General features: G+C 40.6%; 2 protein-coding genes and 1 long non-coding RNA gene across 3 annotated transcripts; 2 read left to right on the forward strand and 1 right to left on the reverse strand.

The window, feature by feature from the left end:
- The first annotated feature begins 12,632 nt into the window (after positions 1 to 12,632).
- On the forward strand, positions 12,633 to 14,826 carry LOC138405294 (golgin subfamily A member 6-like protein 25). The gene is made up of 2 exons (XM_069512882.1): positions 12,633 to 13,168; positions 13,295 to 14,826. Exons 1-2 carry the CDS (start codon positions 12,842 to 12,844, stop codon positions 14,411 to 14,413), a joined length of 1,446 nt encoding a protein of 481 aa, XP_069368983.1. The 5' UTR covers positions 12,633 to 12,841; the 3' UTR covers positions 14,414 to 14,826.
- Positions 14,827 to 25,889: 11,063 nt separating this feature from the next.
- LOC138405321 (uncharacterized) lies at positions 25,890 to 28,329 on the forward strand. Its single transcript, XR_011239039.1, has 4 exons — positions 25,890 to 27,335; positions 27,829 to 27,896; positions 27,992 to 28,060; positions 28,206 to 28,329. It is a non-coding gene; the product is annotated as an uncharacterized lncRNA (long non-coding RNA).
- Positions 28,330 to 35,367: 7,038 nt separating this feature from the next.
- On the reverse strand, positions 35,368 to 38,082 carry LOC138405337 (E3 SUMO-protein ligase ZBED1-like). The gene is made up of 2 exons (XM_069513070.1): positions 37,166 to 38,082; positions 35,368 to 36,667 (listed from the first exon to the last, which is right to left on the reverse strand). Exons 1-2 carry the CDS (start codon positions 38,034 to 38,036, stop codon positions 35,637 to 35,639), a joined length of 1,902 nt encoding a protein of 633 aa, XP_069369171.1. The 5' UTR covers positions 38,037 to 38,082; the 3' UTR covers positions 35,368 to 35,636.
- Positions 38,083 to 72,089: the final 34,007 nt, after the last annotated feature.

The raw sequence follows: 72,089 nt of genomic DNA on the forward strand, positions 1-72,089 counted from the left end.
CATGATGAGCAGGATGAGGGTCATCTTGAAGGAGGAGCGGTTTGGGGCCCAATAATACTCAAGATTAACCGTATGATACATCTTACTGTGTGGTTGTTCACGTATATGAGGGGCAGAGGAGATCTCAGCATGTAGATTCCTGAAAAGATCAATGGTTCAGTTACAACCAGTATACTACTGTTTACTTCCTCTATTTACTTTGTATTCTATTTACATGCTGAAAAACACATATGGGTCACAGTGTAGAAATTGTTAAATAAAACTTTTGACTGTCCTTTCACTTTGCTGGGGACAGTGGAGAGGGCTGAGGCCTTAAGACAACAAGACAACAATAGACTTTATTTGTACACATTCACATGGATAGATATAATCTTTTTTTCTTTTTTAGAGTTTATTAGTCTAAGCCAAGAAATATATCCTATATATCATCAAAAATCATGTACAAATACAGTAACAGAAAATCACAGAGATGGATGTAATTTAATATAAAAAACAAAGAGACACTGTGACACATACATCTGCCCGTCATTTATCTGGTCTTTAGTCAAACAGTCTCTTACCTTTGCTGAATAAAACACCTCACATGTGTAAAGTAGTTGTAGAGCAACATCTGCTGTAGTTTGTTGTTCTTCAGTCACGGAAGTTGAAGGAAAAGTCGAGGAAGAGAGACAGAGATGAAGCTGAAACAGCGCCATAATGTTCAGTCGCCGGGAGGGGCATTACGTGCATAGTGATTTAACACTACCATAGAGAATGAATGGGAACGTGTAAGGGACGTTTAGCGCAGAAGGCCTGTGTTCGATACCCCGCAATAGACTATTATTAGCCAATTTTTTGTATTTCGAAAGTTGAGCAGATGTAATGTCAACATGTACTTCTGGAATTGGTTTATTTGTGTAACAGACAATGAAAACCATTTGAAACTTTTTTCTTGAAATATCACTTTTGTAATAATAAGATAGTAAAGTGGGCCTTTTCATGTTTTGAAAAATTTGTGGCAATGACATTGACTTGAAATTGAGAGCAGGCACTGCAAGTCAGAACTGTTCATCAATAGGAAACACAAGCATAGCATTCTGTTTACACGGTATATTTTAGAAGCTCATAGAATCAAGACTGTTCCCTTCAAGTCTAAATCAATTTTGTATTGGGTCTGTTGTTTGCATTAGGGGCCAGCTAGACTTTTAGCCCCACCCTGCCCGAGGTGTGAGTTGTTGGGCCATGAAGAGGTATATTGTTATCGTGGTAAAAGGCTCAAAGTTAACTAGAAAGTGATTTTGAGATTTACACACTTCCAGCACTACCAGTAATTCTTTCAAAATGACTTTACAAGCGTGGATATGTCATGAGCCATAGTCATCCATAGTTATTCTGCTATAGACCTAGACAGCTGGGGGATCACCCATCAGGCACCAGAAACCAGCACCTTCTCTCTTCTCTCTCTGCCTTGTTTATTTTATTGTATCTTATTACATGTCTCTAATTCCTTGGGTCTTCTCCTCCCCTCCTTGGTCCATGCTGTGCGGCTCTCTGGAACCCATCCTGGCTCGGGTCCTGATGAGGGATGGACCTAGTGAGGTCACTGGTTTGTCGCAGGGCTAACGTGGAGGGTCATGCAACCACCAGCACTCTCACCTGAGGACCTCTTACCTTGGAGCCATGTTCACTACTACTACTGCACATGTTGGACCATGAGGGAGGTAGGAGTGCCCGGAGGGACCAACGCGCCCTTGGAAGACCATGCCAACATCCAGGTGGTGATTCCCGGGCTGGATTCAAGCCAATGACCAGAGACTGTGACTCCACCCCCCCTTTATTTCCTTTTGTTCCCCTATATATATTTTTTCTCCACTCACCCCAACCAGTCCTGGCAGAGGCCGTTGATAGATACATGGAGGGAAAGTAGATTTAGTTCTCATGGCCAATGTGTTTGATGTGCAAGTGCTGCCAAATATATACAGAATACATCCTTGCTGGCCCATCCACTGCGGACAGAGAGGGGGATCCCCTCCGTCTCCTGTTTATAATGCATGAAAATCCAACTTAACTGATTAAAGCTTTTGACAAGACCAGTTGATGCAGTCGTATTTTTTATTATATATAAAAATATATTTTTATTTCTCGCCGGAGTAGTCCTGGTTTGGGGAGATTATTACAGCTGGAGGTGCAGCGTGCAGGGAGAAGAGGCATGATAACCTGTGTTATGTTATTGCTCATAGTTGTTTTAGCTTTATGGTGTATTTAGTGTTAGTCGTTCAGTTTTGATTGCTTTTTTGTCATCGGGTTAAATATTAAAAACCTATGTTGGAGCTAGTGAAATAGGAAGTATATTCTGGGGATGTATAGTACGAGACCTGAAGAGGTCTTTCTGAGCTTGCTCCACAGAGCGCTGTGTGAGCTTGGGGTTCAGGGGTTTTTTTGGTTTTTTTTTTGTCATCAAGAAATTAAAGCATTTCTTGATGATTTTAGCCTTTCTGATCCCTGGCGGTTCTTGTATCCTACAGGAAGAGAATACTCCGTCTTTTCCCATGTCCACTACACTTACACTCGAATTGATTATTTTTTTATAGATAATAAATTCATCTCAAACCTTAAGTCATGTAAATACGAAAGTATTGTTATTTCTGATCACGCTCCCCTGGTTCTGGTACTAGCTTTTCCAGATGCTGACTATACAAGGAGACACTGGAGACTAAATCCATTGTTACTCTCCGACGAGAGCTTTCTCTCACACATCTCTACACATATTAAAACTTTTTTAAGCATCAATAGAACACCTGATGTGTCTAATAAAACAATTTGGGAAGCTATGAAAGCGTACTTAGGAGGAGAAATTATATCATTCTCAGCATATAAAAACAAGTGCTCAAAGCAGAAACAGACTGACATTGCTAATCAGATTTTAAACATAGATAAACAACATGTAAATTCACCTTCACCTGATCTGTACAAGGAGCGCTTGAAACTTCAGGCCGAATTTAACGTTCTTTCCTCTCATGAAGTCGAAAGTCTCTTACTTCGGAGTAAAAGTAACTATTATGAGCACGGTGGAAAAACTCAGGTGCACTCCCTCCCTCGTTCAATCAGGCCTGTATCTCCTTGTTGCTGAAAAAAGGCAAAGACCCACTAGATTGTGCTTCATACAGACCGATTTCATTGCTAAACACGGATGTAAAGATCCTCGCCAAAGTTTTGGCCCACAGACTGGAGGATATCCTTCCTTCTGTAATATCGCCAGATCAAACTGGTTTTATTAAAGGACGCCATTCGTTTTACAATATTCGTCGGCTATTTAATATTCTGTACTCCCCCAAACATGTGGATTCAGAGTGCCTTGCCTCTATGGATGCTGAGAAGGCATTTGATATAGTAGAGTGGAACTATCTTTTTTTTTACACTTGGAAAATTTGGTTTCGGTTCTGTCTTTTTGTCCTGGATCAAAACATTGTATACATGTCCTTCAGCCACTGTTTTGACCAATAGTCATTACTCTGAATACTTTGATTTACACCGTGGGACCCGGCAGGGTCGCCCACTAAGCCCACTCCTTTTCGCAATTGCCATTGAGCCTCTTGCAATTGCCTTACGTAGCAATGGGCGGGTACAGGGAATATGGAGGGGAGGAGTCGAACATAAAGTCTTGCTGTATGCAGGCGACCTACTTCTGTTTGTTTTAAAACCAACCACTTCTCTACCAGAAGCCCTCACGATCTTAGATAATTTCAGTCAATTTAAATAAAAGCGAACTATTCCCAATTAATAAAGAAGCTCTTAAACTTAACTATACCCATCTCCCATTAAGGTGGTGAAAGATCAATTTAATTACCTCGGAATTTGTGTCACCAGAGAATTCAAAAACTTGTTTAAATCAAATTTTCTCACTTTATTTGATCAGGCAAAACAGATTTTGTCTCTGTCCCTTATTGGAAGAATAAACTCGATTAAAATGACATTGCTTCCAAAGTTCCTCTACTTGTTTCAATGTCTTCCCGTTCTCATCCCCAAATAATTTTTTAGAGCCCTTGACTCATTATTGATATTTTACATTTTGAATGGTAAACACCCTCGGCTGGGGAAAGCATTTCTCCAAAGATCCAAGCAGGCAGGGGGAATGGCTCTGCCTAATTTCCAGTACTACTACTGGGCAGTGAATATTGGGTGTTTGTTATTTTGGAGACATTTCCATCTCGAACCCACTTCCCCGGCCTGGGTTACAATGGAGGTCTGTGCCAGTAACCCTGTTTCCTTACCTGCCCTCTTAGGTGCCGCACTTCTACTTGCTTCGGATATTCCCAAGAGCAACCCAGTAGTTAAACACTCCCTGTTAATCTGGGGCCAATTTAGGAAAAGTTTTGGACTACAGCTTTTTTCACTTAAAAGCCCAATTGCTGCTAACCATCTATTTGCTCCTTCAATGGCTGATGGCGCATTCAATATTTGGCACAGAAAAGGTTTGAGATGCTTTGAAGATCTATACATTGATAATTGTTTTGCGAGCTTTTCTCAACTAACAGAAACTTTTTGGCATTGCCAAAACCCACTTTTTTAGATTTTTACAAATTAGGACTTTTATACAGCGCTTAACGACCCAATTTCCTTATAAACCCCCAGTTACCCCTGTTGATATTCAATTCAATTCAATTTTATTTATATAGCGCCAAATCATAATTTACATTATCTCAAGGCACTTTACATTTAAAGGTCAAGACCTTAAAACAATATTAACATAGAGAAACCCAACAGTTCCCACAATGAGCAAGCACAGGCGACTGTGGAGAGGAAAAACTCCCTCATTAACAGGGAGAAACCTCTGGCAGAACCAGGCTCAATGTGGGCGGTCATCTGCCTCGACCGGTTGGGGTGAGGAAAGAAAAGTAAGGGGGGAGGAAAGGAGAGATGGGTGGAGAGCGGGGGAGAGAAGAGAGAGATGAGGTGGAGAGAGAGAGACCGGTAACAATTTGGCACCATCAAAATCAAGGCTAACCATAACAATAACAATGTATAGATCTACAACATGACTAGATATATAAATAAATTGCTAAGTTCTTGTAATAAATTAAGACAATGGTGATGGTGGTCGTTGTGGTCCTGTAGTCCCGGTGCCGGAGTTATCTGAAACGAGATAGAGAGAAGAGCCAGAGGGACTATGGGAGGACAAAGTGACACTTTGACATGATGACATGTTAAAACTAACAAATAAATAAATAAACAGGTGTGGGGAGGCAGAGAGACAGAGGGAAGTGAAGAAGTGCTCAGTGCATGATGGGAGTTCCCCCAGCAGTCTAAACCTATAGCAGCACAACTAAGGGATGGTTCAGGACTCACCTGATCCAGCCCTAACTATAGGCTTTGTCAAAGAGGAAGGTTTTTAGTTTTACTTTAAATGCTGAGACAGTGTCTGCCTCCCGAACCCAGAGTGGGAGCTGGTTCCACAGGAGAGGAGCCTGATAGCTAAATGTTCTACCTCCTGCTCTACTCTTACAGACTCTTGGAACCACTAGAGAGCCTGTGTTTTGGGAACGAAGTGATCTACTCGGATAATAAGGTGTTATCAGCTCTTTGATATATGAGGGGGCGTGATTGTTGAGGGCTTTAAAAGTGAGGAGCAGGATCTTGAATTCTATTCTAAATTTTACCGGTAGCCAATGTAAGGAAGCTAAGACAGGAGTGATATGATCTCTCCTTCTAGTTCCTGTCAGCACTCGTGCTGCAGCATTTTGGACCAACTGGAGACTTTTAACAGTCTTCATGGAGCATCCTGCTAATAGAGAGTTGCAGTAATCTAATCTAGAGGTTACAAACGCGTGGACTAGTTTTTCAGCATCCTGCTTAGACAGGATGTTTCTAATTTTGTTAATATTGCGCAGATGGAAGAAAGCCGTCCTAGACACTAGTTTAATATGGGGGTCAAATGACATGTCTTGGTCGAACAACACTCCAAGGTTCCTCACAGTGGAGCTGGAAGCCAGACTGACACCATCCAAAGTGACTATCTGGTCAGACAGTGTTTCTCTGAGATGTTTAGGGCCAATTACAACAACCTCAGTTTTGTCTGAGTTTAAAAGTAGAAAATTTTGGGTCATCCAGGCCTTGATATCTTTGAGACATTCCTGAAGTTGAACTAGGCGATTAGATTCATCATGCTTCATGGAAATGAACAATTAGGTGTCGTCTGCATAGCAGTGGAATTGTATGTGGTGCTGTCTGATAATGTTGCCTAAGGGGAGCATATATAGGGTGAAGAGTATTGGTCCAAGGACAGAACCTTGTGGAACTCCATGATTAACTTGCATGTGCATGGAGGAGTCATTGTTAACATTTACAAATTGGAATCTATCTGATAAATATGATTTAAACCAGTGTAGTGCTGTTCCTTTAATTCCTATATGTTGTTCTAATCTCTGTAGCAGAATCTTATGATCTATTGTGTCGAAGGCTGCACTAAGGTCCAACAAGACGAGGACAGAGACAAGTCCATCATCTGATGCCATAAGAAGGTCATTAGTGACTTTCAATAGTGCTGTTTCTGTGCTGTGATAGGTTCTAAATCCTGACTGAAATTTTTCCAATAAACCGTTACTATCTAAGTAATAACACAACTGGTTAGCAACACCTTTTTCTAGGATTTTGGAAATGAAGGGCCGGTTGGATATGGGTCTATAGTTAGCTAAAACCTCTGGATCAAGCGTAGGCTTTTTAAGCAGAGGTTTAATAACGGCTACCTTAAAAGCCTGTGGTACGTAGCCGGTTAGCAAAGACATATTAATCTGATTTAAAATGGAACTGTCAATTAGGGGGAGGACTTCTTTAAAAAGTCTAGTTGGAACAGAGTCCAGCTGACAAGTAGTTGGTTTAGATGATGAAACTAACGAGGTCAGTTCAGGAAGATCAATAGAGTAAAATTTGTTTAGACATAAATCTGGTGCTATGGTTTCAGGACCAGACAATGAATCAGTGTTATTCACTGGGAGGAGGTGGTGGATTTTATCCCTGATGGTTGTAATTTTATTAGTGAAGAAGCTCATGAAGTCATTGCTTCTCAGATCTAGAGGAATAGATGGGTCAGTAGAGGTGTGACTTTCTGTCAGCCTGGCTACAGTGCTGAAGAGGAACCTGGGGTTGTTCCTATTTTCTTCTATTAGTAATGAATAATACGAGGTTTGGGCATTTCTAAGTGCTTTTTTGTAATTTATAAGGCTATTCTTCCAGGCTAGGTGGAAGTCTTGGCGATTGGTGGAGCGCCACTTCCTTTCTAGCTTCCGCGATGTCTGTTTTAGAACGCGCGTTTGGGAATTATACCAGGGGAGCAGTTCTTTAAATTTGTGAACAGTTTTGTCAGATAAACATCGACTGTAATAGACTTTCCGTCCAGAATTGACATAATTAACAATTCTGAATTCAAATGTAAGTAAAAAATGGTCAGACAGAAGCGGGTTCTGTTGGAATATTGTTATATTTTCTATGTCAATGCCATATGTCAGGACAAGATCAAGAGTGTGATTCAGGCAGTGGGTCGGTTGATTCACATGTTGAGTGAAACCAATCGAGTCTATTATTGATTTAAATGCTGAACTAAAGCTGTCATTGGCAACATCTACATGAATATTGAAATCACCGGCTATAATGATTTGATCTGTTTTAAGGACTAGTTCTGATAAAAATTCAGAGAATTCAGATAGGAATTCAGAGTAAGGGGCGGGTGGACGATAAATGATGACTATATTAATTGGTTTATGTGACGTCAGGCTTGGGTGGACGAGGCTGGTTCTAAGATTTTCGAAAGAGTTATAACTCTCTTTTGGTCGGGGGTTGATAGATAGATCAGATTTAAAGATTGCTGCAACCCCTCCACCTCTGCCTGTGTTCCGAGGAATGTGAGTATTAGAGTGGGTTGGGGGCGTCGCTTCATTTAAACCTACATATTCTCCGTCTTGTAGCCAAGTTTCGGTTAAGCATAATAAATCTATTTGATGATCAGTAATGAGATCATTTATGAGTAAAGATTTTGAATTTAGTGACCTGATATTTAATAAAGCGCATTTTATAGTTATGTTTTTAGCTGATGGTTTGGCTGTGTTAATTTCGACTAAGTTTGAGTGTATCACCCCTCTCCTGTGTACTTTTGATTTAAAGAAATTAGGTGGTCGGGTGGCAGACACAGTTTCTATAGGACATTGTGATGGTGACTGTTTGAATAGAGGTGCAGAGAAGCGTGTAAGACTGCGACTCTGCCTCCTGGTCTCAACACTGGATTGTCACGGTGTGGACATTCTAACAAATGTCGTCATGTTTCTAGATATGAGAGCTGCTCCATCCCAAGTGGGATGAATACAGTCTCTCCTAATCAGACCAGGTTTCCCCCAAAAAGTTTTCCAATTGTTAACGAAGCCCACGTTGTTATCTGGACACCACCTCGACAGCCAGCGGTGAAAGGAGTCCGACATTGTCTTTGCATATGTACACACCGAATCAATATTGATTTTTGTGATCTCCGACTGACGTAGTCGGAGGTCATTACTGCCGACGTGAATAATAATCTTACTGTATTTACGCTTACCCTTAGCCAGCAGTTTTAAATAGGACTCTACGTCGCCCGCTCTGGCCCTGTATACATACATACCACAGTTAAATACATTTAACTGTGGTCGCTGGTGTCGCTAACTTCACGTTCCTTAGAATAGAGTCGCCAATAACCAGAGTTTGTTTCTCAGCGGGTGTGTCGCTGAGTGGGGAAAATTTATTTGACACGTGAACGGGTTGGTGGTGAACCTGGGGCTTCGGTTTAGGGCTACGCTTCTTGTTTCGCACAGTCACCCAACCCACCTGTCTTCCCGGCTGCTCGGGAACTGCTGGGGGGGCTGGAGAAGCTACAGCTATGTGGCTCGCACCGGCTACTGGGGACTGTCTAACTACATCGCTACACGATCTACTCTCCATGGTACTCTAAAAGGCTCATCCTCGCCTCCATCCTGGCAAATAAGCTACATTTAACACATGTATCGTTATCGCTAAAGGAGGCAGAAGGGTGACTGAACATCAAACACACTGAGCAGGAGAGAGCAGGGGAGTGAGAGGGAGAAGCCATCGTTAGCTGCTAATGCTAAATTGCTTTAGCTAACGGGTAGTGTGTAGCTCACAGTGGTTTTATCAACGAGTCGCTGAGACAAGGGGGTGTACGAGCGACAAGTCAAGATAGCACAACTATGAAAGCAACTCAGAATTAGCGTAAATGATTAGGATGTGAAAGGGTACAGTGAGAGACGAAGAGGAGAAGAGACCGATACAACACACAGTAGCTAACACCGGAAGTGACACAATACGCTCACCGCAATACGTCAGCACGTCAGCCATTTCTTTCTGTTAACCCCACCTCTAAAGGTATCTTGTCCAATCTATATAACCTTATTTCCAAACTGCACTGCTCTTCAGTGGCAACTATAAGAACTGCTTGGGAGCAAGACCTAAATTACACCTTTACAGAGGACACATGGGACTCGGTGCTTGATCGGATACACTCCTCTTCTATGTGTTCTTGACATGCACTTTTACAATTTAAAGTAGTGCATCGAATCCACATATCAAAAACCAAATTAGCGCGAATGTATCCTGATGTCGACACTACATGTGATAAATGTAAAGGCGCACCTGCCTCACTCTACCACATGTATTGGACATGTCCCTCTTTAGGTAACTTTTGGACATTGGTTTTCCATGCGTTATCAGATATCCTCCATCATCGAATTGAGCCCAATCCCTTGACTGGTATTTTTGGCATTGCTCCAGATTTGAACTTACATAAAGCTATGCTCAACTTTCTTGCTTTTGCCTCTTTACTAGCCCGACGAGCTATTTCACTTAAGTGGAAGGACCCAGCTCCTCCTTGCTGTTCACATTGGCTCAGAGACATGATATCCTGCATGAATCTAGAGAAGATTAGATACACTATTCGGGGATCAGAAAACAAATTCTACAGAATATGGCGCCCCTTCTTGGTATTTTATGAAAAACCTTCAACAATAATTTTTGAGTAGCCCCCCCCCCCCCCCCCCCCCCCCCCCCCTTTTTATTTTTTTTATTTTTAAATTTTTTAAATGTTCATTATCTATTTTATTTATGTATCTATTTTTCATGTATTTCACCTTTTTTTGGTGGTGTCTGTGCTGTGCTTTTTTCAGTTGTTAAATTTATTAATCTTTTATCTTTCCAAGCGTGGTTGTAATTTTTTTATTTTTTATTATTATTATTATTATTCTGTCTATTTTCATTTTTTTGTCAGTAGATGTTTAAGTATGTCCATGTCCGGATGTTTTGACAAGGGATTGTTTTGTGTTATGGATGTTGTACGAAAAATCTAAAAAACTTTTTTCCTGTGCATTGATTGTCTTATATGTATTTTATCATTAATAAAAAGACCATTGAAAGAAAAGTAGTTTGTAAAGAATTGTTTTGCTGTATTGAGAGACCTGCCTGAGATTAACAGATAATTTACTCAAGCTGAAAAGTGCACCACCAGTGATGATGATTCTCAGACTGAGTGAGGTTGTGACGATATGTAATTACTTGCCATAAAGTCCTTTTTTATGAAGTTACAACTAATTAAACACATTCCTGCACATGCCTAAACATGTTTAAACACATTAGCAGCAGTGTTCAAACATTGTAAGTGAAAGAAGTTTGACTTCTGACCCAGCTCCGAAAGCTGCCTGAAATGGACCACACTAAATGTCTGATTACTAGCAGCCAGTTTGTGCTAGGGTGGAAAGCTGATATTGTTGGGAAGAGGAGAGTCTAATCTTTAATTTGGTGTATAAAGGCAAAATTAAGCAAAATGTTTCTACTTGTCAGCGCCAGTGTACCAGGCGATGTACGAGTTCTTACCCCTTTTGCAAAATAACTTCCGCAAAATCCCACCCCCCCAACCAAACTCCACTCCCCGCCCGCTCTCGGCTTCCCCAACGGGCGCTGACCTTCGGGGACGTGTGCATTTATCAGACCCGTGGTGCCCCGGCTGCTTTGGTGACACTAGATGACCTCGAACTGATCGCTGGCCCTCGTGGTGGCGACGTCTCATTCGAATGTCTGCCCTATCAACTTTCAATGGTACTTTTTGTGCCTACAATGACCACAGGTAACGGGGATTCAGGGTTCGATTCCGGAGAGGGAGTCTGAGATAAATTATTATTAAATTATTGATGACCATATACGACAAAGAATGACATAATGTGCCACACTCACGGCTGATGAAGGGCTGGATGCTGAGGGTCAATGAATTGTGTGAGATGTGTCAAATCTGTTGGTTATTATTTTTGTTCATTATCATATGTAAACAAATGGAGGCAAGATTTTTAAAATATATTTTGCATTGAAGAAATAATTGTCTGCATTCAGATTGAGCTCTATATCATCAAATCAGTAATGATTGGATGACTAATGTGAATAACAAAGACATAAATATTACATAAAAAAATCCTTTTAGCCCAGTATTAAGTGGAACATAGTAAATTAAGTTAAATGGAAACAGTCAAACACATATGCAGAAGCATTGACAATTGTATTGATTTAATATACACACATACAAATATTAATAATATGCATTTTCATTAATATTTTATGCCAGTGACAGTATTCGACCAACACTCACAAAGCACTGCTCAATAGCCATGAATCTATGAATGAAATTAAAATATGAAACCTTTATTTGCAGTGTCAAATCACATTGAACACATGAACAACACACAACAATACAATGCTTAATCACAGAATGTCAGTGCCTGTGTTGTGCATCAATAGCTCTCACACACTAAAATCACATAGATCAACATGTAAATATACATCCTCTCAATTATTTCGCATCAGTTTTAGAAACCAGCCCGCATCAAGGTTCACACTTTCCTGACACACAAACACACACACACATTTTTTACAAACACGAATCCAAACATGCTGCAGAAATGCACAATTCCCCATGCTCTCAGTGACACACAATGCAAAAATTAGTTTGCAAAAATGTACCCACTTTCCGGTGATGGTAAAGTAGTTGACTACAGCTGCTCTACAGTGTTTTCCATTTTCATTATTTTATTTTCATCCTACTACATTTATTTTATAATGCTTGTGCTGTTAAGATTTCACACTATGTGCTTACTGACACATAGACTTATATTTTGTTGATGCTTATGTACATATCTACATACTTAATTTAACACTTCATAGCATATTTCATTTATTCCCTCAAGCATATCACACATTATCTAATGGATGTGAAATCCTTGATTGATTTTCTTCATTTGGTCTAGAGACTAACCTCAGTCTCAGACAGGGATCACTGTAGCTATCAGTGCAACATGTGTATAGTAGCCGCCTAGCTCAGGATTTGTGTATGCTCCGCAGTGATGTGCATCATATAGAAGTCAACCTGATAAACCCCCAGGGGCCGCCATGTTGTGCAGTTATAAAAATTGCCATGGAAACGGTTGCTTCTTAAAATCTTCTTTGATGATTGATGAGGGGCCATCCATCAAAGGGATTGCTGGCCTGCAAATCCTTATCAAATCCAATCAAAGAACCAAAAACTCTAGACATTAAAGGATATTTCTTTGGTCCTCTGAACTACCAAACATAAATAACAAGTTCCCTTGCTTCAAGTTATTAGCTTGTGAAAATAACAGACCGTCAACTGAGAAGACCACAGTCCTCATTAGTGAAGACAACAATCCTGCCTACGGAGACAACCGCTGATTTGTTCAGTAAAAGTTCATCAAGAAGACACTGCTCTCATAACTACAAATCCCCCTTTACCAAAATGGACATCCTGGTAAGAATTTTTTTTTTTTAGAAATGTATGTTCAGGTTCAGGTCTTTTAATAATGAATTCCATGTTTCCATTTTTCAGACATGTGGAACAATGCAGTCTGAGATTAAGGCTCTGAAAGAGAAGCTCAAACTGAATGATGAGCTTCTGATAAGGGAGCAGGAGAAAATGACAGCTCGCTCTAAAGCCCACATTGGTGTCCTGGCTGAACTGGCTGTACAGAGCAACAAGGTGAAGGCTCTGGAAGAGAAGCTCAAAGAGAACGATGAGCTTCTGATGAGGGAGAAGGAGAAAATGACAGCTCACTCTAAAGCCCACAATGGCAAACTGGCTGAACTGGCTGTACAGAGCAACAAGGTGAAGGCTCTGGAAGAGAAGCTCAAACAGAACGATGAGATTCTGATGAGGGAGCAGGACAAAATGACAGCTCACTCTAAAGCCTACACTGGCAAACTGGCTGAATTGGCTGTACAGAGCAACAAGGTGAAGGCTCTGGAAGAGAAGCTCAAACAGAACGATGAGCTTCTGATGAGGGAGAAGGAGAAAATGACAGCTCACTCTAAAGCCCACAATGGTAAACTGGCTGAACTGGCTGTACAGAGCAACAAGGTGAAGGCTCTGGAAGAGAAGCTCAAACAGAACGATGAGCTTCTGATTAGGGAGAAGGAGAAAATGACAGCTCACTCTAAAGCCCACAATGGTAAACTGGCTGAACTTGCTGTACAGAGCAACAAGGTGAAGGCTCTGGAAGAGAAGCTCAAACAGAACGATGAGCTTCTGATTCGGGAGAAGGAGAAAATGACAGCTCACTCTAAAGCCCACAATGGTAAACTGGCTGAACTTGCTGTACAGAGCAACAAGGTGAAGGCTCTGGAAGAGAAGCTCAAACAGAACGATGAGCTTCTGATTCGGGAGAAGGACAAAATGACAGCTCACTCTAAAGCCCACAATGGCAAACTGGCTGTACAAAGCAACAAGGTGAAGGCTCTGGAAGAGGACAATGTGGCTCTGAAGGAGAAGGTGGCCCTTTTGAAAAGGGATTTGAGCAGGGTTGAGCTTGTGGTGACAGAGATGGAGGAAAGGCAAGCTCACAGCCAAAAGATTGACTCCATGGACAAGGAGACTCAAACCAGCGATCTGCTTCAGGATGAGAATAATGCGCTTCAAGAAGAGCTGATGAAGCTCAGAGCTTCTTATCATGAGGTCTGTCTGAATCAGACTACCAACCAGGAGAAGTTCTACACTGAGCTCCAGGAGGAGAAGCAGGAAAAGAACGTTCTCCAAGAAGAGCTGATGAAGCTCAGAGATTCTTATCATGAGGTCTGTCAAAATCAGACTACCAACCAGGAGAAGTTCAACACTGAGCTCCAGGAGAAGAAGGTTCTCCAAGAAGAGCTGATGAAGCTCAAAGCTTCTTACAATGTGGTCTGCCACTGTCATGAAGCTGATGTTTCCAGTCGGGAGCTCAATGGAGAGAGTAAGGATGATGTCACTGAGGAGAAGTCTCTCTCCAGTGTTCTCCCTGAGAAACCAAAGAAGACTTCACTCTGGAAGAGAATCCGCCACGCTCTGGGGTTGAGAAAACCACAGTGTTGGAAGTAGTCAGCAGCGCCCATCCAACAGCACCTGAGCTGACCTTACCCAGTGTTGTAATGTAACGAAGTACAAATACTTCTTTACATTTCTACTTAAGTAGAAATTTCACATATCTGTCCTTTACTTTGTTATTTTTATTTCTGACAACTTTCACTTTTACTCCACTATATTTCCTAAGTAAAATGTGTACTTTTACTCCAAGACATTTCTCCTAACCATCTTCGTTACTCATTACTACAAATTAAAATCAGAAGAAATTTGAGTTGGTGACGTAATGCCGTAAACTTTTTGTAGTATATACGTGTGCCTGCAATATATATTATGCCAGTGGGTGGCAGTGTCACTCGATGTACCCCATGAAGAAGAGAGTGACTGTGACTGGTACCTGAATAAGAAAGAGTGAAGTTTGTTCCTCTGAATTAGCTTGCCTGTTAGCGTCTTTTTTCATATACACTACACAACACATTCGTTGGTGGTGTCCAAAAGTCTATTTATATCTGTCCAAACCATTTATATCTGTCCAAACCATTTACTATTTTTTTAAAAGATATTTGTCTCTATTTTTTTAAAAGATATTTGTCTCTGATTTTACACCATTATATTTCATTCTTGTCAGACTGCCTTTAACTACAAATTAAAATCAGAAGAAATTTGAGTTGGTGACGTAATGCCGTAAACTTTTTGTAGTATATACGTGTGCCTGCAATATATATTATGCCAGTGGGTGGCAGTGTCACTCGATGTACCCCATGAAGAAGAGAGTGACTGTGACTGGTACCTGAATAAGAAAGAGTGAAGTTTGTTCCTCTGAATTAGCTTGCCTGTTAGCGTCTTTTTTCATATACACTACACAACACATTCGTTGGTGGTGTCCAAAAGTCTATTTATATCTGTCCAAACCATTTACTATTTTTTTAAAAGATATTTGTCTCTGATTTTACACCATTATATTTCATTCTTGTCAGACTGCCTTTAAAAAAAAAAAAGATTATCAATTCTTCACACAAGTTATACATACACTACATACTGATTGTTACACATAGAGTATATTGTTTGATTCGTTTGATGATTCGTAATATCTGTCTTAAACTTATTGTAATCATTAGCAATTTATGTTATAATCACTCCTCAGTTTGCAGTGCAGATTAAAGGTACATAGTGACATTCATATGTGACACAGTGTAATGAACAGAAATTTTACTACACGGGCATGTCACATTATTGATGCCATCATGGAAGCACTTGCTGCCGGCTCTGCTGCTTACGTTCATGCTCCAGTAGCAGATGACGAGCATCTCGACTAAAGTGACGAACTTGGTGAACTCCGTGGTGGTGATGAAGATAACGTTACACGTTACCGTATTTTCAAGAAATATTTTCGTACGTTGGAGTGAAAGATTCTTCCTACCAGATTAAGTGCCTGTTATGCCTACAGAGAGTGACTGAAATATTGGCATTCAAAAACTCCCCGTCCAACCTGAAGAAGCACATCGAGATAAGTTAAATACATTTTCATTCAATGAAGCCATAATGTCATGTTGGGACCTGGTATCTGTGAACCATAGTTGGGCCTACATGTGTAGTCAAAAGCCTGACCGCATGTCTCCTTTGCTCTGGAGACAAAGGAGAGCTTCCAGAACTCAGTCTCCCAGGGTTCTTCATCTTCACATATAGGTGGTAAAACTGCTCCAGAAGACAACTCTCAACCACTATTGGTCACTGTGTGCCCCATGACCCATGAGGTCACAAGGCCAATATAAGCCAAGTTTCCTAGCTCTCTTCTCTGTTCTGCCTCTTCCCCTGCTGACCGCTCCTGGTGGAGTAGGTTCTGGCCCTGCTCTCCCAGCCAGGGAGACTTCCTCCCTACACAAGCTCCTCAACTTCCAGCAGGCCTGCCTGGAGCAGACTGCTAAAACCTTCCAAAGGCAGTGACGCGAGAGCCTGCCTAAGAACTTCAGCACAATTGGCCACGACACAAGGTCTGACCACCAGATGCACAACAGGAGCCACAAACCAACAAGACCACTTCACTCGACTTCAAACAGCACATCCAAAAAGGAACTTTCCCTCTTTTTCATGGACGGGTAACACAACTGGGCTCTATTATTACGCTAGGCTAAGCAAAGGACTGTTTAGTCCTATTTCTATTTCATGTGATGTTTATAAGTTTGAATTGTGTTGTTGTGATATTTGGTAATATGTCATTCGAAAGTTAATGTTAGTTCTGTTATACTGATCAGTTTCTTTGCATGCATCTAACTACTTTCTTTAACCTGGCACCAACACCTCACAAACTCATTTCCACAAACTTAACACATACATTTGATCTCAGCCACATGGTCTCACAACTCCATCTTCATTAATGTTGCATAAGTGTGAATTTTGCCAACCTCTACACTGTCAATAACTCCATATCCTTCCACTTTGCTAGCTATTGATGTGGTAATTTTGGTTATAGTTATTTATTTAATTATTAATCAGAGTTCCAAATTTGTAGTCAGTAAGACTTATTTCTTAAATTGGCTATCGTTTCCCTTCCTTTGAAGGGTGGTGCCCCGATTTATCCTTTATCAGTTTAATATTAATATTTTTAATATTAATATTTAATATTTCTCTGATAGCCACATTTATTGAATGCCCAAAAGCACACCATTTAATGGTGCCCCGCATGAAGGAAAGTACATAATCGTACCCCGCGCAAGGGAAAGTACATAATCACAACATTTTTGGTGCTCTGTGTGAGGCAAAGTCATGAATAATAACATTATTTTGACTCCTCGTGGAGCACAGCACAACAGTCAACGTTATTTAAGTGATCGCTACTGATGACGGGCTCTCCATCTTCCTCTTTAGTCGCATCCATTTTTTCCGCCTAAATATTGATTTATCCTCACCCAAAAGGCAGAGCATATTCTCCAGTCCCTGCAAAGGCTTTGTTCTCACATGTGAACTGGTCAACGCACCCCTCCAGCCAGCCACGTCAGATGAAGATTCAGAGAGACTGCATGGAGAGGACACTGTGATGGGAGAATCTCCAAGAGTAGTCACACCACTGGGGCTGTGAGGTGGCCACCTTTTGTGTTTTCCTCCTGTGGATGACTGCTCTTCAGGGTAGGACAATTTCTCTTCCAGGAGTCTTTGGAGCTATTATATATGGATTGTTGGACAGAGCTGGAATTAGTGATACTGTGGCTTAATTGTTCATTTCTTCTTTGTTCCACAGGCACAGCAGCAGTGCAGCACGGCTAATCTCCAATTGGGACATGATGTTGCAACTTATCACCTAACTAATACTATTTCCAATAATGTGACTATTCCACGGAAATAATTCAGAAAAGAAAGGAGTACGCGGGAATTAAGAAAGTTTTAAAAGAGAGAGGAATCCGTTTCTAGACACCTATGGCCAGAATGAGGATACACTGGGACATGGCCATGGCAACAGGTAGGAAACAAAGAGGACACCGCAACACGAGCAAAACATAAACTACAGAAATACCGAGGAATGGACAAATAAAGTATGTAAGTGCATCTAAATGAATAAGTAAGTGAAAGATAACACATGTTAGACACTGAAGACAAATAGTCTAAGAGATTGTATATAGGTCTTCAGTCTTCACTGTTAGGACTGATCGGACGCTGTATGTGTGAGCTGTAATGATCACTTAATTCCCAAAACACAGGCTCTCTAGTGGTTCCAAGAGTCTGTAAGAGTAGAGCAGGAGGTAGAACTTTTAGCTATCAGGCTCCTCTCCTATGGAACCAGCTCCCAATCTGGGTTCGGGAGGCAGACACTGTCCCAGCATTTAAAGTAAAACTAAAAACCTTCCTCTTTGACAAAGCCTATAGTTAGGGCTGGATCAGGTGAGTCCTGAACCATCCCTTAGTTGTGCTGCTATAGGTTTAGACTGCTGGGGGAACTCCCATTATGCACTGAGCACTTCATCACTTCCCTCTGTCTCTCTGTCTCTCTGCCCCCCCACACCTGTTTATTTATTTATTTATTTATTTTAACATGTCATCATGTCAAAGTGTCACTTTTTCCTCCCATAGTCCCTCTGGCTCTTCTCTCTCTCTCGTTTCAGATAACTCTGGCACCGGGACTGCAGGACAACAACAACTACCATCACCATTTTTATCATTAATTACAATAACTCAGTAATTCATTAATATATATAATCCTGTTGTAGATCACTACATTGTTATTGTTATCTCTCTCTTCTCTCCCCCGCTTTCCACCCATCTCTCCTTTCCTCCCCCCTTACTTTTCTTTCCTCACCCCAACCGGTCGAGGCAGATGACCGCCCACATTGAGCCTGGTTCTGCCAGAGGTTTCTCCCTGTTAATGAGGGAGTTTTTCCTCCCCACAGTGCTTGCTCATTGTGGGAACTGTTGGGTTTCTCTACGTTAATATTGTTTTAAGGTCTTGACTTTTAAATGTAAAGTGCCTTGAGATAATGTAAATTATGAATTGGCACTATATAAAAAAAATTGAATTGAATTGAATTAATGAGACAGATGCTCAAGAGAATCTGGATAACAAGAATGGACCTCACTAAGGAGGGGCCCCCATATTTCATCTGAATTTCCCCTCAACCCACGGGGGAAACGTGGGGGGCAAGTGCCTACTGTTGTATTCTTAGTTCGATTTTTTTTTTATTGCTGAGTTGCTCAATGTTCTTTGGGCTATTGTTTGTTCTCATGGTATATAATATATATATATATATATATATCATGGAGTATAATGCCATTTTCCAAAGCTATAAATGAACAGCATATCGTTAGTGTCGTTAAATGTTAATGGGTTAAATAATCCAATTAAAAGGACTAAGATAATTTTGAAAATGAGAAAACTTAAGGCTCAAGTTATCTTCATGCAGGAAACACACCTTTCCCAGGAAGAGCATGAAAAGCTGAAGAAATTTGGTTTTAGAAACACCTATTACAGTACTTGTAAACAAAGGAACAAAAGAGGTGTGGCAATACTTATACAAAACTCAACTAAATTTGAATGTCTAAAAGAAATCAAGGATACAGAAGGATGATATATTATAGTGAAGGGGAAACTAGAGGAAGAGATGGTTACGTTAATTAATGTATATGCCCCTCCAGAGAGTACTAAACAATTCTTTAAATCATTATTCCCAGTCATGGCCTTAAAATCTGAAGGTATAGTGATATGTGCTGGTGATTTTAATATGATAATGGATCATAGGGTAGACACAACAAGTATAAAAAGAAATAAGACACATATATCTATATTTGTAAACATGTCGTTGAAGGAACATAGACTGTTTGATGTATGGCGTGAACTGCATCCGAAGGAAAAAGACTATACACATTACTCTACTTTATATAACACCCCTCGCCCGGGGAGTAACTCAATGTAGAACCGCCACTGCCCTTAAGGAAGGTAGATTGCCACCCTCATGTAATGAAGCAATCATATCTGGAGGGTAAAGACGCAGAATATTGTAACAATTACAGACCCATTTCTATGCTCAATGTAGATTACAACATATACAAATCAATTATAGCAAGGAGATATCAGAATTTCATGACAGAATTAATTGACGAGGACCAAACTGGATTTACTACAGGACGACAAACATTAGATAACATAAGAAGGACCCTGCAAATAGTAAACTCGATACAAATGAAGGAAACTAAGGCTATATTGCTGAGTCTTGATGGCGAAAAGGCTTTTGATGGCGTAAATTGGATATTGGTATATTTAACATTAGAATGTTTTGGATTTAACAAAGAAGCCATTAAATGCATCAATACAATATACCAGAATGCTATAGCTAGAATAAAAATGAATGGTAGTCTAACAAAAAGCATAAAGCTACAGAGGGGAACACGCCAAGGATGTCGCCTGTCCCCTCTCCTCTTTGACTTATACATTGAACCTCTGGCGCAGGCTATAAGACAGTGTGAGGCAATAAAGGGAATACATATTAAAAAACCAAAACATGTAATAAGTCTGTTTGCAGACGATGTAATAATATATTTAGAAAGACCTGATACAAGCCTAACACATTTAAGTATATAAGGATATACAGAGACCACTCATGATATAAAACAAATGTGAATAAAACACAGATTCTGGCTTTTAATTATACCCCTTCCCAAGAAATTACAAATGCTTATAAATGGAAATGGAACTCAGAAAGCATAAAATATCTTGGGGTAACCCTAACAAAACAGATAAGCCATCTTCAGAAGATAATTCCAGCCATGTTTTCATTGTGATCAGATTCATATACAAATTAAGAGGATATTGAGAAATGGTCGACCATATCACTGGAGTTCAGTTCAAAGATTGACATTATTAAAATGAACATTTTCCTGAGGCTGTTGTATTTCTTCCAGTCCCTTACTGTCAAGATACCGTTAGAAAGATTTAAAACAAATTGATATCGAGGTTCATTTGGAGTGGTAAAAAACCAAGAATAAAATATAGCACGCTACAACTGGCTAAGAATCGGGGGGGTATGGCACTCCCAAATTTAAAGGATTATTATGAGGCAGCACAACTTGGTCAAGTGGTGTGACAAGCATTATAACTCCAAATGGAAAGAGATTGAGATGAGGGTGGCTAACAAACCAGTGCAATCCCTTTTGGGCAACATTACATTGATAAAAACACTAAAGGGTTCAATAGATCCAATAACCTCCCACACACTGACTATCTGGGCTGATTTCAATAAAAGGCATAGATTGGAAAAGAAAGTGAGATTGTTGAGCTGGATTGCATATGATGAAAGATTCAAGCCAAACTTGAGTGACCTGACATACAGAAACTGGGAGAGGAAGGGAATCACTGCCATGTGTACAATACTAAAGAATGGAAACAACATGTCTTTTCAGGACCTTAGAGAAATGTATGGATTAAAAATTTAGGATATTTTTTTAGATAACTACAGCTAAGGGATTATATTATAAGGGAAATAGGGAGTGCAAAAATATTAAACGGAGTGATAGATGTACTAATGCGAGTATATAATGGGTCAAAAATCAAGGTGGTATCTGTGTTATATGAAAACCTCAGAGACTGTACGAGTGCTTCAACTGATTACATTAGGGCTAGATGGGAGACAGAGCTGGTCCTGCAGTCAGGCCCCGTGTTCAGCCAGGCAGGGCCTCACAACCAGACACAGGTAAGGTACTAACTATAGGTTAGAGAGCGATTCAGAGGAACTTTAATGGAGGAGGTCGTAATTCATGATTACTCAGAGTAGTGAACCTGACTGAGTATAGAGACTTATTATAATGGCCCAGTAAAGTATATGAGTTGCTTATGGACGAGGCAGTTATGTGATCCTGTAAGATAACTATAGAATGGATTTTTTTATTCGTATCTGAAAGAACATAGTTCCAAAGAAATCAGGTGTAATCATGACAGTGGATGTATAGTATATAGTATATAGAAGCATAGGAAGTGTCCATATCTCCATTTAGCTCAAAATCACAGTGAAAAAATATCACAACAAAACAGCTTCTAAATAAAAGTATTAGATTCTTGTGTAACCCAGGTTAAAAATCTGTATTAAAAACAATAAATTAGTTGATTGAATGAAGACAAGTGAAATTCATGGTGGAAAAATCAATTCATTAATACTACGTTTTGGTTAATAATAAAAAACAGATGTTTATCTAAAAGGAGAGATAGAACCATAATAAAATAATTTATAGAGAGTTTTAGTTTGAAGGAGACGGGTTGGAGACGGTCTGTCACCCAATCAGAAAAGAAGCCCCGCCCATTGAGCTGATCGGAGCAGGTTCACTTCCTCTGAAGTTGCCGGGAAGAGAGAGAGCAAGGCGTATTAAACAGACACTCACCATAGGAAGATAAAACAAGAAAAGTGGATCAGACTCGGAAAAGCTGCCGAAGAAATCTCCCGGGACGACCAGGACCTGTGTGAGCACAGTCGGAGGAACCTCTCGGGAAGAGAAACGCATCGGTGAGCGGCCGTCTTGATGTGCTAGGCTAATAGCTAATGCAATGAGTTAAACCGTTAGCATAGGAGCTAACATCAGAGCACTAACTCCGGTGCTGATTGGCGCGAGAGAGACACACTACGACACACCACACATTAATGCTGAAGCCCTGATCCGACATTTTAAAGGTGCATTGTGAGACATTTGTTTGCTCCTTTGTTGCACATAGAGCTGTATTATGTGTGTGTTTAGCACCTTATTTGTGCATTCTAAGCTCATCCAGCCATATTTTTTAGCTGTGCACATTACATATTTTTCTTTCTAGATGATTGATATTGTTTTATGTGCTAATTACGATGTAAAGAGCACAGGATATTTTGATACTGTTGATTTGGAGTGAGGAAGATTATTTCAATAACATAATGTGATATTTTGAGTGTTGCTTATTTTATTACTGAACATTGTGATAGCATGTTGCAACAGTAATTGAGTAAAATTGTTATTCTCTATTAGTCGTGGGACGATAACAAATTTTGCTGGACGATATATTGTCCCACGAATTATTGCCGATAAATGATATTATTGTCAACATGATAATATATCATAATAATGCACACCCTTTCAAATACAATAAACTTTTATTTTTCAGTGATTTTTACCATCGTAATTGTAATTTCAGGAACATTGAAATATCCTAAATAGATAATAAATAAAATGGCTTATCAAGTCTCGATTAACAAAACAGCACTTCAATAAATATTGAACATTTAGGCCGTTTGTGACATGTATTTTCTCTCAGGCAATTCGTTCTGTCTGTCAAACGTTTGCAGCATCTCTCTCAATGCTGGCTTTTCAACTGTACTAAAGGGCAGCATTTCTTTTGCGATGCAGCGAACTACCATTTTTGCTCCATTTATATTAACTTTGTCGACCAAACGCCTCAGTGAGTGTTGACTTTCGGGACGAAGGCTCTGCATCTTGAGGTGCACTTTTTTTTCCCCAGCTGGGAACACTGGGTCGGGTGGTTGTGCTTTAGGTGGGCATGCGAGTTTGTTGTGTTGCTTTTTTTTGTTGCCACCACTTTTGAACTGGCTCGTCCGTGTTGATGGGCTCACCTTGCTCATTCGGTTATTACAGATGTGGTAGAAAGTAGGGCTGGGGCGACGCGTTGACGTCATCGATTACGTCGACGCAAAAAATACGTTGACGCAAAAACTGTACGTCGATGCGTCGTCCGACCAAAACAAAAAATGGCGGCAGCGAGTAGCGGCAGCAGCAACGCCAGTGAGTCAGCTGAAGCTGAACTCAGCAAAAAAAGAACACGTATTTCGAAGGTATGGGACTATTTTACAGTGAAAGGGAGCGACTCTGTTGTTTGTCGTCTTTGTAAAATGGAAATGGCCTATCATAAAAGCACGACGGCTATGCACCAGCACCTCAAAAGGCGGCATCCAGGAGCAGCTTGTGCAGATGAAAAAACACAGTAAGTTTTAAGTAACTTTTTTTTCTTTTCTTGTTTGTTTTGTTGTACATATTATATTACGCAATGAGTCGTCACATTTTAATACCGTATTATAACATTAAACATCATAACGTACCCTGTCATTCATCCAAACACCCCCACGTACACATGCACGCACACCCACTCACTCACATACACACCCTCCTCAAACTCAAAACTGATATAAGCTGCTCTTTGTTTTGTTGGTTTTTATTTCTGAATTTTGTTTGTTTTGTTTTTTTTTTTTTTTTGTCTGCCTGCTTTGTTTTGCACTTTAGTCCTGTACTACATACATTGTTGTTTTGTAATTTCTTTTTTGTAATTTTCATTTTGTAATTGGTCACTGTCATGCCGTGACAGCTCAACTACACACATAGGATTTGATTACTTGCTGATTTAAACGATGGTAATAGACAGTATAATTAGGATATATTAAAATCCTACTATTATTATTATTATTTGTATTATTTATATATAATTAATATTTTTTTAAATTATTTTTATTAATCTGTGCGTTGTGTGTGAGATTTATGTTTTCAGGAATAAGCAGAAAAGTGTGGAGGACTACTTTCAGAAGAAAAAAACAACCCCCTGCACCCCCCAGGAGGCTGCTGTACTGACTGAGAGCATCCTATCTATGATTGTGAAAGACATGAGGCCACTTGCTATGGTGGTATCAGATTGCACTACTGTATTCATTACTTGAATTTTATTTTGGAATTTGTAATTAAGAGCAATAAAAATGTATTGGAATGAAGAAATTTGTGTTTTTTCATTGAGATACATAAATTAGCATATGTAAATTGCTATATAGGTCAAATTATGGGAAAATAATCGCTAATCGAATCGAAATTGAATCGAATTGAAAAATTAATCGTTAGATTAATCGATGCATCGACATATTTGCTAGATTAATCGATTACAAAAATAATCGTTTTGCCCAGCCCTAGTAGAAAGACATTTTTTTGTACAATGTTTACTTTTTTTAGTACATCAGTTTGTCTGAAATCTGTGGTGCTTCCACCTGCTGAACACAGAATAAACTATAAGTACCAGTCTTGGCTGCTTAACACAGCTCATATTACATGTGTAAAAATTATTGTAGGCTATTGTATTGTACAGTATCTGTAAATAATCGTGTTTCTCCTCTGTTCCTTAATATCTACAGATATGACAATGATTTCAGCATAAAACATCCTTTAACGTGACTTTTTTCATTTCATTACATGAAGCACTGCAACACCTGATGTCCTCTGAATCCACTGTGGCAGCAGCAACAAGGTGGAGATCGGCAGCTTCAGGCTGGTCAACATGATAATATTGAGTCAATTTCTATATCCATTATGGTTGGTAAAATGAACACTGTTATCACAACAATGTTCATCTTTTACTTTCTGATTTGATAAACTTTAGATAAAAAGTATTTTCTTTTTTGCCATAAGAGACAGAACACGGTCAGCACAGCTGTGTCCCTCAGGTTCGTCCGTCCCTAATAAAATGACAGGAAACATAAAAGTATGGCATTATTGCAGAGATAAGTGTTACTTTCAAACAAAGTCTATGTCCTTATATTCTGTGGATATTCAACTATGTATTTGAATATGGTATCATTTGCTTTAACTGTTAGTAAGTTATGAAAACAGGTCTATACCTGGTAGGTAAACTGTTCATTCATAAATAAAGTCCAGCTCAACAAGTTTCACACTGCAGCAGCTGCACTAACGTTATTTCGGAACCAATAATCTAATAAAACATTATTACTGAAGTTACCCACAGTAACGTAGTCAAGCCAAATAGGTTGGGGAGCTGAACAACTTTACATAACGTTAAATATCTAACTTGGTGGAGCTCATTCACTAAACACACAGTCGCCTTCAGTTTAAAAGATTTATCACCATAAACTCTAACGCTCCTCTCTCCGCTGTGTGAACCGCTTCATGTCATGCCGCTCCAGTTAGCATTGCCATTACTGCTGGTATGTTGCCTGGAGGTTAGCGGAGCTAAGCTAACCAGCCAGGTACAGAGACAATGATACCTGCTCATCACTACTGACACGTAAATAAAAGGCAGTACTTTACACACCACAGACACTTCTCCGTCAGGACAATCAGCCGAACAACAAACGATAATATTCACATGTGAGTGAAAACTCCTCCCCAGACCCGGTCGCGTTCGGTGACGGGGATTAGCCTGTTAGCTCAGGTGAAGCCGAGCAGACCACAGGCTAACAGCCAGAGTGATGAGCTAACAGTGAAGTCACGTGTCAATCAAGTGATAATTATTCACAATTTCAAACCTCTGTATTATCTAAACGAGGGAGTAAGAAAAAAATCGCGCATGCACATGGCAATAAATCGAGGCCGGAAAAATTATCGAGTTCATTTTAATTTATCGTGCGAGTAATTGATTTATTGATTATCGGACCAGGCCTATTCTCTATTGATAAAGAGTTTATGTAGATTTAACATGATTAATGTACTATAATTCATTTTTTGAGATTTGAGAAAATTAAGATGAATGCTCTGATCCAACTTATCGTAGGTCAAAGTTTGATGGCGAGCCAGACCCCGGAGGATACTTGGAGATACTACACCATGGAACCTGAATCCTTTTACACTTCACATACACACACACACACACACCATCCACGCAACAGTGCGGTGGGACTGATTTTCCACCTTCACGGTGTTGACTGAACAGTGACTGAAAACAGGTGAACTGAACTTTAGAAAAAACGCAGCTGCAAAACTTTATTTTATATTTTATTTTCTATACTTACCCGGGTAAGAGTTGTGATAATTTGTGTGATTGATGTTTTTATTCATCCTTCCCATCCTGTAATAGATAGGGAAGCGTTATTGTTTCTTAAAGAGTATACTGAGTTTGTCTCATTCCTGCGTCATCGTTTGATCAATCCTGGGCTCCATAGTCGATCTTAGAACTTCTGATTTCACTGCTTATTGAACCTAGTTACTATTTTTCAGTACTATTCTCTTTTCCTCTCAGAAGGGTTACACTTGTATAGTTTTATTTCATAATACATTGGTTCAGTCATTTGTATTTATCAGCATGTAAGCTTGTTGCAGTGTCTCAAACCCAGTTTCTCATCAATGTCACAGAAGAACAACAATGAAATGGACGGCTACACACCAGAATTGTATGGACCTGAGGGCAGAAAGTGACCTTACTTTGGAGGAGATGGACGACAAAGAGTTGTTGGACATGGTCTGGGCAGTGGTCAACAAATTGTCAGAGGGCACAAATAACCATCCACTTCCTCAAGATGTCCCTGCTCAGGAATGGCATGACATGTTCAACTGGACTGGTTCTGATGAGGACCCCCCCCCAATAGCATCACCTCTCAGCTTGGAGCAGCATCCTCCTGAAACCCAATGGTGAACTGGCTGCTGCCATAAACCACCAGCAGCAAGTGTCCTGCAGTCAGGCCCCGTGTTCAGCCAGGCAGGGCCTCACATCCAGACACAGGTAAGGTACTAACTATAGGTTAGAGAGCAATTCAGAGGAACTTTATCAATACCTGTATCAAGAAAGATACTTATTTATGGAGGAGGGGGTAATTCATGAGTACTCAGAGTAGTGAACCTGACCGAGTATAGAAACGTTTACATTGGTAGAAACTTCCCGTTTGGCACGAAGAAATTCTTCTTTCATTATATTGTAAAAACTGTGCATGATTGATTTCTTCTGTGGTTGATTAAAGAATCAGTGGTGTCAGTGATAGTGCTGTGCTTTAGAGTTCTGGGAAACACCACAGAGCAACTACAGGTTACAGATATTATTCATCTTTGGTTCATCATGTTCAGGAGGACAATATTAAGATCAGGACAGAGATTATACAAGGCTGGGTTAGGTATAAATGTGTGTGGTGGTGGTTTTAACTCTCTGACACCAAGGGGACAGATGACACAGAGGATGCAGGTTGTCTTATCTCTTATTTTGTGTCTGTTCTTGTCTCCAGTTCAACAATGTGCCATCAGGGAAGCTGACCAATCACCTGGAGGTGAGACTGGCTCCTGTTGGATTATTGTAAGTATCGCACACATTAATGCAAACACACACAAACACACCTCTGAGCTACTGTTTCTATTTGTCTTCTTATGTGTCTGATTGTGTTTATGTAGCAAAGGAAAGGGGGTTTACGGGGCTCCAGGAGACAGACTTCCTTTTCCCGTGAACAACCGCCACTCACAGTAAGTCTGCCTGACTAGTTCACAATCACCTTTTCTGTCATGAATTTATATTTCTTTGATTGAGATGCTTTCTTGTTCTTTTCTTTCCTCACAGTTTTAAACATTGGTAATTCATGCTTTCTGTGTTTTTTCTGTTTTTCCACAGAAAGAGAAAATGTGAGAGCTAGCAGGATGATGACATGCCGTATGTCAAGCTTTCGAAGACGGAACAGACACTAAACGCTGTTGCTGAGCTCGAAACTCCTGACTGTGCAGTCGTTGACCCCAACGTTGAAAAGAGAGTATGTGTCTTTGCTTTGTAGGTTTGAGACTCTGTGTCACACAAACCTCATCCAGCTGTGTCTATGACCACACTTCTAAAACTGTTCTCTAACTATAATTCTTGACATCATGACACATCTATATACCCAGATTTAACTTGTGCAAAACAAGAAAGACACCATTTCATTGTTGATATGCATTATGATACATACCAAATAGATATTAGAAATATAATAAAACAAATGATTTACCAAAATAAAATTAAAATCGCGTTTATAAAAATACTATATATATATATATATACATATACATACATACAGATATACATGCAGATATACATGCATTTATACTTCTGACCAAATGTATTTATGCAAATATTTTAATGACCTACTTTTCTTATAGTAGAGTAGGTTTTAATAATGTGACTTTACTTTTACTTTTGTTAATATAAAGTATTCTGTTACATTTCATTACTGGATGTATAAGAAGTATTTAAGTGGGCAGAGAAGAGACGGGGACTTTGATACTGATTATAAAGGCTCAGTATAGTGTATGACTTGCTTATGGATGAGGCACTGATACAATCCTGGATGAAAACTATTATAACTAACAGGTTGTGGTTTTAACTCTCTGACACCAAGGGGACAGATGACACAGATGATGCAGGTTGTCTTATCTCTTATTTTGTGTCTGTTCTTGTCTCCAGTTCAACAATGTGCCAGCAGTGAAGCTGACCAAACACCTGGAGGTGAGGCTGGCTCCTGTTGAATTATTGTAAGTATCACACACATTAATGCAAACACACAAACACCTACCTCTGAGCCTCCGTTTGTATCTGTCTTCTAATGTGTCTGTGTTCATGTGGCAAAGGAAAGGTGATTTACGGGGCTTCAGGAGACAGAGTTCCTTCTCCCTGTCCAGACACAGGAGGCTCTGGAAGAGATGGCAGCTGACATTGTCGCTGCTGTCCAGATACAGGAGGCTCTGGAAGAGATGGCAGCTGACACTGTCGCTGCTGTCCAGACACAGGAGGCTCTGGAAGAGATGGCAGCTGACACTGTCGCTGCTGTCCAGACACAGGAGGCTCTGGAAGAGATGGCAGCTGCCGTTGCTGTCGAGGCACAGGGGGCTCAGGAGAAGATGGCAATGGAATTGAATGCTGCAAGAAAAAGCTCTCTGTCAGCTCTCCTGTTTTCTACTATGGATTATCCAATGCATCTAGTTGAGGACAATCTTCTTCTCCAAAATTCAGTTAAAATTAAAAAAAAAAGATTACAATGGTACTTCAAGCTCCTGAAGTTTGTTACATTCTCCTATGTGTTTTAACCTGTAATGGAAATTACATTTAATTGCATGAGCGGACAATGGTTGACCAAATTGTTAATCTAAAAAGGGTAACCTTAAGGTTTATGATGGTGGCTTAAGAGACACAGAAATTGCCACCACAATATCCAACCAGATGTTTTTTCATTTATCCAACCACCTTTTGTTTAAAAAAATGAGAAACCTTGGTGAGACAAACAAGGGGTGTTTGGATAAATTTATGAAGTGGGATGATTCAGATCTGTACGGACATTTTAAGGTCCTCATCAGTGCATAAAAGCAGAAGAGATCATTCTGTGCTTGGTTTCTCCTCAGAAACAGATCTCTGTCTGCTCGACAAGCTTTAAAATGATGGAGTACATGACAGTGGTTGTCCGATGGTGCCGTGTGCCACAGCCTAACATCAATTAACCCACATCAGGTCTTGGTGGTACATGAGCAGGTGGAACTGTACAGAAAATGAGACCCAGCATTTGAGAGTTATTTGCGCTTACCTATCCAGCGCTGGTGTTTGGAGCTATATAGCCAAAGTGTTCTCTACAATGAAGAAGCTATGGGCAGACCCGACATTTAATCTATTGGGCTCTGGAGCTTTTGAGTTATTGTTGACAGATAAACAACCATTGACTGAAATTGTCAACCAATATAGTGTCACATACACTGAGATTCAGCCAGGAGTTAGCTTCTACGAAAATGTCATGAAGACAGTAGCATTGGTGAAAGCGTGCAGTCGGACCCTAAGAAAAGAGCTGACCGTTGCAGACCATAGGATGATGTTTAAGCTATCCTGCAGACATGTAAGTACTGAGCACATCCTCTCTTAAACTTTTTTTTTTCTCAAAAAGTTTATATACTCCTTTTCTACAAATCGTTTGTTTGTTTCATGTCACCCTGACAGGAACCCCACAGCCTGGTAGTGTTGCCACCTGGGTCTGCCACCAACATGATCACAGTGCGATGCACTGAGCCCCAGACGATATATGACCTTATGCTGAAGCATGGCTTACATTGCTCCTGTAATGGAAATTTTTACATTTGTGTATGTTTAATTGCATGATGTATGTATGTGAATGACTGACCAAAGAGTTGACCAAATTGTTAATCTAAAAGGGTAACCTTAAGGTTTATGATGGTGGCTTAAGAGACTTGAGTTTTATGGCCTTGAGAAACCACAACTTTATGGTATCTCTTGGTATCTCTTATTGGGATCTCACACCTGGGGTCTCACAGGGGGGTCATCCACAGAACATGTAAACAAATGGACAGGATATCTCCTCCACTGAGAGAAACTACAGGAGGGTAATAAATACCTTTGCATGCTTAGTGGGAGGGGGCTGCGAGTTATAGGAACACTGATTCTCCTATGTTCTTTGCTCATTTGTGCATGTCATTCAGGTGATGTGTACTGATGAGTCCATCTGCAGATGCTGAATTTAACTTTCAGAAAGAAGTGTTTGACTTTGTGCTTGTTTCACAGAAATTGCCACCACAATTTTGGTGTTGTCGGCAGGATCACTCTTGTGAGAAGACACTCTGGATCTCAGGGCTGAAAGGTAAAGCTGCGCAGGGAGTCTGGGACTCTGACCTCAACCTCCCTGACAAAAGAAGGTAGAGACGTGAGGGCCTGATGCCTGAGAACCAAAGAGTGCTCTCACTGCTCTGATCCAGCGGACCAATTAGCACAAAGACACTGTCTTTCTGGGAAGACAAATTCAGAAGGGAAACGGTTCTCTCACAGGGTGAGTGACAGACGTGTCGGCATGGCAAGGTTTGGAACCGATGTAGAATCAAGGAAGCTTCGGGTGATCTTGGAGATCACGGGTGGTCTTGGAGACCACAGAGTTAATATAGAATAAGCCTCTTAGTGATCTTAGAGAAGGTCACATAGTTAATTGGGAACTAATGAGTATGGTATTAGAATAAGCAGGTTGGTGATCTGAGAGGAGGTCACAGAGTTAAGGAGTATGGATATATACAAGATATAATAATAGGAATATACGGAGTGTTTGTTGATTTTAATACACTTGTTATATTGGGTTCTGACGTCGAGTTCATGATTTAACAAACTATGATATAATATAGTAAATAGAGTTTTGCACTGGAGATGTGACTGGGACTGAAGGACTGAGACCTGAGCCAGGATCATCTCGACACTGCGATGAATCTGCTTTAAGAGAAGTTCTCAATCCCCAAAGGTAAGTACATTTAAGTAAACTTAAGTATATTAGGGGTGTAATTGGCTTTTTGAGGTTAAGACTTAAATCCTAAAATTAAAATCCTAACAACACATTTTTAACAAAAGTAAATTAAAAAGAACGGATTAAAATAAATTAGGGAATTTCTAAATGTCTTTTCCCATATCAGCATAACTTTGGTCCTCCAAATTTTGTATTTTGTTGAACAAATGGGGAGTTTAAATTGATAAATAAGAGTTATGTTAAAACTGCTGAGACAACCTATTAGAGAAATGGGTTTAAACATTGGCAAAGAAAAGAAAGATAAGGATAATGCTAATCCACTTTCTTTTCTTAATGTTCAGTATATGTTAATAAGTGATAGTAAGTGTAGAGTTAGAGAGGAACGAGTTAGTGAGGACAAATTAGAAGGAAAAAAGAAATGTAGGGATATTTGTACTGGAGCGTGTGAATTTTGGTTAACTGAAGTGAATATCAGGGACAGTTTACAGAAGGTAGGGATTGAACTAATCTCCAAGTCTCAGTGTGTCCGACTAGACCCTGATCTGGACTCAGCTCCACCGAGAGGACAACTACAGCCAGCAGCGGTGCAGTGTGATGACCAGCAGGACACTCAGCTGCTACCGGTGCAGAGGGCGCAGGCGGCAGCTCCAGCTGTCCCTAACCTCCATCCAGACCTCGACCTTGTTGCAGCAGAGGAGTTGGATAGGCCTCCATCATGCACCACTCACATACTCCACGGCGCACCGGGAAGGAGGCAATTTATAATTTGAATGCAACCCTGCAAGCACCGATGGTGGAGTAGGCTGCAGGAGATGGAAACACTCAGCTGATCTCCAGACCATGGACATTCACCAATATGAAAGAACCTACCATTTAATCTCTTCCACAAGTGTTAAGTGGGGGAGCGGTATGCAGTGCAACTGGAACCAGCACTGAACAGCAGAGACTGCTGATGACTGAGATGGGGACTCAGTATTCGAAAGTGGCAAGATCCGTCTCTGCACAGGAGTGGAGAATGGTGAATCCAGCATGGGGTCATGCTGATCATGCAGAAAAACTCTTGAACAGCAAGACAAAGAAAAAGGACAGCTGGCAGCATATCAAATCCAAGTCTGCGGGCACAAGAAAGGTCATGGACGGAGAGGAAGGGGACGTGGAAGAACTGACGCTTGTTTCGAATGTGGCAAAATTGGACATTAGATCAGGGATTATCATGAGAACCAATACACATAGTGTGATTGAGTAGCGGTGGAGCTGGGAACAGTATATAGAGAGATACACTGTACCATTGTTTTGTTAAAATGAGGTTAAGGAAATTTCAAACATACATTTTTGTTGTCACCACGCTGGCTGATAGATTTTATTGGTAGAGATTTGATGTGTTCATTGAGTAATATGCTAATTTTAACATCACAAGGCGTAGATGTAACTAGAGGATTTGATATATGCATATCAATGGAAGATTCTGAACTCTTCCCTCACCTCTGTAAGTAACACTTTCTTGTGTGTTCAATCACTGTGTTGTCTCAGTAGCTTACATTGACTCACTGGAAAGGTATCAAATTCTGATCTCCATGTTCTATCAGGCAAAGGAGAACAAAAACAATTGGTATTGAAAGTTTTGGAACTTTGGACCAAAAGGGGTTATGGGAAGGGAAAAAACATCTGATCCCAATAATAATAATAATTTGATCAGAGGTTTAGAGGTAAATCACAAAAGATTTCTGCAGTGATAAATGCAATTATCTTAAAACAGATCAGATCATTATAGCAGGTGATTTCAATATTCATGTAGATGTTGCCAATGACAGCCTTAGTTCAGCATTTAAATCAATAATAGACTCGATTGGTTTCACTCAACATGTGAATCAACCGACCCACTGCCTGAATCACACTCTTGATCTTGCCCTGACATATGGCATTGACATAGAAAATATAACTATTCCAACAGAACCCTCTTCTGTCTGACCATTTTTTACTTACATTTGAATTCAGAATAGTTAATTACGTCAATTCTGGACGGAAATTCTACTATAGTCGATGTCTATCCGACAAAACTGTTCACATATTTAAAGAACTGCTCCCCTCTTCCCTTCCCTCTCAGCCATGTGTCAGTACTATACAAGAAGATTATCAAGACCTTACTCCCACACTTGTTGATAACTTTGTAAATAGTACTGCAGCCTCACTAAAAACAGCACTTGAAGCTGTCGCCCCATTAAAAAAGAAGAAAGTAAGTCAGAGGAGATTAGCTCCATGGTATAATTCCCAAACGCGCGTTCTAAAACAGACATCGCGGAAGCTAGAAAGGAAGTGGTGTTCCACCAATCACCAAGACTTCCACCTAGCCTGGAAGAATAGCCTTATAAATTACAAAAAAGCACTTAGAAATGCCCGAACCTCTTATTATTCATTATTAATAGATGAAAATAGGAACAACCCCAGGTTCCTCTTCAGCACTGTAGCCAGGCTGACAGAAAGTCACACCTCTACTGACCCATCTATTCCTCTAGATCTGAGAAGCAATGACTTCATGAGCTTCTTCACTAATAAAATTACAACCATCAGGGATAAAATCCACCACCTCCTCCCAGTGAATAACACTGATACATTGTCTGGTCCTGAAACCATAGCACCAGATTTATGTCTAAACAAATTTTACTCTATTGATCTTCCTGAACTGACCTCGTTAGTTTCATCATCTAAACCAACTACTTGTCAGCTGGGCTCTGTTCCAACTAGACTTTTTAAAGAAGTCCTCCCCCTAATTGACCGTTCCATTTTAAATCAGATTAATATGTCTTTGCTAACCGGCTACGTACCACAGGCTTTTAAGGTAGCCGTTATTAAACCTCTGCTTAAAAAGCCTACGCTTGATCCAGAGGTTTTAGCTAACTATAGACCCATATCCAACCTGCCCTTCATTTCCAAAATCCTAGAAAAAGCCATTGCTAACCAGCTGTGCGGTTACTTAGATAGTAACGGTTTATTGGACAAATTTCAGTCAGGATTTAGAACCCATCACAGCACAGAAACGGCACTATTGAAAGTCACCAATGACCTTCTTATGGCATCAGATGATGGACTTGTCTCTGTCCTCGTCTTGTTGGACCTTAGTGCAGCCTTTGACACAATAGATCATAAGATTCTGCTACAGAGATTAGAACAACATATAGGAATTAAAGGAACAGCACTACACTGGTTTAAATCATATTTATCAGATAGATTCCAATTTGTTAACGTTAACAATGACTCCTCCATGCACATTAGGGCTGGGCGATATGGACCAAAAGTCATATCCCGATATATTTAGGCTGAATATCGATATACGATATATATCCCGATATTTTTATTACAAAGTGACGGCAAATGTTCAGTCAAAGTCAAAGCCAAATATGACATGTCACAGGTAGTTTTATTGAAACCGGCTATTTCAGTGAACAGTTGCAAAATCAAATGAATGAATAAATGCTCAGCTGTTCAAATAACTATAAAATGTAAACATAAATACTGTATAACAACAGGAGTACCTTTTTTTTTAAATCAAAGCTCTGTAAAAAAATATCTTAAATAAAAATAGCCTATGAAAAAAAATAGGCCAATCTTTTATGAGAAAAGTACAATATCAACATTAGCCCTAGTAAGGGCAGCATTTATATATAAAGAAAGAACAAAATAAAGTGCTCAGTTTAAGGAAAATGTTTTTAAACATCTTTTTTTACTTAAAAACAACATAAACAGTAGTGCTGTCTTGAGGTAGACATTAGAATACAGACAAGCGTGTCCTCCTTAGTTTAAAGATTTTGTGCGAGAAACACCAGCCTGTCAACGGCATCTGGCTTCAGAGATGCTCTTTGGCAGGTCACAATATTGCCACTGCAGCTGAAAACCCTTTCGGAGGGTGAACTGCTAGCTGGTACCAAGAGATACTTTTTTGCCAGGTGGCTCAGAGCTGGAAAGACAAATTCATGATCCTTCCACCACTTGAGGGGATCAGTGTCACTCTCCACACTTGCTGACTGCAAGTAACTTGACAGTTCATTTTCAATAGCCCCCCTCTTGGTTGGTGCAGTGGTGGTTGCTGTGCGCTGCTTGAAGAAGCTTGCCAGTGTCTTCTTAGCTTTTGGTGCCACTGCTGCTGCTTCTTCTCCATCTGCAGGCTCAGGCACAGTAGGCACACGTAAGTAAGGCTGCTGACAGCTGCTCTGATCAGCCAGTAGCGTCTCCACCTCCAAGACAGCTCTGTGCTTCAATGCATCGACCTTTTCACTTGGGATGTAGGTGGTCCTGAACCGTGGATCCACAAATGAAGCCATCTCCAGTAGGTCAGTAGTGGCTGGTTCAGAATACTTACTGTTGAGGTACTCAACAATGCTGGTCTTGATCGATTTGCGAAGCTCGCTATCACCCTCTTCACATGCCAGGAGACTTTCGTTAAAAAGGTGCAGCACAGGTTTCACATATGATAGAGTGATGTACTCCTCACCTGACAAAGCATTGGTAAAGTCCTGGAGAGGTTTCAGGACCTTTTGGACTGCTTCTAGGACCTCTAGGTCCTGCCAGGTAGGGACAAGGTGTCTGGTCTTTATGTCGCTAGACAGGACTTTGGCTAGTGCTCCTTCCTGCTCCAGGACTCTCTGTATCATCTGCTGCCTTGATCCCCAGCGTGTGGCAGACTCGGTTATGAGTTTGTGACTTGGCAGACCCAGCTGAATCTGGACTTCAGCAAGATGTCTCCTTTTCTTCCAGCTGTATGAAAAACAGCTTACAACTCTCTTGCACAGAGAAATGGCCCGAGTGACGCGCGTGTCATTCATGCCATGTCCTGTCAGAATCATAAAAAACTATTAATTAAATGGCGAGAAATTCAACTCTGGTTTCACTTTAACACACTCATACAGCCAAGTGCTTTCCAAAATCAAGCTTTAGATTTATTCTACATTAATATTATTTTTTCGTTTCATAGTTTATTTTTTTAATCAACACCAGTCCTAAACATAAATAACAAATATTATATTCATTTATTTTCTGAATTTTAATCCTGTAAGAGATTTTTATGTATTATTATTATTTTTGTAGAATTTATAAATGATGACTTTACTATATGTACATTTACTCATGTTTCGTTCTTGTTGTTGTTCTTAGAATGTATGCTATTTTTTAATGCTACTTCATATTTCTACTCCACTAAAAACTCCACACTGTTTAGGCCTACGTGTGAAAGTTGCAGACAGACACACAGGAAAATAAGGAAAAACTAACATTTTAATATGTTTTTGTTTAAAGTAAAAAATCTGAATACTCCTTAGAACACTGCACTCACCAATAGCCAGGTGTAATCTGTGACCGAAGCACTGCATCCTCAGCCACTTGTTCAGCTCAACCGCTTTGACGATGTTGCTCCCGTTGTCGGTTGTTATAGCAACCAGATGCTTTTCTTGGAGTTTCCAGCTTGCAATTGCGTCCTGTAGGGCCTCAGCTATATGCTCACCAGTGTGATCCTGGGGGAAATAACTTGTCTGGAGACACACTGTTTTTATCTCCCAGTCTTGAATGAAGTGAACTGTCACGCTCATGTACGGCCCACACGTCCTGCTCGACCACATATCGCTGGTCAACGCAAAATGGGTCACGTTAGCGAGCCGGTCAGCAAGGCTCAGTCTGACTTCATTGTACATTTGTGGCAGTGCTTCTCGTGCAAAGTAGTTGCGACTGGGAAGCTCATATCTCGGGTCCATAGTTTTCAGTAGCTTTTTAAATCCGACTTGTTCCACAGTTGCAATAGGGACCATATCTTTAGCAATGTGATAGGACACCGCTTTAGTTATAGTACACCACTTGTCACTTTTCTTTTCATAAGGCACAGTGCGGGAAAATGAAGCTTGCAGTGAGCTTTGTTTCGGGGCTGGAGCTTTTTCGGATTGTGGACGGCTCGCGGCTGGGGCTTCTGCAGCGCGCAGTTTCACACACTCTTCGTACTGCAGTTTGTGCCACTGTTTTAGGTGGTGAAAAAGATTTGTAGTGCTTCCACCCCTGGCTATAACTTGTTTATGGCACTCCCTACATATGATGTGATTTTGTTGCTCATCTGATACCTTGAATCCGAGCCATCTCCATATTACTGAGCCACTGCATTTTCTTTTACAAACCAAGTCCTCCTTCGCACGCTCCGCAGACGTTGTTGCTTCCTCCATGTTTTTTTAAGAGTGCCGGAGTGTCTGTTCCGGCCCCTCCCCTCTGTGTGCATGAAACAGGAGGGGCGGGGGCGCAGGGAGCAGTGCAGAGAGCTCCGGGTGAGCAGCTTGCCTGGAGCAAGGATCACAGCGCAAATTTGAACTATATCGATATGGTCTAATTCCATATCGCATTTAAAAATATATCGATATATTTTTTATATCGATATATCGCCCAGCCCTAATGCACATGCAAGCTAATCATCATCACAAGGTTCTGTCCTTGGACCAATACTCTTCACCTTATATATGCTCCCCTTAGGCAACATTATTAGACAGCACCACAGCAGACTGCTGGGGGAACTCCCATCATGCACTGAGCACTTCATCACTTCCCTCTGTCTCTCTGTCTCTCTGCCCCCCCACACCTGTTTATTTATTTATTTATTTATTTTAACATGTCATCATGTCAAAGTGTCACTTTGTCCTCCCATAGTCCCTCTGGCTCTTCTCTCTCTCTCGTTTCAGATAACTCTGGCTGCAGGACAAAAATGACTACCATCACCATTGTTATCATTAATTACAATAACTCAGTAATTCATTAATATATATAATCCTGTTGTAGATCACTACATTGTTATTGTTATAATCAGCCCTGATACTGATGGTGCCCAATTGTTCCCGGTCTCTCTCTCTCCACCTCATCTCTCTCTTCTCTCCCCCGATTTCCACCCATCTCTCCTTTCCTCCCCCTTCCTTTTCTTTCCTCACCCCAACCGGTCGAGGCAGATGACCGCCCACATTGAGCCTGGTTCTGCCAGAGGTTTCTCCCTGTTAATGAGGGAGTTTTTCCTCTCCACAGTCGCCTGTGCTTGCTCATTGTGGGAACTGTTGGGTTTCTCTACGTTAATATTGTTTTAAGGCCTTGACCTTTAAATGTAAAGTGCCTTGAGATAATGTAAATTATGAATTGGCGCTATATAAATAAAATTGAATTGAATTGAATTCATGTCCCACGGAAATAACATTAACTTTATAACCTTACAGTAAAGTTTTTTCGTGGTGTTGCTAAGTTAAGCTCACGCTACTTTATACTGTATATGCAGTAGGAACAGAAAAGCACAGATATCGATGTTATTATATATAAAATGCAAAGACTTTCCCTAAGACAACGTGACATACATATCTGTCAATTATGTTACTATGCTTCCCTGCAGACTCTTCACTTCCTGGCACTTACCGAGACCTGGATCACTCCAGAAAACACTGCCTGAGCTGCTCTCCTGACGATGGCACACCGCTCGTTGTCCTGGGTGATTTCAACATCCCCCAGAGAAGCTGCGCTCCTCTGAATTCATTGACTTCTTCTCCACATTTGACCTCACCCTCTACCCCTCTCCACCGACCCACCGGGCTGGGAACCAACTCGAGCTTGTCTTCACAAGATCCTGTAGTACCTCGCCACCCTCTGTTACCCCACTCACTGTGTCTGACCACCACGCTGTCACTTTCTCTCTCCCCTTAAAATTCACCACCTCCCTCGCCCCCAGGCCTCACACAGTCATCACCCGCTGCAATCTGAAATCCCTCTCTCCCTCTGCTCTCTCCTCTACTGTTCTTTCCTCACTACCATCTACAGACCAATTTTCACTAATGTCTACTGAGGAAGCCTCCTCCACTCTGCTATCCTCCCTCTTGTCCTCTTTAGATGCTCTATATCCTCTCACCTACCTACCGGCACGATCACCCCCCCTTCCCTGGCTGTCTGAATCTCTGCGAACCAATAGATCGGTGCTACGAGCAGCAGAGAGAAAATAGAGAAAATCACATCATCCTGATGACCTTGCCCATTAGCACCACATCCTCTCTGACTTCACCTCAACAGTATCAGCAGCTAAATCTGCCTTCTACCTGTCAAAGATCAACTCCTCTGCCTCCAACCCCAGGAAACTATTCTGCTTATTCTCTTCTCTCCTCACCCCTCCTTCTCCTCACCCTCCTTCCTCCCTCACTGCTGATGACTTTCCAACTTACTTTACCAAGAAAGTAAAAGACATCAGCTCCTCATTTACTCCTATGCCCATCCAGAAAGCACCTCCCCCAAACCTCACCTCTGATGGCCTTACCTGCTTCAGCCCTCTCTCCTCTGAAGATGTTCTCACGCTAGTGACGTCTAACCGTGCCACCACCTGTTCCCTTTACCCGATTCCCTCCTCCCTTCTCCAAGACATCTCTCATGACATCCTGCCATTCCTCACCACTCCGATCAACTCCTTCCTCACTTCAGGCATTATTCCAGCTCCTTTCAAGACAGCCATGGTAAAGCCACTCCTAAAGAAACCCACCCTAGACTCAGCTGACATCTGAAACTACAGACCTGTATCTCTTCTTTCATTCCTCTCTATAACACTGGAACGTGCAGTCTAAGACCAACTGTCCTCCTATCTTTCAGAAAATGACTTCCTTTACCCTAATCAGTCAGGCTACAGGACTGGTCACTCCACTGAGACGGCCCTCCTCACAGTGACTGAGTTTCTTGGTGCCGCCAGAGCCTCGTCCGACTCGTCAGTCCTCATTCTCCTTGACTTATCCTCTGCGTTTGACTCAGTCAACTACCAAATCCTCCTCTCCACTCTGGCTGAACTTGGCATTGCTGACTCTGCTCTGACCTGGTTCACATCATACCTGACAAATCGCACCTTTCAGGTCACATGGAATGGCTCCTTGTCCAATCCCTGCCTTCTGGAAACTGGTGTCCCTCAACGCTCAGTATTAGGACCACTTCTGTTTTCACTATACACTATCGCTAGGCTCTGCAATCACATCGCATGGATTCTCTTACCACTGTTATGCTGACGACACCCAACTGTTCCTCTCTCTTCCCACATCCTCCTCCAGCACTCCACTTGGACAGCTACGCATCACCTCAAACTCAACCTTAGAAAACTGAACTGCTCTTCATCGCGGGGAAATACTGCCCTCATATGGACCTGTAAGTCACTGTCGAGGATGTCACGGTACCATCTTCGTCGACGGCAAGGAACCTGGGCGTAATCCTAGACGATGGACTGTCCTGCGCCCCCCAACATCACTGCTGTGGCCCGATCCTGCAGGTCTGCCCTCTACAAATGTTGCCTAATGTTAGGCAACATTATCAGACAGCACCACATACAATTCCACTGCTATGCAGACGACACCCAGTTGTATATTTCCATGAAGCATGATGAATCTAATCGCCTAGTTCAACTTCAGGAATGTCTCAAAGATATCAAGGCCTGGATGACCCAAGATTTTCTACTTTTAAACTCAGACAAAACTGAGGTTGTTGTAATTGGCCCTAAACATCTCAAAGAAACACTGTCTGACCAGATAGTCACTTTGGATGGTGTCAGTCTGGCTTCCAGCTCCACTGTGAGGAACCTTGGAGTGTTGTTCGACCAAGACATGTCATTTGACCCCCATATTAAACTAGTGTCTAGGACGGCTTTCTTCCATCTGCGCAATATTAACAAAATTAGAAACATCCTGTCTAAGCAGGATGCTGAAAAACTAGTCCACGCGTTTGTAACCTCTAGATTAGATTACTGCAACTCTCTATTAGCAGGATGCTCCATGAAGACTGTTAAAAGTCTCCAGTTGGTCCAAAATGCTGCAGCACGAGTGCTGACAGGAACTAGAAGGAGAGATCATATCACTCCTGTCTTAGCTTCCTTACATTGGCTCCCGGTAAAATTTAGAATAGAATTCAAGATCCTGCTCCTCACTTTTAAAGCCCTCAACAATCACGCCCCCTCATATATCAAAGAGCTGATAACACCTTATTATCCAAGTAGATCACTTCGTTCCCAAAACACAGGCTCTCTAGTGGTTCCAAGAGTCTGTAAGAGTAGAGCAGGAGGTAGAACATTTAGCTATCAGGGTCCTCTCCTATGGAACCAGCTCCCACTCTGGGTTGGGGAGGCAGACACTGTCCCAGCATTTAAAGTAAAACTAAAAACCTTCCTCTTTGACAAAGCCTATAGTAAGGGCTGGATCAGGTGAGTCCTGAACCATCCCTTAGTTGTGCTGCTATAGGTTTAGACTGCTGGGGGAACTCCCATTATGCACTGAGCACTTCTTCACTTCCCTCTGTCTCTCTGCCCCCCCACACCTGTTTATTTATTTATTTATTAGTTTTAACATGTCATCATGTCAAAGTGTCACTTTGTCCTCCCATAGTCCCTCTGGCTCTTCTCTCTATCTCGTTTCAGATAACTCCGGCACCGGGACTGCAGGACAAAAATGACTACCATCACCATTGTTATCATTAATTACAATAACTCAGCAATTCATTAATATATCTAATCCTGTTGTAGATCACTACATTGTTATTGTTATAGTCAGCCTTGATACTGATGGTGCCAAATTGTTCCCGGTCTCTCTCTCTCCACCTCATCTCTCTCTTCTCTCCCCCGCTTTCCACCCATCTCTCCTTTCCTCCCCCCTTACTTTTCTTTCCTCACCCCAACCGGTCGAGGCAGATGACCGCCCACATTGAGCCTGGTTCTGCCAGAGGTTTCTCCCTGTTAATGAGGGAGTTTTTCCTCTCCACAGTCGCCTGTGCTTGCTCATTGTGGGAACTGTTGGGTTTCTCTATGTTAATATTGTTTTAAGGTCTTGACCTTTAAATGTTAAGTGCCTTGAGATAATGTAAATTATGAATTGGCGCTATATAAATAAAATTGAATTGAACTGAACTCCCTCTTGGCTGGACTCCCAGCCTCTGCAGCTAAACCGTTGCAGCATATCCAGAACGCTGCAGCGCGCCTCGTTTACAATCTTCCCAAATTGTCCCATGTGACCTCCCTCCTCCGTGACCTCCACTGGCTTCCTGTTGGGGCCAGCATCCGATTCAAGATGATGGTGCTGGCCTTCAAGGCCGTCAATGCAACTGCACCTGTCTACCTCCAAACACTAGTCAGACCACATGCCCCAGCGAGAACACTTTGCTCATCTACATCAGCTGGCCGACTGGTACCCCCATCACTGAGAGCAAACAAAGCCCGCTCAGCGAAGTTGCGAATCTTCTCTGTTTTAGCACATCAGAGGTGGAACAAACTCCCGACCAATGTCAGTACAGCGGAATTGCATTCCATCGCCGCAAAAGACTCAAGACTCATTTGTTCAGACTTCACCTCGACCCGAGAACTGGAGATGAAGCTGAAACAGCGCCAAAATTTTCAGTGACATTACTGGAGGGGCATTACGTCTATAGTAGTTTAGCACTACCATAGACAATGAATGGGAATGTGTTTAGGGCCGTTTAGCTAAACAATCCACGGCTGCTGCGCGGGAGACCGGGGTCGATTCCCTGATGGAGAGGAACATATTTTTTACATAAAATGTCGAGAATTTCCTGTGAAAGTGAAAAAAAAATGTTAAAACTGAATCCACACCTGCATCCACATTAAATGGGTTCCTCCCCTTCCATTCATCAAGTTTGCACAGGATCTAGAAAAGAGGGATTGTAGAGGAGGAAAAGATGTTCTCCATCTCATACATTATTATCTATTTGCTCAGGGTACTTTGTAAAAGACAAATAGAAGAAATATCATCTGAAAGAGGACAACAGTTTTGCTCTACTTCCACTGAATGTTGCTTGGTCAGAACCACTTCTTCCAACTGTCTGATTAAAGTTTTCATGACTTGTTCAGCATAATTTATATAAATAATATATAGATATAGATATATAAATTGTATAGATAATATCAATATACCTCTAGTAGCTGGGTTGAAGAAGACTGTGACTGTGTTGCTCCTCTTCATTGGAGGGATGAACACAAGAACAGCGAGATACTGTAGGACGAGGACGCTGAGCCAGTGAGGCACGGCACTGTACTGACTGGCCCTGAGCTGGATGTTAGTGATGTGCACCGTCTCCAACAGACTGGCCACCATCAGGATGAGACTGATGCAGAAGAAAACGTCTGCAGGACACAACATACGACAGTTCAGTCAACTTTTCAATAACATCACGTATCTTAGCTATGATCTTGTGTTGGAAATGATGTTTACAATAAAACTCGAGGAACCTGTTGTTCACAATAAATTAAACAAATTAATAATTTCTTTTAAAGTCACACTGTCCCGTTGACCAAATAATTGACACACTTTTCAGTGGAACTACTTTCTACCAAGAAATGTTCTCTTTCCAGCATCACAGGGGTCGGACACTCACTGATGAGAGGCGTCCCCCTGGTGATGGGCAGCAGGTTGTTCATGATGAGCAGGATGAGGGTCAGCTTGAAGGAGGAGCGGTTTGGGGCCCAATAATACTCAAGATTAGCCGTATGAAACATCTTACTGTGTGGTTGTTCAGGTATATGAGGGGCAGAGGAGATCTCAGCATGTAGATTCCTGAAAAGATCAATGGTTCAGTTACAACCAGTATACTACTGTTTACTTCCCCTATTTACTTTGTATTCCATTTACATGCTGAAAAACACATATGGGTCACAGTGTAGAAATTGTTAAATAAAACTTTTGACTGTCCTTTCACTTTGCTGGGGACAGTGGAGGGGGCTGAGGCCTTAAGACAACAAGACAACAATAGACTTTATTTGTACACATTCACATGGATAGATATAATCTTTTTTTTTTTTTAGAGTTCATTGGTCTAAGCCAAGAAATATATCCTATATATCATCAAAAATCATGTACAAATACAGTAACAGAAAATCACAGAGATGGATGTAATTTAATATAAAAAACAAAGAGACACTGTGACACAAACAGTCTCTTACCTTTGCTGAATAAAACACCTCACATGTGTAAAGTAGTTGTAGAGCAACATCTGCTGTAGTTTGTTGTTCTTAAGTCACGGAAGTTGAAGGAAAAGTTGAGGATGAGAGACAGAGATGAAGCTGAAACAGCGCCATAATGTTCAGTTGCCGGGAGGGGCATTACGTCCATAGTGATTTAGCACTACCATAGAGAATGAATGGGAACGTGTTAGGGGACGTTTAGCGCAGAAGGCCTGTGTTCGATTCCTGGCAATAGACTATTTTTAGCCAATTTTTTGTATTTCGAAAGTTGAGCAGATGTAATGTCAACATGTACTTCTGAAATTGGTTTATTTGTGTAACAGACAATGAAAACCATTTGAAACTTTTTTCTTGAAATATCACTTTTGTAATCATAAGATAGTAAAGTGGGCCTTTTCATGTTTTAAAAAATTTGTGGCAATGACATTGACTTGAAAATGAGAGCAGGCACTGCAAGTCAGAACTGTTCATCAATAGGCAACACAAGCACAGCATTCTGTTTACACGGTATATTTTAGAAGCTCATAGAATCAAGACTGTTCCCTTCAAGTCTAAATCACACGCTTTTAGCCCCACCCTGCCCGAGGTGTGAGTTGTTGGGCCATGAAGAGGTATATTGTTATCGTGGTAAAAGGCTCAAAGTTAACTAGGAAGTGATTCTGAGATTTACACACTTCCAGCACTACCAATTATTCTTTCAAAATGACTTTACAAGTGTGGATACGTCATGAGCCATAGTCATCCATAGTTATGCTGCTATAGGCCTAGACGGCTGGGGGATCACCCATTAGGCACCAGAAACCAGCACCTTCTCTCTTCTCTCTCTGCCTTGTTTATTTTATTGTATCTTATTACATGTCTCTAATTCCTTGGGTCTTCTCCTCCCCTCCTTGGTCCATGCTGTGCGGCTCTCTGGAGCCCATCCTGGCTCGGGTCCTGATGAGGGATGGACCTAGTGAGGTCACCGGTTTGTCACAGGGCTAACATGGAGGGTCATGCAACCACCAGCACTCTCACCTGAGGACCTCTCACCTTTGGAGGCATGTTCACTACTACTACTGCGCATGTTGGACCATGAGGGAGGTAGGAGTGCCCGGAGGGACCAACGCGCCCTTGGAAGACCATGCCAACATCCACGTGGAGATTCCCGGGCTGGATTCAAGCCAATGACCAGAGACTGTGACTCCACCCCCCCTTTATTTCCTTTTGTACCCTTTTTTTTTTTTTTCTCCACTCACCCCAACCAGTCCTGGCAGAGGCCGTTGATAGATACATGTAGGGAAAGTAGATTTAGTTCTCGTGGCCAATGTGTTTGATGTGCAAGTGCTGTCAAATATATACAGAATATATCCTTGCTGGCCCATCCACTGCAGACAGAGAGGGGAAAGCTGACATGGAGCTCCGGGATCCCCTCCCTCACCTGTTTATAATGCATTAAAATCTAACTTAACTGATTAAAGCTTTTGACAAGACCAGTTGATGCAGTCGTAGATGCCGTTTTTTTTGTCGCCGACTTGTTGATGCCTTTTGAGTACCTGTAGAGGGCTCCGATATGGATGATACCTCATCCTGTTGCCCCTCCATAGATGTTTCTTTAGTTGTCTGGAGATATTAATGACAGATATCAGACTGATGAAATCAAGTAAAAATAAATGTTCTAATATAGTCAATATCTTTCATGTGTGCATGTGGCAGTGTAGATGTATTTCACTAAATCTGAATGAATTTGAATTACTGTATTTAATGCAGTATAAATTATGTTAACTACAAAGCAAGATGGAATATATGTGTATGTATGTGAATTTTTGTATGGTAAGAGCATGTCCTTTATGAGAACTATCAGTTATACAAAGAATCATTTTGACCACCTTGCATTTCCACCGCCAGTCTGATTCACCATAATTATAGGTGATCTCCTCTCCTGGACTTATGTCACGTTTTGCAAACAAACACAGATGGGGCTTCCCTTCCACTGTCAAGTACTTCATCTTGGCATTGGGATTCATATGGTTGTCATTTACGAGCCTTCCAAGTGACACATCCACTTTTGCTGCATCAACACTACAAAAGCAAAGATAACACATTATTACAAATTGTAAATTGGCAATATAAATTTGCCTGACTTAGAAGCCTTCCCTCAACAATATAGTCTGAAAACTGGCTTACTGGCATTCCAACTGGCACGTGCATGTTCAATTGCAATCACCGATGTCTCAGCGTGCAAGAGAGCAGCATTAGGCCATGTCACAATGACTTGAGCTGAGTCTTGCAGCATATAACGAAATTCTCCCCAAACAAGGAAGAGGGAAACACAGAAATAACTTAACCTATTACATGTAAGAATTAAAAGTAGTTAGTAAATAATTGTTTTGCTGTATTGAGAGCCCTGCCTGACATTAACAGATAATTTACTCAAGCTGAGAAGTGCACCACCAGTGATGATGATTCCCAGACTGAGTGAGGTTGAGACGATATGTAATTACTTGCCAAAAAGTCCTTTTTTATGAAGTAACAACTAATTAAACACATTCCTGCACATGCCTTAACATGTTTAAACACATTAGCAGCAGTGTTCAAACATTGTAAGTGAAAGAAGTTTGACTTCTGACCCAGCTCCGAAAGCTGCCTGAAATGGACCACACTAAATGTCTGATTACTAGCAGCCAGTTTGTGCTAGGGTGGAAAGCTGATATTTGTTGGGAAGAGGAGAGTCTAATCTTTAATTTAGTGTACAATGGCAAAATTAAGCAAAATGTTTCTACCTGTCACCGCCGGTGTACCAGGCAATGTACAAGTTCTTACCCCTTTTGCAAAATAACTTCCGCAAAATTCCACCCCCCCAACCGAACTCCACTCCTCGCCCGCTCTCCGCTTCCCCAACGGGCGCGGACCTTCGGGGACATGTGCATTTATCAGACCCGTGGTGCCCCGGCTGCTTTGGTGACACTAGATGACCTCGAACTGATCGCTGGCCCTCGTGGTGGCGACGTCTCATTCGAATGTCTGCCCTATCAACTTTCAATGGTACTTTTTGTGCCTACAATGACCACAGGTAACGGGGATTCAGGGTTTGATTCCGGAGAGGGAGCCTGAGATAAAATATTAGTAAATTATTCATGACTATATACGACAAAGAATGACATAATGTGCCACACTCACGGCTGATGAAGGGCTGGATGCTGAGGGTCAATGAATTGTGTGAGATGTGTCAAATCTGTTGGTTATTATTTTTGTTCATTATCATATGTAAACAAATGGAGGCAAGATTTTTAAAATATATTTTGCATTGAAGAAATAATTGTCTGCATTCAGATTGAGCTCTATATCATCAAATCAGTAATGATTGGATGACTAATGTGCATAACAAAGACATAAATATTACATAAACAAATCCTTTTAGCCCAGTATTAAGTGGAACAAAGTAAATTAAGTTAAATGGAAACAGTCAAACACATCTGCAGAAGCATTGACAATTGTATTGATTTAATATACACACATACAAATATTAATAATATGCATTTTCATTAATATTTTATGCCAGTGACAGTATTCGACCAATACTCACAAAGCACTGCTCAATAGCCATGAATCTATGAATGAAATTAAAATATGAAACCTTTATTTGCAGTGTCAAATCACATTGAACACATGAACAACACACAACAATACAATGCTTAATCACAGAATGTCAGTGCCTGTGTTGTGCATCAATAGCTCTCACACACTAAAATCACATAGATCAACATGTAAATATACATCCTCTCAATTATTTCGCATCAGTTTTAGAAACCAGCCAGCATCAAGGTCCACACTTTCCTGACACACAAACACACACACACATTTTTTACAAACACAAATCCAAACATGCTGCAGAAATGCACAATTCCCCATGCTCTCAGTGACACACAATGCAACAATTAGTTTGCAAAAATGTACCCACTTTCCGGTGATGGTAAAGTAGTTGACTTCAGCTGCTCTACAGTGTTTTCCATTTTCATTATTTTATTTTCATCCTACTACATTTATTTTATAATGCTTGTGCTGTTAAGATTTCACACTATGTACTTACTGACACATAGACTTATATTTTGTTGATGCTTATGTACATATCTACATACTTAATTTAACACTTCATAGCATATTTCATTAATTCCCTCAAGCATATCACACATTATCTAATGGATCTGAAATCCTTGATTGATTTTCTTCATTTGATCAAGAGACTAACCTGTCTCAGACAGGGATCACTGTAGCTATCAGTGCAACATGTGTATAGTAGCCGCCTAGCTCAGGATTTGTGTATGCTCCGCAGTGATGTGCATCATATAGAAGTCAACCTGATAAACCCCCAGGGGCCGCCATGTTGTGCAGTTATAAAAATTGCCATGGAAACGGTTGCTTCTTAAAAATCTTCTTTGATGATTGATGTGGGGGCAACCATCAAAGGGATTGCTGGCCTGCAAATCCTTATCAAATCCAATCAAAGAACCAAAAACTCTAGACATTAAAGGATATTTCTTTGGTCCTCTGAAATACCAAACATAAATAACAAGTTCCCTTGCTTCAAGTTATTAGCTTGTGAAAATAACAGACCGTCAACTGAGAAGACCACAGTCCTCATTAGTGAAGACAACAATCCTGCCTACGGAGACAACCGCTGATTTGTTCAGTAAAAATCCATCAAGAAGACACTGCTCTCATAACTACAAATCCCCCTTTACCAAAATGGACATCCTGGTAAGAATTTTTTTTTTTAGAAATGTATGTTCAGGTTCAGGTCTTTTAATAATGAATTCCATGTTTCCATTTTTCAGACATGTGGAACAATGCAGTCTGAGATTAAGGCTTTGAAAGAGAAGCTCAAACTGAATGATGAGCTTCTGATAAGGGAGCAGGAGAAAATGACAGCTCGCTCTAAAGCCCACATTGGTGTCCTGGCTGAACTAGCTGTACAGAGCAACAAGGTGAAGGCTCTGGAAGAGAAGCTCAAACAGAACGATGAGCTTCTGATGAGGGAGAAGGAGAAAATGACAGCTCACTCTAAAGCCCACAATGGCAAACTGGCTGAACTGGCTGTACAGAGCAACAAGGTGAAGGCTCTGGAAGAGAAGCTCAAACAGAAAGATGAGCTTCTGATGAGGGAGAAGGAGAAAATGACAGCTCACTCTAAAGCCCACAATGGTAAACTGGCTGAACTGGCTGTACAGAGCAACAAGGTGAAGGCTCTGGAAGAGAAGCTCAAACAGAACGATGAGCTTCTGATGAGGGAGAAGGAGAAAATGACAGCTCACTCTAAAGCCCACAATGGTAAACTGGCTGAACTGGCTGTACAGAGCAACAAGGTGAAGGCTCTGGAAGAGAAGCTCAAACAGAACGATGAGCTTCTGATGAGGGAGAAGGAGAAAATGACAGCTCACTCTAAAGCCCACAATGGCAAACTGGCTGTACAAAGCAACAAGGTGAAGGCTCTGGAAGAGGACAATGTGGCTCTGAGGGAGAAGGTGGCCCTTTTGAAAAGGGATTTCAGCAGGGTTGAGCTTGTGGTGACAGAGATGGAGGAAAGGCAAGCTCACAGCCAAAAGATTGACTCCATGGACAAGGAGACTCAAACCAGCGATCTGCTTCAGGATGAGAATAATGCTCTTCAAGAAGAGTTGATGAAGCTCAGAGCTTCTTATCATGAGGTCTGTCTGAATCAGACTACCAACCAGGAGAAGTTCGACACTGAGCTCCAGGAGGAGAAGCAGGAAAAGAACGTTCTCCAAGAAGAGCTGATGAAGCTCAGAGATTCTTATCATGAGGTCTGTCAAAATCAGACTACCAACCAGGAGAAGTTCAACACTGAGCTCCAGGAGAAGAAGGTTCTCCAAGAAGAGCTGATGAAGCTCAAAGCTTCTTACAATGTGGTCTGCCACTGTCATGAAGCTGATGTTTCCAGTCGGGAGCTCAATGGAGAGAGTAAGGATGATGTCACTGAGGAGAAGTCTCTCTCCAGTGTTCTCCCTGAGAAACCAAAGAAGACTTCACTCTGGAAGAGAATCCGCCACGCTCTGGGGTTGAGAAAACCACAGTGTTGGAAGTAGTCAGCAGCGCCCATCCAACAGCACCTGAGCTGACCTTACCCAGTGTTGTAATGTAACGAAGTACAAATACTTCTTTACATTTCTACTTAAGTAGAAATTTCACATATCTGTCCTTTACTTTGTTATTTTTATTTCTGACAACTTTCACTTTTACTCCACTATATTTCCTAAGTAAAATGTGTACTTTTACTCCAATACATTTCTCCCAACCATCTTCGTTACTCATTACTACAAATTAAAATCAGAAGAAATTTGAGTTGGTGACGTAATGCCGTAAACTTTTTGTGGTATATACGTGTGCCTGCAATATATATTATGCCAGTGGGTGGCAGTGTCACTCGATGTACCCCATGAAGAAGAGAGTGACTGTGACTGGTACCTGAATAAGAAAGAGTAAAGTTTGTTCCTCTGAGTTAGCTTGCCTGTTAGCTTCTTTTTTCATATACACTACACAACACATTCATTGTCATGTCAACCGCCAAGCACGAAGAAGAAGAAGTCCCGCTTGTCTGGGTGTTGTGGTGAAAAACTAAGTTCCACTCGTGGTCCAAAAGTCCAAAAATTCAGTCAATTAAAAAAGCAGTAGAAGTCAACTTAAAAGCCGCAGAGTTTTATTGTCGACAACAAAACCTGAGAGCATTCAGTAGCGAGCCGGAGCTGCACCAGAAGACCTCTGACTAACAGTGGTGTTGCTCCGCTTTATCTATCCTTAAGGGCCACACCTGTTATGACCTTCCCCCTGGAAAGTCTCCAAGCACCGGGGTTACTTTGGCCTTGGAGCTGGGACTTTCCCTCTGGAGAGCCCCTACCGTACCATGATGAGTCTCTTTTTCTTTTACACAGTTTTTCTTTCACTTAACACCATTATATCTGTCCAAACCATTTACTATTTTTTAAAAGATATTTGTCTCTCATTTTACACCATTATATTTCATTCTTGTCAGACTGCCTTTAAAAAAAAAAAAAGATTATCATTTCTTCACACAAGTTATACATACACTACATACTGATTGTTACACATAGAGTATATTGTTTGATTCGTTTGATGATTCGTAATATCTGTCTTAAACTTATTGTAATCATTAGCAATTTATGTTATAATCACTCCTCAGTTTGCAGTGCAGATTAAAGGTACATAGTGACATTCATATGTGACACAGTGTAATGAACAGAAATTTTACTACACGGGCATGTCACATTATTGATGCCATCATGGAAGCACTTGCTGCTCTGCTGCTAACGTTAATGCTCCGGTAGCAGATGACGAGCATCTCGACTAAAGTGGCGAACTTGGTGAACTCCGTGGTGGTGATGAAGATAACGTTACACCGGCCGTATTTTCAATAAATATTTTCTTACGTTGGAGTGAAAGATTCTTCCTACCGGATTAAGTGCCTGTTATGCCTACAGAGAGAGACTGAAATATTGGCATTCAAAAACTCCCCGTCCAACCTGAAGAAGCACATCGAGATAGGTTAAATATATTTTCATTCAATGAAGCCATAATGTCATGTTTGGGACCTGGTATCTGTGAACCATAGTTGGGCCTACATGTGTAGTTAAAAGCCTGACCGCATGTTTCCTTTGCTCTGGAGACAAAGGAGAGCTTCCAGAACTCAGTCTCCCAGGGTGCTTCATCTTCACATATAGGTGGTAAAACTGCTCCTGAAGACAACTCTCAACCACTATTGGTCACTGTGTGCCCCATGACCCATGAGGTCACAAGGCCAATATAAGCCAAGTTTCCTAGCTCTCTTCTCTGTTCTGCCTCTTCCCCTGCTGACCGCTCCTGGTGGAGTAGGTTCTGGCCCTGCTCTCCCAGCCAGGGAGACTTCCTCCCTACACAAGCTCCTCAACTTCCAGCAGGCCTGCCTGGAGCAGACTGCTAAAACCTTCCAAAGGCAGCGACGCGAGAGCCTGCCTAAGAACTTCAGCACAATTGGCCACGACACAATGTCTGACCAGCAGATGCACAACAGGAGCCACAAACCAACAAGACCACTTCACTCGACTTCAAACAGCACATCCAAAAAGGAACTTTCCCTCTTTTTCATGGACGAGTAACACAACTGGGCTCTATTATTACGCTAGGCTAAGCAAAGGACTGTTTAGTCCTATTTCAATTCCATGTGATGTTTATAAGTTTGAATTGTGTTGTTGTGATATTTGGTAATATGTTATTTGAAAGTTAATGTTAGTTCTGTTATACTGATCAGTTTCTTTGCATGCATCTAACTACTTTCTTTAACCTGGCACCAACACCTCACACACTCTTTTCCACAAACTTAACACATACATGTGATCTCAGCCACATGGTCTCACAACTCCATCTTCATTAATGTTGCATAAGTGTGAATTTTACCAATCTCTAAACTGTCAAGAACTCCATATCCTTCCACTTTGCTAGCTATTGATGTGGTAATTTTGGTTATAGTTATTTATTTAATTATTAATCAGAGTTCCAAATTTGTAGTCAGTAAGACTTATTCCTTAAATTGGCTATCGTTTCCCTTCCTTTGAAGGGTGGTGCCCCGATTTATCCTTTATCAGTTTAATATTAATATTTTTAATATTAATATTTAATATTTCTCTGATAGCCACATTTATTGAATGCCCAAAAGCAAACCATTTAATGGTGCCCCGCATGAAGGAAAGTACATAATCGTACCCTGCGCAAGGGAAAGTACATAATCACAACATTTTTGGTGCTCTGTGTGAGGCAAAGTCATTAATAATAGCATTATTTTGACTCCTCGTGGAGCACAGCACAACAGTCAACGTCATTTAAGTGATCGCTGCTGATGACGGGCTCTCCATCTCCTCTTTAGTCGCATCCATTTTTTTTGCCTAAATATCGATTTATCCTCACCCAAAAGGCAGAGCATATTCTCCAGTCCCTGCAGAGGCTTTGTTCTCACATGTGAACTGGTCCACACACCCCTCCAGCCAGCCACGTCAGATGAAGATTCAGAAAGACTGCATGGAGAGGACACTGTGATGGGAGAATCTCCAAGAGTAGTCACACCACTGGGGCTGTGAGGTGGCCACCTTTTGTGTTTTCCTCCTGTGGATGACTGCTCTTCAGGGTAGGACAATGTCTCTTCCAGGAGTCTTTGGAGCTATTATATATGGATTGTTGGACAGAGCTGGAATTAGTGATACTGTGGCTTAATTGTTCATTTCTTCTTTGTTCCACAGGCACAGCAGCAGTGCAGCACGGCTAATCTCCAAGTGGGACATGATGTTGCAACTTATCACCTAATTAATACTATTTCCAATAATGTGACTATGCCACGGAAATAATTCAGAAAAGAAAGGAGTACGCAGGAATTAAGAAAGTTTTAAAAGAGAGAGAAATCCGTTTCCAGACACCAATGGCCAGAATGAGGATACACTGGGACACCGGCCCATGGCCATGGCAACAGGTAGGAAACAAAGAGGACACCGCAACACGAGCAAAACATTAACTACAGAAATACCGAGGAATGGACAAATAAAGTATGTAAGTGCATCTAAATGAATAAGTAAGTGAAAGATAACACATGTTAGACACTGAAGACAAATAATCTAAGAGATTGTATATAGGTCTTCAGTCTTCACTGTTAGGACTGATCGGACACTGTATGTGTGAGCTATAATGATCACTTCGTTCCCAAAACACAGGCTCTCTAGTGGTTCCAAGAGTCTGTAAGAGTAGAGCAGGAGGTAGAACATTTAGCTATCAGACTCCTCTCCTATGGAACCAGCTCCCACTCTGGGTTCGGGAGGCAGACACTGTCCCAGCATTTAAAGTCAAACTAAAAACCTCTCTCTTTGACAAAGCTTATAGTTAGGGCTGGATCAGGTGAGTCCTGAACCATCCCTTAGTTGTGCTGCTATAGGTTTAGACTGCTGGGGGAACTCCCATTATGCACTGAGCACTTCATCACTTCCCTCTGTCTCTCTGTCTCTCTGCCCCCCCACACTTGTTTATTTATTTATTTATTTATTTTAACATGTCATCATGTCAAAGTGTCACTTTGTCCTCCCATAGTCCCTCTGGCTCTTCTCTCTCTCTCGTTTCAGATAACTCTGGCACCGGGACTGCAGGATAACAACGACTACCATCACCATTGTTATCATTAATTACAATAACTCAGTAATTCATTAATATATATAATCCTGTTGTAGATCACTACATTGTTATTGTTATAGTCAGCCCAATTATTCCTGGTCTCTCTCTCTCCACCTCATCTCTCTCTTCTCTCCCCCCGCTTTCCACCCATCTCTCCTTTCCTCCCCCCTTTCTTTTCTTTCCTCACCCCAACCGGCTGAGGCAGATGACCGCCGACATTGAGCTTGGTTCTGCCAGAGGTTTCTCCCTGTTAATGAGGGAGTTTTTCCTCTTTACAGTCGCCTGTGCTTGCTCATTGTGGGAACTGTTGGGTTTCTTTATGTTAATATTGTTTTAAGGTCTTGACCTTTAAATGTAAAGTGCCTTGAGATAATGTAAATTATGAATTGGCGCTATATAAATAAAATTGAATTGAATTGAATTAATGAGACAGATGTTTTTTTTTTTATTGCTGAGTTGCTGAATGTTCTTTGGGCTATTGTTTGTTCTCATGGTATATAATATATATATATATATATGTATATATATATATCATGGAGTATAATGCCATTTTCCAAAGCTATAAATGAACAGCATATCATTAGTGTCGTTAAATGTTAATGGGTTAAATAATCCAATTAAAAGGACTAAGATCATTTTGAAAATGAGAAAACTTAAGGCTCAAGTTATCTTCACGCAGGAAACACACCTTTCCCAGGAAGAGCATGAAAAGCTGAAGAAATTTGGTTTTAGAAACACCTATTACAGTACTTGTAAACAAAGGAACAAAAGAGGTGTGGCAATACTTATACAAAACTCAACTAAATTTGAATGTCTAAAAGAAATCAAGGATACAGAATGACGATATATTATAGTGAAGGGGAAACTACAGGAAGAGATGGTTACGTTAATTAATGTATATGCCCCTCCAGAGAGTACTAAACAATTCTTTAAATCATTATTCCTAGTCATGGCCTTAGAATCTGAAGGTATAGTGATATGTGCTGGTGATTTTAATATGATAATGGATCATAGGGTAGACACAACAAGTATAAAAAGAAATAAGACACATATATCTAAATTTGTAAACATGTCGTTGAAGGAACATGGACTGGTTGATGTATGGCGTGAACTGCATCCGAAGGAAAAAGACTATACACATAACTCTACTTTACATAACACCCCTCGCCCGGGGAGTAACTCAATGTAGAACCGCCACTGCCCTTAAGGAAGGTAGATTGCCACCCTCATGTAATGAAGCAATCATATCTGTAATCCCCAAGAGGGTAAAGACGCAGAATATTGTAACAATTACAGACCCATTTCTATGCTCAATGTAGATTACAACATATACACATCCATTATAGCAAGGAGAGATCAGAATTTCATGACAGAATTAATTGACGAGGACCAAACTGGATTTACTACAGGACGACAAACATTAGATAACATAAGAAGGACCCTGCAAATAGTAAACTCGATACAAATGAAGGAAACTAAGGCTATATTGCTGAGTCTTGATGGCGAAAAGGCTTTCGCCATTAAATGCATCAATACAATAAACCAGAATCCTATAGCTAGAATAAAAATGAATGGTAGTCTAACAAAAAGCATAAAGCTACAGAGGGGAACACGCCAAGGATGTTGCCTGTCCCCTCTCCTCTTTGACTTATACATTGAACCTCTGGCGCAGGCTATAAGACAGTGTGAGGAAATAAAGGGAATACATATTAAAAAACAAAAACATGTAATAAGTCTGTTTGCAGACGATGTAATATATAATACGGAGACCATTCATTATATAAAACAAATGTGAATAAAACACAGATTCTGGCTTTTAATTATACCCCTTCCCAAGAAATTACAAATGCTTATAAATGGAAATGGAACTCAGAAAGCATAAAATATCTTGGGGTAACCCTAACAAAACAGATAAGCCATCTTCAGAAGATAATTCCAGCCATGTTTTCATTGTGATCAGATTCATATACAAATTAAGAGGATATTGAGAGATGGTCGACCATATCACTGGAGTTCAGTTCAAAGATTGACATTATTAAAATGAACATTTTCCTGAGGCTATTGTATTTCTTCCAATCCCTTACTGTCAAGATACAGTTAGAAAGATTTAAAACCTGGGACAAAATGATATCGCGGTTCATTTGGAGTGGTAAAAAACCAAGAATAAAATATAGCACGCTACAACTGGCTAAGAATCGGGGGGGTATGGCACTCCCAAATTTAAAGGATTATTATGAGGCAGCACAACTTGGTCAAGTGGTGTGACAAGCATTATAACTCCAAATGGAAAGAGATTGAGATGAGGGTGGCTAACAAACCAGTGCAATCCCTTTTGGGCAACATTACATTGATAAAAACTACTAAAAGGTTCAATAGATCCAATAACCTCCCACACACTGACTATCTGGGCTGATTTCAATAAAAGGCATAGATTGGAAAAGAAAGTGAGATTGTTGAGCTGGATTGCATATGATGAAAGATTCAAGCCAAACTTGAGTGACCTGACATACAGGAACTGGGAGAGGAAGGGAATCACTGCCATGTGTACAATACTAAAGAATGGAAACAACATGTCTTTTCAGGACCTTAGAGAAATGTATGGATTAAAAAATTAGGATTTTTTTTAGATAACTACAGCTAAGGGATTATATTATAAGGGAAATAGGGAGCGCACAAATATTAAATGGAGTGATAGATGTACAAATGCGAGTATATAATGGGTCAAAAATCAAGGTGGTATCTGTGTTATATAAAAACCTCAGAGACTGTACGAGTGCTTCAACTGATTACATTAGGGCTAGATGGGAGACAGAGCTGGTCCTGCAGTCAGGCCCCCAGTTCAGCCAGGCAGGGCCTCACAACCAGACACAGGTTAGGTACTAACTATAGGTTAGAGAGCGATTCAGAGGAACTTTATCAATACCTGTATCAAGAAAGATACTTATTAATGGAGGAGGTCGTAATTCATGATTACTCAGAGTAGTGAACCTGACTGAGTATAGAGACGTTTACATTGGTAGAAACCTCCCGTTTGGCACGAAGAAATTCTTCTTTCATTATATTGTAAAAACTGTGCATGATTGATTTCTTCTGTGGTTGTTTAAAGAATCAGTGGTGTCAGTGATAGTGCTGTGCTTTAGAGTTCTGGGAAACACCACAGAGCAACTACAGGTTACAGATATTATTCATCTTTGGTTCATCATGTTCAGGAGGACAATATTAAGATCAGGACAGAGATTATACAAGGCTGGGTTAGGTATAAATGTGTGTGGTAAAGTATATGAGTTGCTTATGGACGAGGCAGTTATGTGATCCTGTAAGATAACTATAGAATAGATTTTTTTATTTGTATCTGAAAGAACATAGTTCCAAAGAAATCAGGTGTAATCATGACAGTGGATGTATAGTATATAGTATATAGAAGCATAGGAAGTGTCCATATCTCCATTTAGCTCAAAATCACAGTGAAACAATATCACAACAAAACAGCTTCTAAATAAAAGTATTAGATTCTTTTGTAACCCAGGTTAAAAATCTGTATTAAAAACAATAAATTAGTTGATTGAATGAAGACAAGTGAAATTCATGGTGGAAAAATCAATTCATTAATACTACGTTTTGGTTAATAATAAAAAAAACAGATGTTTATCTAAAAGGAGAGATAGAACCATAATAAAATAATTTATAGAGAGTTTTAGTTTGAAGGAGACGGGTTGGAGACGGTCTGTCACCCAATCAGAAAAGAAGCCCCGCCCATTGAGCTGATCGGAGCAGGTTCACTTCCTCTGAAGTTGCCGGGAAGAGAGAGAGCAAGGCGCATTAAACCGACACTCACCATAGGAAGATAAAACAAGAAAAGTGGATCAGACTCGGAAAAACTGCCGAAGAAATCTCCCGGGACGACCAGGACCTGTGTGAGCACAGTCGGAGGAACCTCTCGGGAAGAGAAACGCATCGGTGAGCGGCCGTCTTGATGTGCTAAAGGCTAATAGCTAATGCAACGAGTTAAACCGATAGCATAGGAGCTAACATCGGAGCACTAGCTCCGGTGCTGATTGGCGCGAGAGAGACACTACGACACACCACACATTCATGCTGAAGCCCTGATCCAACATTTTAAAGGTGCATTGTGAGACATTTGTTTGCTCCTTTGTTGCACATAGGGCTGTATTATGTGTTCTAAGCTCATCCAGCCATATTTTATTAGCTGTGCACATTACATATTTTTCTTTCTAGATGATTGATATTGTTTAATGTGCTAATTACGATGTAAAGAGCACAGGATATTTTGATACTGTTGATTTGGAGTGAGGAAGATTATTTCAATAACATAATCTGATATTTTGAGTGTTGCTTATTTTATTACTGAAAATTTTGATAGCATGTTGCAACAGTAATTGAGTAAAATTGTTATTCTCTATTAGGCCTGGGACGATAACAAATTTTGCTGGACGATATATTGTCCCACGAATTATTGCCGATAAATGATATTATTGTCAACATGATAATATATCATAATAATGCACACCCTTTCAAATACAATAAACTTTTATTTTTCAGTGAATTTTACCATCGTAATTGTAATTTCAGGAAAATATCCTAAATAAATAAATAAATAAAACAAACAAAAAATAAAATGGACTCTCAGTCTCTGTTAGCAAAAACAGCACTCAAATATAAAACCACACACAACCAAGACAATAAATAAAATGGCTTATCAAGTCTCGATTAACAAAATTGCACTTAAATAAATATTGAACATTTAGGCCGTTTGTGACATGTATTTTCTCGCAGGCAATTCGTTCTGTCTGTCAAACGTTTGCAGCATCTCTCTCAATGCTGGCTTTTCAACTGTACTAAAGGGCAGCATTTCTTTTGCGATGCAGCGAACTACACTTTCTGTGAGCGCACACCATTTTTGCTCCATTTATATTTACTTTGTCGACCAAACGCCTCAGTGAGTGTTGAGGCTCTGCATCTTGAGGTGCACTTTTTTTTCCCCAGCTGGGAACACTGGGTCGGGTGGTTGTGCTTTAGGTGGGCATGCAACTTTGTTGTGTTGCCTTTTTTTGTTGCCTCCACTTTTGAACTGGCTCATCCGTGTTGATGGGCTCACCTTGCTCATTCGGTTTGAAGCCGAAATATTCCCACACCGGGCTGTGGCATTAGGCTTTGCAATCATCTTTTTTCCTCGCATTGCTCCGCACAACGCTCACTTGCTGCACTCTGTGTGTGTGGAGCATACACTGTATATAAAGATGGACTTAGTGTCCGTGACGTCACCCGTTGGTTTCTGAAGAGTGAAAATGAGGCTGGTAGTGGGCGTTTCACCCAGCGCCATCTTTCCGGGGCCTGACTCCTCCTAGTTCCTGGCTAACCCATACATGGGCAAAGAGGAGGCGCGCGAGTGGACGCTAGGTGGGCTGAGTGAAGACTGACAACCGAGCCACGCCCACAGAGCTTATCCTTACCTGGTTAGCTCATGCTAAGGATCTAGGCTTAATGCTACCCGCTACTGCTAACCGGCTATCACTGCGGTGTTGTTGCTCCTGGATGGTCGCGGTCGTAACAACGAACACACTGAAACTTTACAACAACAAAACCTATTGATTTATTTATTATCATAATCATACCACATATACTTACATGCCTCAAGTGGTTTTTAATGTTATTGTGGTAATTTACCTTTTATTTAACACATATAATGAACAGTTTGAAGCAACTACTTTTAGTAAAGGGTTGTGTTTTGTCCTTTTATTGTAATTTTAATAAGTTAATACTAATAAGCTGCATGTGTAAGTTGCATGTGATAGTAACTATGTTTCACAAATGTTCACAACCTCTTTTTTTAGCCTGTTATGGAATTCACAGTGAATTAGACCCAGTGCAGATGTGTAATTATATAACAGTTTAGATATGATTATAATCTCCTCACACCATATTTATTATATATGTATCTGTTTTCACACTGAGAGAAGTTGACGGACTTGATGTGGACTGTTATCAACAGCACTGTGAGAGATTATCACCTTGAATATTACAGATGTGGTAGAAAGACATTTTTTTGTACAATTTTTATTTTTTTTAGTACATCAGTTTGGCTGAAATCTGTGGTGCTTTCACCTGCTGAACACAGAATAAACTATAAGTACCAGTCTTGGCTGCTTAACACAGCTGATATTGTGTAAAAATTATTGTAGGCTATTGTATTGTACAGTATCTGTAAATAATCGTGTTTCTCCTCTGTTCCTTAATATCTACAGATATGACAATGATTTCAGCATAAAATATCCTTTAATGTGACTTTTTTCATTTCATTACATGAAGCACTGTAACACCTGATGTCCTCTGAATCCACTGTGGCAGCAGCAACAAGGTGGAGATCGGCAGCTTCAGGCTGGTCAACATGTTAATAATATTGAGTCAATTTCTATATCCATTATGGTTGGTAAAATTAACACTGTTATCACAACAATGTTCATCTTTTACTTTCTGATTTGATAAACTTTAGATAAAAAGTCTTTTCTTTTTTGCCATAAGAGACAGAACACGGTCAGCACAGCTGTGTCCCTCAGGTTCGTCCGTCCCTAATAAAATGACAGGAAACATAAAAGTATGGCATTATTGCCGAGATAAGTGTTACTTTCAAACAAAGTCTATGTCCTTATATTCTGTAGATATTCAACTATGTATTTGAATATGGTTTGGGATTAAACAGTGTACTACAATGAATGTGCAGTATGGAGTTCTTTCACATTAAAAGTATTGCATTTATAATGTAATGCATCATGTGCAATAATTTGCTTTAATTGTTAGTAAGTTATGAAAACAGGTCTATACCTGGTAGGTAAACTGTTCATTCATAAATAAAGTCCAGCTCAACAAGTTTCACACTGCAGCAGCTGCACTAACGTTATTTCTGAACCAATAATCTAATAAAACATTATTACTAAAGTTACCCACTAAAGTTACCCACAGTAATGTAGTCAAGCCTCAAGTGGCCACCCAGTGAACTGCAGTTTTTTGCACTTCCGCAGTGGCCTCAGCGCTCAGCCCGGGATGTTGCCGCTTGGTGTGGAGCCAATGCTAGCGGCCCTGCCTCCCCCCACAGAGACAAAGAGACTGGATGACTGACAAGAGGGTTCACTCTGTTCATTCCGCTATGGAACAAACGCCCCCAGGTGCTGAGACCGAGCACAGAGTGAACCCTCTAGTCATCCAGTCTGCTTGGAGGCGAGAGAAGAGGAAAACAAACGCGCATGCACATGGCAATATATTGAGGCCGGAAAAATTATAGAGTTCATTTTAATTTATCGTGCGATTAATTGATTTATTGATATCGGCCCAGGCCTATTCTCTATTGATAAAGAGTTTATGTAGATTTAACATGATTAATGTACTATAATTCATTTTTTGAGATTTGAGAAAATTAAGATGAATGCTCTGATCCAACTTATCGTAGGTCAGGTTTTTTGATGGACCCATTGATAGTTTGACCTACCAGTCAAAGTTTGATGGCGAGCCAGACCCCGGAGGATACTTAGAGATACTACGCCGTGGAACCTGAATCCTTTTACACTTCACATACACACACACACACACACACACACACACACACACACACACACACACACACACACACACACACACCATCCACGCAACAGTGCGGTGGGACTGATTTTCCTTCACGGTGTTGACTGAACAGTGACTGAAAACAGGTGAACTGAACTTTAGAAAAAACGCAGTTGCAAAACTTTATTTTATTTTAATTTTTTATACTTACCCGGGTAAGAGTTGTGATAATTTGTGTGATTGATGTTTTTATTCATCCTTCCCATCCTGTAATAAATAGGAAAGCGTTATTGTTTCTTAAAGAGTATACTGAGTTTGATCAATCCTGGGCTCCATATTCGATCTTAGAACTTCTGATTTCACTGGTTATTGAACCTAGTTACTATTTTTCAGTACTATTCTCTTTTCCTCTCAGAAGGGTTACACGTGTATAATTTTATTTCATAATACATGATAATATTGGATCATTCATTTGTATTTATCAGCATGTAAGCTTGTTGCAGTGTCTCAAACCCAGTTTCTCATCAATGTCACAGAAGAACAACAATGAAATGGATGGCTACACACCAGAATTTTATGGACCTGAGGGAAGAAAGTGACCTTACTTTGGAGGAAATGGACGACAAGGAGTTGTTGGACATGGTCTGGGCAGTGGTCAACAAACTGTCAGAGGACACAAATAACCATCCACTTCCTCAAGATGTCCCTGCTCAGGAATGGCATGACTTGTTCAACTGGACTGGTTCTGATGAGGACCCCCCCCCCCCCAATAGCATCACCTCTCAGCTTGGAGCAGCATCCTCCTGAAACCCAATGGTGAACTGGCTGCTGCCATAAACCACCAGCAGCTAAGTGTCCTGCAGTCAGGCCCCGTGTTCAGCCAGGCAGGGCCTCACATCCAGACACAGGTAAGGTACTAACTATAGGTTAGAGAGCAATTCAGAGGAACTTTATCAATACCTGTATCAAGAAAGATACTTATTAATGGAGGAGGGGGTAATTCATGAGTACTCAGAGTAGTGAACCTGACTGAGTGTAGAGACGTTTACATTGGTAGAAACCTCCCGTTCGGCACGAAGAAATTCTTCTTTCATTAAATTGTAAAAACTGTGCATGATTGATCTCTTCTGTGGTTGATTAAAGAATCAATGGTGTCAGTGATAGTGCTGTGCTTTAGAGTTCTGGGAAACACCACAGAGCAACTACAGGTTACAGATATTATTCATCTTTGGTTCATCATGTTCAGGAGGACAATATTAAGATCAGAACAGAGATTATACAAGGCTGGGTTAGGTATAAATGTGTGTGGTGGTGGTTTTAACTCCGACACCAAGGGGACAGATGACACAGAGGATGCAGGTTGTCTTATCTCTTATTTTGTGTCTGTTCTTGTCTCCAGTTCAACAATGTGTCATCAGGGAAGCTGACCAAACACTGGAGGCTGGCTCCTGTTGGATTATTGTAAGTATCACACACATTAATGCAAACACACCTCTGAGCTACTGTTTCTATTTGTCTTCTTATGTGTCTGATTGTGTTCATGTAGCAAAGGAAAGGGGGTTTACGGGGCTCCAGGAGACAGCCTTCCTTTTCCCGTGAACAACCGCCACTCACAGTAAGTCTGCCTGACTAGTTCACAGTCACCTTGTCTGTCATGAATTTATATTTCTTCGATTGAGATGCTTTCATGTTCTTTTCTTTCCTCACAGTTTTAAACATTGGTAATTCGTGCTTTCTGTGTTTTTTCTGTTTTTCCACAGAAAGAGAAAATGTGAGAGCTAGCAGGATGATGACATGCCGTACGTCAAGCTTTCGAAGACGGAACAGACACTAAACGCTGTTGCTGAGCTCGAAACTCCTGACTGTGCAGTCGTTGACCCCAACGTTGAAAAGAGAGTATGTGTCTTTGTTTTTTAGGTTTGAGACTCTGTGTCACACAAACCTCATCCAGCTGTGTCTATGACCACACTTCTAAAACCGTTCTCTAACTATAATTCTTGACATCATGACACATCTATATATCCAGATTTAACATGTGCAAAACAAGAAAGACACCAGTTCATTGTTGATATATGCATTATGATATATACCAAATAGATATTAGAAATATAATAAAACAAATGATTTACCGAAATAAAATTAAAATCGCATTTATAAAAATACTAAATACATACAGATATACATGCATTTATACTTCTGACCAAATGTATTTATGCAAATATTTTAATGACCTCTTTACTTATAGTAGAGTAGGTTTTAATAATGTGACTTTACTTTTACTTTTGTTAATATAAAGTATTCTGTTACATTTCATTACTGGATGAATAAGAAGTATTTCAGTGGGCAGAGAAGAGACGGGGACTTTGATACTGAGGTTGTGGTTTTAACTCTCTGACACCAAGGGGAGAGATGACACAGAGGATGCAGGTTGTCTTATCTCTTATTTTGTGTCTGTTCTTGTCTCCAGTTCAACAATGTGCCAACAGTGAAGCTGACCAAAAACCTGGAGGTGAGGCTGGCTCCTGTTGGATTATTGTAAGTATCACACACATTACTGCAAACACACACACCTACGTCTGAGCCTCCGTTTGTATCTGTCTTCTAATGTGTCTGATTGTGTTCATGTAGCAAAGGAAAGGTGATTTAAGGGGCTCCAGGAGACAGAGTTCCTTCTCCCTGTCCAGACACAGAAGGCTCTCGAAGAGATGGCAGCTGACACTGTCGCTGCTGTGGTGATGATGGTGGCTTAAGAGACATAGAAATTGCCACCACAATATCCAACCAGATATTTTGTAATTTATCTGACCACCTCTCGTTTATCCAACCGGACATTGTTGTATATCCAACCAGATATTTTGTAATTTATCCAACCACCTTTCGTTTAAAAAAAATGAGAAACCTTGGCGAGACAAACAAGGGGTGTTTGGATAAATCTATGAAGTGGGATGATTCAGATCTGTACGGACATTTTAAGGTCCTCATCAGTGCATAAAAGCAGAAGAGATCATTCTGTGCTTGGTTTCTCCTCAGAAACAGATCTCTGTCTGCTCGACAAGCTTTAAAATGATGGAGTACATGACAGTGGTTTTCCGATGGTGCCGTGTGCCACAGCCTCACATCAATTAACCCACATCAGGTCTTGGTGGTACATGAGCAGGTGGAACTGTACAGAAAATGAGACCCAGCATTTGAGAGTTATTTGCGCTCACCTATCCAGCGCTGGTGTTTGGAGCTATATAGCCAAAGTGTTCTCTACAATGAAGAAGCTATGGGCAGACCTGACGTTTAATCTATTGGGCTCTTTTGAGCTTTTGAGTTATTGTTGACAGATAAACAACCATTGACTGAAATTGTCAACCAATCTAGTGTCACATACACTGAGATTCAGCCAGGAGTTAGCTTCTACGAAAATGTCATGAAGACAGTAGCATTGGTGAAAGCGTGCAGTCGGACCCTAAGAAAAGAGCTGACCGTTGCAGACCATAGGATGATGTTTAAGCTGTCCTGCAGACATGTAAGTACTGAGCACATCCTCTCTTAAACTTTTTTTTTTTCTCAAAAAAAAAAAAGAAAGAAGTTTATATACTCCTTTTCCACAAATCGTTTGTTTGTTTCATGCCACCCTGACAGGAACCCCACAGCCTGGTAGTGTTGCCACCTGGGTCTGCCACCAACATGATCACAGTGCGATCCACTGAGCCCCAGACGATATATGACCTTATGCCGAAGCATGGCTTACATTGCTCCTGTAATGGAAATTTTTACATTTGTGTATGTTTAATTGCATGATGTATGTATGTGAATGACTGACCAAAGAGTTGACCAAATTGTTAATCTAAAAGGGTAACCTTAAGGTTTATGATGGTGGCTTAAGAGACTTGAGTTTTATGGCCTCGAGAAACCACAACTTTATGGTATCTCTTGATATCTCTGATTGGGATCTCACACCTGGGGTCTCACAGGGGGGTCATCCACAGAACATGTAAATAAATGGACAGGATATCTCCTCCACTGAGAGAAACTACAGGAGGGTAATAAATACCTTTGCATGCTTAGTGGGAGGGGGCTGCGAGTTATAGGAACACTGATTCTCCTATGTTCTTTGCTCATTTGTGCATGTCATTCAGGTGATGTGTACTGATGAGTCCATCTGCAGATGCTGAATTAAACTTTCAGAAAGAAGTGCCTGTTTCACAGAAATTGCCACCACAATTTTGGTGTTGTCAGCAGGATCACTCTTGTGAGTAGACACTCTGTTTCTCTGGGCTGAAAGGTAAAACTGAGCAGGGAGTCTGGGACTCTGACCTCAACCTCCCTGACAAAAGAAGGTAGAGATGTGAGGGCCTGATGCCTGAGAACCAAAGAGTGCTCTCACTGCTGTGATCCAGCGGACCAATTAGCACAAAGACACTGTCTTTCTGGGAAGACAAATTCAGAAGGGAAACGGTCCTCTCACAGGTTGAGTGACAGACGTGTCTGCATGGCAAGGTTTGGAACCGATATAGAATCAAGGAAGCTTCGGGTGATCTTGGAGATCACGGGTGGTCTTGGAGACCACAGAGTTAATATAGAATAAGCCTGTTGGTGATCTTAGAGAAGGTCACATAGTTAATTGGGAACTAATGAGTATGGTATTAGAATAAGCAGGTTGGTGATCTGAGAGGAGGTCACAGAGTTAAGGAGTATTGATATATACAAGATATAATAATAGGAATATACGGAGTGTTTGTTGATTTTAATACACTTGTTATATTGGTTTCTGACGTCGAGTTCATGATTTAACAAACTATGATATAATATAGTAAATAGAGTTTTGCACTGGAGATGTGACTGGGACTGAAGGACTGAGACCTGAGCCAGGATCATCTCGACACTGCCATGAATCTGCTTTAAGAAGAGAGAGAGACGTTCTCAACCCCCAAAGGTAAGTAAAGGTAAGTACATTTAAGTAAATTTAAGTATATTAGGGGTATAATTGGCTTTTTGAGGTTATTAAGAAAGACTAAAATCCTAACAAGAAATTTTTAACAAGAGTAAATTAAAAAGAACGGATTAAAATAAATTAGGGAATTTCTAAATGTCTTTTCCCATATCAGCATAACTTTGGTCCTCCAAATTTTGTATTTTGTTGAACAAATGGGGAGTTTAAATTGATAAATAAGAGTTATGTTAAGACTGCTGCGACAACCTATTAGAGAAATGGGTTTAAACATTGGTAAAGGAAAGAAAGATAAGGATAATGCTAATCCACTTCAACTTTCTTTTCTTAATGTTCAGTATATGTTAATAAGTGATGGTAAGCATAGAGTTAGAGAGGAACGAGTTAGTGAGGACAAATTAGAAGGAAAAAAAGAAATGTAGGGATATTTTTACTGGAGCGTGTGGATTTTGGTTAACTGAAGTGAATATCAGGGACAGTTTACAGAAGGTAGGGATTGAACTAATCTCCAAGTCTCAGTGTGTCCGACTCGACCCTGATCTGGACTCAGCTCCACTGAGAGGACAGATTTACTCACCCAAGTGTAATTACAGATGTTATGCTAACACAAAGGATGGTAGAGAAGGTTAGAGTAAGTAGTTAAAGAATGTGATAGAGAAAATTAGATTAAAGATTAACGATAGGTTAGGTTGGTTATACTAGAATAGTAATCACTGTGTTGTCTCAGTAGCTTAGATTGACTCACTGGACAAATTGTTTAAGGTATCAAATTCTGATCTCCATGTTATATTAAGCAAAGGAGAACAAAAACAATTGGTATTGAAAGTTTTGGAACTTTGGACCAAAAGGGGTTATGGGAAGGGAAAAAACATCTGATCCCAATAATAAAAATAATTTAATCAGGGGTTTAGAGGTAAATCACAAAAGATTTCTGCAGTGATAAATGCAATTAGGACTGGAATTTATTATTGTCAGACTGAACACTTTTCAAAAGCTAGGTGACTCAGATACAGTACAGCTGATAAATGCAGATATGAAGCTGTTTGTGGACGACTCAGCATTAAAAGATCCAGCAACTGGTAGAAGCCAAGTGGGTTTTGATGTTACAACTTTGAATGACAAATTTGGCTGAATCACTCATTACATTATTCTGCAGAAGCTGCAGAATTGGTTGCATTGATTGAGAAATGCAAATATGTAAGTGACAGGTGTCAACATATACACTGGTAGCAGGTATGCATTGGGAGTGGTATATGATTTGGCAGATTTTTGGCTAAAGGAAAATTCTCAAAACCATTACCTAACATACATTGGTTGCTGTTCTGATTGACGCTGTGTTGTTATTCAAACTAATTGCGTTCTGCAAATGTGAAGCATTTTTATAAAGACTTTTCAGTTTCGCAGGGGAATGTGAGAGCAGAAGCTGCTGCAAAAGCTGCAGCAAAGCACAGTCTGCTTGTCCGAGGTGTTTCTGAATCTGATAGGTCATTAACACCTAATGTATTTGATGGGTCATTAACATTTAAATACAGATTTACAGGAGCTGCAGATAAGGGCAGCTCAGTTAAAAACAAACAAAAAATAACTGTTTGAAGGAAAGTGGATTGTTTGGTGGCTATACATTTTTGGTCTGGAACAAATGGGAAATCCTGTTTAGCAAGATATGTTTCCTCATAGTTGACACATGGTCAGAACCAAGTGTCAAAGGGGGGATGCCAAATGTAGGAAGAGATACAGATATATTGGCTTACAAAAGAATTGTCAAACTCACAAATTACTCACAAATTTTTTTTAAATTTTCATTAGAGTTATATAATTGGTACTATATAAAGAGGAATCCAGAATTATATAAAGTGAACTGATTTTATGGAAGGACAAAGTGAGGGAAAGCAATACTGTCTTGATTTTATTGACATGTGTGTTTCTCCACATTTAAACAGGACTCTTCAGCAGTTGCAAAGGCACTGCTCAGGGAAATGTTTTATTGTGCAACCTGTCCCCTATGCTTTTTGAGATCCACAGATAGGTGAATGAAGCCCTACCAAAATCCATAGATGGCAGTGAAAGCTGCTGAAAGATCAACTTGGATGTATGCAAGCCATTGCAGGGAGGTTCCTGAGCAAGAAGTGGATTCTTCAGAACACAGCGTGCATTGATGTCAGTGAGTGCACCTCAGCCTTCAACTGCTTTGTGTCCGCGAGCAAGGAGGGGGTGGAAATCTCTAGGACCACACGTCTCCAATCTCACGAAGAGGCGGCACATTGATTAGGGGGTTGGCTAGGGTGACGCTGCTGATAAACGATGACGCCGACAGACAAACAGTGACACCTGATGGGACGACTGGGATGCAGTTCGAGGGAAAAGATGTGTTCCCTGTTCTTGCTCACAGTCATCATCGTCCTGCCAACATTGCTATGGCAGGTGAAACCTTGGCAGGAAGAACAACACCAAACTAAACTGAGCATCATAAGCAGAACAAAAAATGGAAACTCTTGTTTGAACTGACAAAGCCTGAAGTCAATTCATGGTATGCAGCCATGAAGACAACTGCGAGAAAAGATCACCAATGAGAGACCTAACCTCAATTACTTCCATACAGATTGCACTCACTATTATGTGCCATGAAGATATGAGTGTTCCAAGTTGACAGTGTCTTCAAAGGATTTGGGGGACTCTTCCCATGGTGGGGAAATGTGCGAACATCACACACAGAATAGATGGGATTGTACTTTGGATATGATGCTCACCAGCCAAGGAGGTGTTGGTCACATAATCTGAACTGATTGCTGCACATACATAAATGGTTGTAAATGGTTGTATTTATATAGCGCTTTTCTAGTCTTGATGACCACTCAAAGCGCTTGACACTACAGTTTGCCATTCACCCATTCACACACACATTCATACATACAGTGCTTCTATAGCTAGCACTTTTTTGTTGCTCTATTGGGCAGTTCGGGGTTCAGTATCTTGCCTAAGGACACTTTGGCATGCAGATGGGAAGACTGGGGATTGAACTTCCGACCTTCTGGTTGGAGGATGACCGCTCTACCCCTCAGCCACAGCCACCCCCATGCATACACACATACATGCATACTGTACATCTGACAATGTGGTGCATATTGTTTTTCATTTAAATTACCTATTGTTTGAGGAAAAGAACAAGGACACACAGATTCCTGAAGCATGGAATTGGTGGTCATAGTGAATTTTAAATGTGAAAAATGTGTCATTGGAATTTTTGACATTGATTCAGATTTTTGTTTGTATTTAAGTGTTGTTGGTCTGGTGTATTGTTATTTGTGTACTATTTGTGTACTTTAATGAAGAATGCAATTGGATATGTTAAATTTCCGGGCCCTCGTCTAGAATGAAATTCTCAATTTCAAGATGAGTTTGTCTGAAAATGATTGTTGTTTAGTGAGCATAAAATGCTCAAAGTGGGAAATGTAATGGAAATGTTTACATTTGTGTATGTTTAATTGCATGAGCAAACATGTATGTGGATGACTGACCAAAGAGTTGACCAAATTGTTAATCTAAAAGGTTTAACCTTAAGGTTTACGATGGTGCCTTAAGGTTTACGATGGTGGCTTAAGAGACTTGAGTTTTATGGCCTCGAAACACCAAAACTTTATGGTATCTCATTGTATCTCTGATTGGGATCAAACAACTGGGATCTCACAGGGGGGGTCATCCAAAGAACATGTAAACAAAAGGACAGGATGTCTCCTCCACTGAGTGAAACTACAGAAGGGTAATATATACCTTTGCATGCTTAGTGGGAGGGGGCTGCGAGTTATAAGAACACAGATTCTCCTATGTTCTTTGCTCATTTGTGCATGTCATTCAGGTGATGTGTACTGATGAGTCCATCTGCAGATGCTGAATTAAACTTTCAGAAAGAAGTGTTTGACTTTGTGCTTGTTTCACAGAAATTGCCACCACAATATCTTAATTACTAGGTATTTGAGATGGTAGTGAATATTCCTATGGACCCTGAAGTTTACTTGATGGTCATTGGCCCAGAGGACATGCAGTGTGTAGCTATGCATCTCTCAGTGTATGTATGCTACACAATGGAAACGCAACCATGTTCACCTGCAGAACAGCCATGTCTACCATTTACCTTATTTTGTCAACCTTTAAATGACTTAAGTATAAAAATAGAAATACAGAAATAAATAAATGTGTAAATAAATAAATGTCTTAAATTTATTTCCACATTTATTTATTTCTGTATTTCTGTGACTGTAACGCTGTCAGAGGACTGTGATGATCCAGTTCTACTACTTCAGCCTGTCAATGCTGGCTGTTGTGCAGTAGTTGCAGTGTTGTGTCAGTTAACACTTAAAGGGAACGAGTTAGAAAAACGAAAAGGTGAAAAACCTCACATACTGGTCTGATTTGTAAGTTTGGTTGTTCAAATGTGTAAAATACGTTTTTGAGGCTCTAACCCACATAACAAAAAACATTTTGTCTGTAGAATTGTGTCGATGCAGACGTTTGTTGTGTAGTTTTCATAATGCTCACAGTATCCCACATTTTGCCTCTGCACAGTCT

This window comes from Paralichthys olivaceus, chromosome 17 (assembly GCF_024713975.1).
Source record: "Paralichthys olivaceus isolate ysfri-2021 chromosome 17, ASM2471397v2, whole genome shotgun sequence".
NCBI lineage: Eukaryota > Metazoa > Chordata > Actinopteri > Pleuronectiformes > Paralichthyidae > Paralichthys > Paralichthys olivaceus.

Coding starts and splice junctions, on each gene's coding strand:
- LOC138405294 (XM_069512882.1), top strand. CDS start 12,842: ATGTTCAGGTTCAGGTCTTTTAATAATGAATTCCATGTTTCCATTTTT. Junction 13,169..13,294: donor TGGCTGTACAGAGCAACAAG/GTGAAGGCTCTG, acceptor CAGAGCAACAAG/GTGAAGGCTCTGGAAGAGAA.
- LOC138405337 (XM_069513070.1), bottom strand. CDS start 38,036: ATGGAGGAAGCAACAACGTCTGCGGAGCGTGCGAAGGAGGACTTGGTT. Junction 36,668..37,165: donor CAGATTACACCTGGCTATTG/GTGAGTGCAGTG, acceptor TGATTCTGACAG/GACATGGCATGAATGACACG.